At 38.0% G+C, this 72,089-nt stretch overlaps 1 protein-coding gene across 1 annotated transcript; it reads left to right on the forward strand.

The window, feature by feature from the left end:
- Window positions 1–14,142: 14,142 nt before the first annotated feature.
- Window positions 14,143–36,244, forward strand: LOC149968693 (caveolin-2-like). Its single transcript, XM_090173225.1, has 2 exons — window positions 14,143–14,408; window positions 35,525–36,244. Exons 1-2 carry the CDS (start codon window positions 14,352–14,354, stop codon window positions 35,981–35,983), a joined length of 516 nt encoding a protein of 171 aa, XP_090029351.1. The 5' UTR covers window positions 14,143–14,351; the 3' UTR covers window positions 35,984–36,244.
- Window positions 36,245–72,089: the final 35,845 nt, after the last annotated feature.

Genomic DNA, 72,089 nt, shown 5'->3' on the forward strand with positions numbered 1-72,089 from the left:
AAAAGACTAAAAAAGTCGAAAGCGAAATTGCAGGGGTTCCAGGTATATCGAAAAAAGATTAAAAAGTCGAAAGCGAAATTGCAGGGGTGCCAGGTCGATCGAAAAAAAGACTAAAAAAGTCGAAAGCGAAATTGCAGGGGTGCCAGGTCGATCGAAAAAAAGACTAAAAAAGTTGAAAGCGAAATTGCAGGGGTGCCAGGTCGATCGAAAAAAAGACTAAAACAGTCGAAAGCGAAATTGCACGGGTGCCAGGTATATCGAAAAAAGATTAAAAAGTCGAAAGCGAAATTGCAGAGGTGCCAGGTTGATCGAAAAAAGACTAAAAAGTCGAAAGCGAAATTGCAGGGGTGCCAGGTCGATCGAAAAAAAGACTAAAAAAGTCGAAAGCGAAATTGCAGGGGTTCCAGGTATATCGAAAAAAGATTAAAAAGTCGAAAGCGAAATTGCAGGGGTGCCAGGTCGATCGAAAAAAAGACTAAAAAAGTTGAAAGCGAAATTGCAGGGGTGCCAGGTCGATCGAAAAAAAGACTAAAAAAGTCGAAAGCGAAATTGCAGGGGTGCCAGGTCGATCGAAAAAAAGACTAAAAAAGTCGAAAGCGAAATTGCAGGGGTGCCAGGTCGATCGAAAAAAAGACTAAAAAAGTTGAAAGCGAAATTGCAGGGGTGCCAGGTCGATCGAAAAAAAGACTAAAAAAGTCGAAAGCGAAATTGCACGGGTGCCAGGTATATCGAAAAAAGATTAAAAAGTCGAAAGCGAAATTGCAGAGGTGCCAGGTTGATCGAAAAAAGACTAAAAAGTCGAAAGCGAAATTGCAGGGGTGCCAGGTCGATCGAAAAAAAGATTAAAAAGTCGAAAGCGAAATTGCAGAGGTGCCAGGTTGATCGAAAAAAGACTAAAAAGTCGAAAGCGAAATTGCAGGGGTGCCAGGTCGATCGAAAAAAAGACTAAAAAAGTCGAAAGCGAAATTGCAGGGGTTCCAGGTATATCGAAAAAAGATTAAAAAGTCGAAAGCGAAATTGCAGGGGTGCCAGGTCGATCGAAAAAAAGACTAAAAAAGTTGAAAGCGAAATTGCAGGGGTGCCAGGTCGATCGAAAAAAATACTAAAAAAGTCGAAAGCGAAATTGCAGGGGTTCCAGGTATATCGAAAAAAGATTAAAAAGTCGAAAGCGAAATTGCAGGGGTGCCAGGTCGATCGAAAAAAAGACTAAAAAAGTCGAAAGCGAAATTGCAGGGGTGCCATGTCGATCGAAAAAAAGACTAAAAAAGTCGAAAGCGAAATTGCAGGGGTGCCAGGTCGATCGAAAAAAAGACTAAAAAAGTTGAAAGCGAAATTGCAGGGGTGCCAGGTCGATCGAAAAAAAGACTAAAAAAGTCGAAAGCGAAATTGCACGGGTGCCAGGTATATCGAAAAAAGATTAAAAAGTCGAAAGCGAAATTGCAGGGGTGCCAGGTCGATCGAAAAAAAGATTAAAAAGTCGAAAGCGAAATTGCAGAGGTGCCAGGTTGATCGAAAAAAGACTAAAAAGTCGAAAGCGAAATTGCAGGGGTGCCAGGTCGATCGAAAAAAAGATTAAAAAGTCGAAAGCGAAATTGCAGAGGTGCCAGGTTGATCGAAAAAAGACTAAAAAGTCGAAAGCGAAATTGCAGGGGTGCCAGGTCGATCGAAAAAAAGACTAAAAAAGTCGAAAGCGAAATTGCAGGGGTTCCAGGTATATCGAAAAAAGATTAAAAAGTCGAAAGCGAAATTGCAGGGGTGCCAGGTCGATCGAAAAAAAGACTAAAAAAGTTGAAAGCGAAATTGCAGGGGTGCCAGGTCGATCGAAAAAAATACTAAAAAAGTCGAAAGCGAAATTGCAGGGGTTCCAGGTATATCGAAAAAAGATTAAAAAGTCGAAAGCGAAATTGCAGGGGTGCCAGGTCGATCGAAAAAAAGACTAAAAAAGTCGAAAGCGAAATTGCAGGGGTGCCATGTCGATCGAAAAAAAGACTAAAAAAGTCGAAAGCGAAATTGCAGGGGTGCCAGGTCGATCGAAAAAAAGACTAAAAAAGTTGAAAGCGAAATTGCAGGGGTGCCAGGTCGATCGAAAAAAAGACTAAAAAAGTCGAAAGCGAAATTGCACGGGTGCCAGGTATATCGAAAAAAGATTAAAAAGTCGAAAGCGAAATTGCAGAGGTGCCAGGTTGATCGAAAAAAGACTAAAAAGTCGAAAGCGAAATTGCAGGGGTGCCAGGTCGATCGAAAAAAAGACTAAAAAAGTCGAAAGCGAAATTGCAGGGGTTCCAGGTATATCGAAAAAAGATTAAAAAGTCGAAAGCGAAATTGCAGGGGTGCCAGGTCGATCGAAAAAAAGACTAAAAAAGTTGAAAGCGAAATTGCAGGGGTGCCAGGTCGATCGAAAAAAATACTAAAAAAGTCGAAAGCGAAACTGCAGGGGTTCCAGGTATATCGAAAAAAGATTAAAAAGTCGAAAGCGAAATTGCAGGGGTGCCATGTCGATCGAAAAAAAGACTAAAAAAGTCGAAATCGAAATTGCAGGGGAACCAGGTCGATCGAAAAAAGACTAAAAAAGTCGAAAGCGAAATTGCAGGGGTACCAGGTCGATCGAAAAAAGACTAAAAAAGTCGAAATCGAAATTGCAGGGGTTCCAGGTCTATCGAAAAAAGACTAAAAAAGTTGAAATCGAAATTGCAGGGGTTCCAGGTCGATCGAAAAAAGACTAAAAAAGTCGAAATCGAAATTGCAGGGGTTCCAGGTCTATCGAAAAAAGACTAAAAAAGTCGAAAGCGAAATTGCAGGGGTACCAGGTCGATCGAAAAAAGACTAAAAAAGTCGAAATCGAAATTGCAGGGGTTCCAGGTCTATCGAAAAAAGACTAAAAAAATCGAAAGCGAAATTGCAGGGGTACCAGGTCGATCGAAAAAAGACTAAAAAAGTCGAAATCGAAATTGCAGGGGTTCCAGGTCTATCGAAAAAAGACTAAAAAAATCGAAAGCGAAATTGCAGGGGTACCAGGTCGATCGAAAAAAGACTAAAAAAGTCGAAATCGAAATTGCAGGGGTTCCAGGTCTATCGAAAAAAGACTAAAAAAATCGAAAGCGAAATTGCAAGGGTACCAGGTCGATCGAAAAAAGACTAAAAAAGTCGAAATCGAAATTGCAGGGGTTCCAGGTCTATCGAAAAAAGACTAAAAAAGTCGAAATCGAAATTGCAGGGGTTCCAGGTCTATCGAAAAAAGACTAAAAAAGTCGAAAGCGAAATTGCAGGGGTGCCAGGTCGATCGAAAAAAAGACTAAAAAAGTCGAAATCGAAATTGCAGGGGTACCAGGTCGATCGAAAAAAGACTAAAAAAGTCGAAATCGAAATTGCAGGGGTACCAGGTCGATCGAAAAAAGACTAAAAAAGTCGAAAGCGAAATTGCAGGGGTACCAGGTCGATCGAAAAAAGACTAAAAAAGTCGAAATCGAAATTGCAGGGGTACCAGGTCGATCGAAAAAAGACTAAAAAAGTCGAAATCGAAATTGCAGGGGTACCAGGTCGATCGAAAAAAGACTAAAAAAGTCGAAATCGAAATTGCAGGGGTACCAGGTCGATCGAAAAAAGACTAAAAAAGTCGAAATCGAAATTGCAGGGGTACCAGGTCGATCGAAAAAAGACTAAAAAAGTCGAAATCGAAATTGCAGGGGTTCCAGGTCTATCGAAAAAAGACTAAAAAAGTCGAAAGCGAAATTGCAGGGGTACCAGGTCGATCGAAAAAAGACTAAAAAAGTCGAAATCGAAATTGCAGGGGTTCCAGGTCTATCGAAAAAAGACTAAAAAAGTCGAAATCGAAATTGCAGGGGTTCCAGGTCTATCGAAAAAAAGACTAAAAAAGTCGAAAGCGAAATTGCAGGGGTGCCAGGTCGATCGAAAAAAGACTAAAAAAGTCGAAATCGAAATTGCAGGGGTTCCAGGTCTATCGAAAAAAGACTAAAAAAGTCGAAAGCGAAATTGCAGGGGTACCAGGTCGATCGAAAAAAGACTAAAAAAGTCGAAATCGAAATTGCAGGGGTTCCAGGTCGATCGAAAAAAGACTAAAAAAGTCGAAATCGAAATTGCAGGGGTACCAGGTCGATCGAAAAAAGGCTAAAAAAATCGAAAGCGAAATTGCAGGGGTACCAGGTCGATCGAAAAAAGACTAAAAAAGTCGAAATCGAAATTGCAGGGGTTCCAGGTCTATCGAAAAAAGACTAAAAAAGTCGAAATCGAAATTGCAGGGGTTCCAGGTCGATCGAAAAAAGACTAAAAAAGTCGAAATCGAAATTGCAGGGGTTCCAGGTCTATCGAAAAAAGACTAAAAAAGTCGAAATCGAAATTGCAGGGGTACCAGGTCGATCGAAAAAAGACTAAAAAAGTCGAAATCGAAATTGCAGGGGTTCCAGGTCTATCGAAAAAAGACTAAAAAAGTCGAAAGCGAAATTGCAGGGGTACCAGGTCGATCGAAAAAAGACTAAAAAAGTCGAAATCGAAATTGCAGGGGTTCCAGGTCTATCGAAAAAAGACTAAAAAAGTCGAAATCGTCATTGCAGGGGTTCCAGGTCGATCGAAAAAAGACTAAAAAAGTCGAAATCGAAATTGCAGGGGTTCCAGGTCTATCGAAAAAAGACTAAAAAAGTCGAAAGCGAAATTGCAGGGGTACCAGGTCGATCGAAAAAAGACTAAAAAAGTCGAAATCGAAATTGCAGGGGTTCCAGGTCGATCGAAAAAAGACTAAAAAAGTCGAAATCGAAATTGCAGGGGTACCAGGTCGATCGAAAAAAGGCTAAAAAAATCGAAAGCGAAATTGCAGGGGTACCAGGTCGATCGAAAAAAGACTAAAAAAGTCGAAATCGAAATTGCAGGGGTTCCAGGTCTATCGAAAAAAGACTAAAAAAGTCGAAATCGAAATTGCAGGGGTTCCAGGTCGATCGAAAAAAGACTAAAAAAGTCGAAATCGAAATTGCAGGGGTTCCAGGTCTATCGAAAAAAGACTAAAAAAGTCGAAATCGAAATTGCAGGGGTACCAGGTCGATCGAAAAAAGACTAAAAAAGTCGAAATCGAAATTGCAGGGGTTCCAGGTCTATCGAAAAAAGACTAAAAAAGTCGAAAGCGAAATTGCAGGGGTACCAGGTCGATCGAAAAAAGACTAAAAAAGTCGAAATCGAAATTGCAGGGGTTCCAGGTCTATCGAAAAAAGACTAAAAAAGTCGAAATCGTCATTGCAGGGGTTCCAGGTCTATCGAAAAAAGACTAAAAAAATCGAAAGCGAAATTGCAGGGGTACCAGGTCGATCGAAAAAAGACTAAAAAAGTCGAAATCGAAATTGCAGGGGTTCCAGGTCGATCGAAAAAAGACTAAAAAAGTCGAAAGCGAAATTGCAGGGGTACCAGGTCGATCGAAAAAAGACTAAAAAAGTCGAAATCGAAATTGCAGGGGTACCAGGTCTATCGAAAAAAGACTAAAAAAGTCGAAAGCGAAATTGCAAGATACCAGGTCGATCGAAAAAAGACTAAAAAAGTCGAAATCGAAATTGCAGGGGTTCCAGGTCTATCGAAAAAAGACTAAAAAAGTCGAAAGCGAAATTGCAGGGGTACCAGGTCGATCGAAAAAAGACTAAAAAAGTTGAAATCGAAATTGCAGGGGTTCCAGGTCTATCGAAAAAAGACTAAAAAAGTCGAAAGCGAAATTGCAGGGGTTCCAGGTCTATCGAAAAAAGACTAAAAAAGTCGAAATCGAAATTGCAGGGGTACCAGGTCGATCGAAAAAAGACTAAAAAAGTCGAAAGCGAAATTGCAGGGGTACCAGGTCGATCGAAAAAAGACTAAAAAAGTCGAAATCGAAACTGCAGGGGTTCCAGGTCTATCGAAAAAAGACTAAAAAAGTCGAAAGCGAAATTGCAGGGGTACCAGGTCGATCGAAAAAAGACTAAAAAAGTCGAAATCGAAATTGCAGGGGTTCCAGGTCTATCGAAAAAAGACTAAAAAAGTCGAAATCGAAATTGCAGGGGTTCCAGGTCTATCGAAAAAAGACTAAAAAAGTCGAAAGCGAAATTGCAGGGGTACCAGGTCGATCGAAAAAAGACTAAAAAAGTCGAAATCGAAATTGCAGGGGTTCCAGGTCTATCGAAAAAAAAGACTAAAAAAGTCGAAAGCGAAATTGCAGGGGTGCCAGGTCGATCGAAAAAAGACTAAAAAAGTCGAAATCGAAATTGCAGGGGTTCCAGGTCTATCGAAAAAAGACTAAAAAAGTCGAAAGCGAAATTGCAGGGGTACCAGGTCGATCGAAAAAAGACTAAAAAAGTCGAAATTGAAATTGCAGGGGTTCCAGGTCTATCGAAAAAAGACTAAAAAAGTCGAAAGCGAAATTGCAGGGGTACCAGGTCGATCGAAAAAAGACTAAAAAAGTCGAAAGCGAAATTGCAGGGGTACCAGGTCGATCGAAAAAAGACTAAAAAAGTCGAAATCGAAATTGCAGGGGTACCAGGTCGATCGAAAAAAGACTAAAAAAGTCGAAATCGAAATTGCAGGGGTTCCAGGTCTATCGAAAAAAGACTAAAAAAGTCGAAAGCGAAATTGCAGGGGTACCAGGTCGATCGAAAAAAGACTAAAAAAGTCGAAATCGAAATTGCAGGGGTTCCAGGTCTATCGAAAAAAGACTAAAAAAGTCGAAAGCGAAATTGCAGGGGTTCCAGGTCTATCGAAAAAAGACTAAAAAAGTCGAAAGCGAAATTGCAGGGGTACCAGGTCGATCGAAAAAAGACTAAAAAAGTCGAAATCGAAATTGCAGGGGTTCCAGGTCTATCGAAAAAAGGCTAAAAAAGTCGAAAGCGAAATTGCAGGGGTACCAGGTCGATCGAAAAAAGACTAAAAAAGTCGAAAGCGAAATTGCAGGGGTACCAGGTCGATCGAAAAAAGACTAAAAAAGTCGAAATCGAAATTGCAGGGGTACCAGGTCGATCGAAAAAAGACTAAAAAAGTCGAAATCGAAATTGCAGGGGTTCCAGGTCTATCGAAAAAAGACTAAAAAAGTCGAAAGCGAAATTGCAGGGGTACCAGGTCGATCGAAAAAAGACTAAAATAGTCGAAATCGAAATTGCAGGGGTTCCAGGTCTATCGAAAAAAGACTAAAAAAGTCGAAAGCGAAATTGCAGGGGTGCCAGGTATATCGAAAAAAGATTAAAAAGTCGAAAGCGAAATTGCAGGGGTGCCAGGTTGATCGAAAAAAGACTAAAAAGTCGAAAGCGAAATTGCAGGGGTGCCAGTTCGATCGAAAAAAAGACTAAAAAAGTCGAAAGCGAAATTGCAGGGGTTCCAGGTCTATCGAAAAAAGACTAAAAAAGTCGAAAGCGAAATTGCAGGGGTACCAGGTCGATCGAAAAAAGACTAAAAAAGTCGAAATCGAAATTGCAGGGGTACCAGGTCGATCGAAAAAAGACTAAAAAAGTCGAAATCGAAATTGCAGGGGTACCAGGTCGATCGAAAAAAGACTAAAAAAGTCGAAAGCGAAATTGCAGGGGTACCAGGTCGATCGAAAAAAGACTAAAAAAGTCGAAATCGAAATTGCAGGGGTACCAGGTCGATCGAAAAAAGACTAAAAAAGTCGAAATCGAAATTGCAGGGGTACCAGGTCGATCGAAAAAAGACTAAAAAAGTCGAAATCGAAATTGCAGGGGTTCCAGGTCTATCGAAAAAAGACTAAAAAAGTCGAAATCGAAATTGCAGGGGTTCCAGGTCTATCGAAAAAAGACTAAAAAAGTCGAAAGCGAAATTGCAGGGGTACCAGGTCGATCGAAAAAAGACTAAAAAAGTCGAAAGCGAAATTGCAGGGGTACCAGGTCGATCGAAAAAAGACTAAAAAAGTCGAAATCGAAATTGCAGGGGTACCAGGTCGATCGAAAAAAGACTAAAAAAGTCGAAATCGAAATTGCAGGGGTTCCAGGTCTATCGAAAAAAGACTAAAAAAGTCGAAAGCGAAATTGCAGGGGTACCAGGTCGATCGAAAAAAGACTAAAATAGTCGAAATCGAAATTGCAGGGGTTCCAGGTCTATCGAAAAAAGACTAAAAAAGTCGAAATCGAAATTGCAGGGGTTCCAGGTCTATCGAAAAAAGACTAAAAAAGTCGAAAGCGAAATTGCAGGGGTACCAGGTCGATCGAAAAAAGACTAAAATAGTCGAAATCGAAATTGCAGGGGTTCCAGGTCTATCGAAAAAAGACTAAAAAAGTCGAAAGCGAAATTGCACGGGTGCCAGGTTGATCGAAAAAAGATTAAAAAGTCGAAAGCGAAATTGCAGAGGTGCCAGGTTGATCGAAAAAAGACTAAAAAGTCGAAAGCGAAATTGCAGGGGTGCCAGTTCGATCGAAAAAAAGACTAAAAAAGTCGAAAGCGAAATTGCAGGGGTTCCAGGTCTATCGAAAAAAGACTAAAAAAGTCGAAAGCGAAATTGCAGGGGTACCAGGTCGATCGAAAAAAGACTAAAATAGTCGAAATCGAAATTGCAGGGGTTCCAGGTCTATCGAAAAAAGACTAAAAAAGTCGAAATCGAAATTGCAGGGGTTCCAGGTCTATCGAAAAAAGACTAAAAAAGTCGAAAGCGAAATTGCAGGGGTACCAGGTCGATCGAAAAAAGACTAAAATAGTCGAAATCGAAATTGCAGGGGTTCCAGGTCTATCGAAAAAAGACTAAAAAAGTCGAAATCGAAATTGCAGGGGTACCAGGTCGATCGAAAAAAGACTAAAAAAGTCGAAATCGAAATTGCAGGGGTTCCAGGTCTATCGAAAAAAGACTAAAAAAGTCGAAATCGAAATTGCAGGGGTTCCAGGTCTATCGAAAAAAGACTAAAAAAGTCGAAAGCGAAATTGCAGGGGTACCAGGTCGATCGAAAAAAGACTAAAAAAGTCGAAAGCGAAATTGCAGGGGTACCAGGTCGATCGAAAAAAGACTAAAAAAGTCGAAATCGAAATTGCAGGGGTACCAGGTCGATCGAAAAAAGACTAAAAAAGTCGAAATCGAAATTGCAGGGGTTCCAGGTCTATCGAAAAAAGACTAAAAAAGTCGAAAGCGAAATTGCAGGGGTACCAGGTCGATCGAAAAAAGACTAAAATAGTCGAAATCGAAATTGCAGGGGTTCCAGGTCTATCGAAAAAAGACTAAAAAAGTCGAAATCGAAATTGCAGGGGTTCCAGGTCTATCGAAAAAAGACTAAAAAAGTCGAAAGCGAAATTGCAGGGGTACCAGGTCGATCGAAAAAAGACTAAAATAGTCGAAATCGAAATTGCAGGGGTTCCAGGTCTATCGAAAAAAGACTAAAAAAGTCGAAAGCGAAATTGCACGGGTGCCAGGTTGATCGAAAAAAGATTAAAAAGTCGAAAGCGAAATTGCAGAGGTGCCAGGTTGATCGAAAAAAGACTAAAAAGTAGAAAGCGAAATTGCAGGGGTGCCAGTTCGATCGAAAAAAAGACTAAAAAAGTCGAAAGCGAAATTGCAGGGGTTCCAGGTCTATCGAAAAAAGACTAAAAAAGTCGAAAGCGAAATTGCAGGGGTACCAGGTCGATCGAAAAAAGACTAAAATAGTCGAAATCGAAATTGCAGGGGTTCCAGGTCTATCGAAAAAAGACTAAAAAAGTCGAAATCGAAATTGCAGGGGTTCCAGGTCTATCGAAAAAAGACTAAAAAAGTCGAAAGCGAAATTGCAGGGGTACCAGGTCGATCGAAAAAAGACTAAAATAGTCGAAATCGAAATTGCAGGGGTTCCAGGTCTATCGAAAAAAGACTAAAAAAGTCGAAAGCGAAATTGCAGGGGTGCCAGTTCGATCGAAAAAAAGACTAAAAAAGTCGAAATCGAAATTGCAGGGGTTCCAGGTCTATCGAAAAAAGACTAAAAAAGTCGAAAGCGAAATTGCAGGGGTACCAGGTCGATCGAAAAAAGACTAAAATAGTCGAAATCGAAATTGCAGGGGTTCCAGGTCTATCGAAAAAAGACTAAAAAAGTCGAAATCGAAATTGCAGGGGTTCCAGGTCTATCGAAAAAAGACTAAAAAAGTCGAAAGCGAAATTGCAGGGGTACCAGGTCGATCGAAAAAAGACTAAAATAGTCGAAATCGAAATTGCAGGGGTTCCAGGTCTATCGAAAAAAAACTAAAAAAGTCGAAAGCGAAATTGCACGGGTGCCAGGTCGATCGAAAAAAGACTAAAATAGTCGAAATCGAAATTGCAGGGGTTCCAGGTCTATCGAAAAAAGACTAAAAAAGTCGAAATCGAAATTGCAGGGGTTCCAGGTCTATCGAAAAAAGACTAAAAAAGTCGAAATCGAAATTGCAGGGGTTCCAGGTCTATCGAAAAAAGACTAAAAAAGTCGAAAGCGAAATTGCAGGGGTACCAGGTCGATCGAAAAAAGACTAAAATAGTCGAAATCGAAATTGCAGGGGTTCCAGGTCTATCGAAAAAAGACTAAAAAAGTCGAAAGCGAAATTGCACGGGTGCCAGGTCGATCGAAAAAAGACTAAAATAGTCGAAATCGAAATTGCAGGGGTTCCAGGTCTATCGAAAAAAGACTAAAAAAGTCGAAATCGAAATTGCAGGGGTTCCAGGTCTATCGAAAAAAGACTAAAAAAGTCGAAAGCGAAATTGCAGGGGTACCAGGTCGATCGAAAAAAGACTAAAATAGTCGAAATCGAAATTGCAGGGGTTCCAGGTCTATCGAAAAAAGACTAAAATAGTCGAAATCGAAATTGCAGGGGTTCCAGGTCTATCGAAAAAAGACTAAAAAAGTCGAAAGCGAAATTGCAGGGGTACCAGGTCGATCGAAAAAAGACTAAAATAGTCGAAATCGAAATTGCAGGGGTTCCAGGTCTATCGAAAAAAGACTAAAAAAGTCGAAAGCGAAATTGCACGGGTGCCAGGTATATCGAAAAAAGATTAAAAAGTCGAAAGCGAAATTGCAGAGGTGCCAGGTTGATCGAAAAAAGACTAAAAAGTCGAAAGCGAAATTGCAGGGGTGCCAGTTCGATCGAAAAAAAGACTAAAAAAGTCGAAAGCGAAATTGCAGGGGTTCCAGGTCTATCGAAAAAAGACTAAAAAAGTCGAAAGCGAAATTGCAGGGGTACCAGGTCGATCGAAAAAAGACTAAAAAAGTCGAAATCGAAATTGCAGGGGTACCAGGTCGATCGAAAAAAGACTAAAAAAGTCGAAATCGAAATTGCAGGGGTTCCAGGTCGATCGAAAAAAGACTAAAAAAGTCGAAATCGAAATTGCAGGGGTACCAGGTCGATCGAAAAAAGACTAAAAAAGTCGAAATCGAAATTGCAGGGGTTCCAGGTCTATCGAAAAAAGACTAAAAAAGTCGAAAGAGAAATTGCAGGGCTGCAAGGTCAATCGAAAACTACGCTTTCTTGCTTAGTTCACTTTACTTTCTATTAATATATTCTTCAAATTCAATTTAATATCACCCTTCGTCGAATTTTACTAGATTTCGCAAATTTTTGGTCAGATTTACCCTTTCCCTTTTCGAATTTTAAGATCTGGGAAATAATCCTCGACCTGGCATCACTGGCTGTAGGTTATTTTTAAATGTGATCTATCTCTTATATTAAGACTACTTTTTGACGGAACTTTCATTGAGTCTTTTCTATTTTTTTAATATATTTTGGTTAAATCTGTGGCCCTTTTGAAAACTTGGTAAGCTATAACCATGAGTAGCATAATCACGCCTACGTATGCCATTAATGGTATTTCCTTTAATTAAACCTTATCCACGGGATATGACGGAAGTTATGTCACATCCAACTCCGTCACCGGAAAAACGTCATCAGATTTACTTGTCGGAAACAAAAGTTATTGAAGCGGATTTTGAAATGCTCAGATTAAACCACCTTCGTAGTGGTAGATATTCCATTTACATTACGTACGTGTTTTGAAGGATAAGTTAAGGACAGTGATAAGATTTCTGCCATTTCTATTAGACACTAGCGTAATAGCATTGAAAGTATCGCGACTTCCAAACAATCGATCGGTTAAATGTTTTGAAATGTTTAAGGGTGACACCATAAGTTCATCATTATTTTCACAAAAGTGTGTCAGTTAGTCGAGGTAAATACTGCGGCGTAGACTTGACTAAAATACGTGACTTAAAAACTGTCATATTCAAATATTAAAACAAGGTTCCTTCTATAAATAAAACTGTAGATGGCGCCACTTTTACGACGAGTGGCAATCGAGTCCGACTACTGCGAACCCCGAAGATAGGGGGCATTCTTGTTCATGCGGCTCCAGCTCCTAAACTTCCCTTATTAACAATTTTGAATATTAAAAATTTGTTCCTTATTAAACTAATAATTGTAAACAAAATATTTTCATTTACGAACACAACAAAAACAAATGATCTAAAATTTTAGAGCTTTCTGAAGTTCGTAAACTGTTGGAATTTTGACTGCGAAACAGGTGGTTGCGTAGCAGACGAAATTACAGAAGCGTATGAGCTTTTCGCAACGATCGAAGTAAGTCGGTGTGACCAACCGTCTTTTGATGGGAAGCCCCCATAAATATTTTACTATTCGTAAGAAAATAAAGGGGACAAAAATTACAACTACCATACTTATTTCCATTATATTACATATAAACCCGCAAGCCAAGTTATAGAAGTGTGAAACTTATAGGTTATTATGTTACTTATGCTAATACAAAATACTATCAATTTGGAACTGTTGATGGATTGAGAGTTTGGAAACATCTGCATAATTCACGAAGTTGAAAGAATCGATTTATGCAAACACTTCCTCGTTCGCAACGGCCAATTTCTAAAACGAAGCCAAACAAAAGCAACTGTTGTGTTACAAAAGACCTAACAACATAAGTACAAACTGCGCAAAGCAGTTGGCGTATAAACCCTATTGGAATCGCGATTTACCTCCCGACTATTCCACATTTAATAAGTACAAATCTATCGATTCGAGGTATAAATCGGACAGGGAATATCATCTTTCACCTCATCTAATGGTATTGAATGTAGGTCGACAGAAATGAGATTGATTTAGAGAAACTTTTCAAAAGTTTACGACTGCTTAAAACGCAGTATCCCCAAAACCGTTCATTTCCCTTTTACATCAAAACTCCACACGGTTCTCTGATCTTTTGCTGAAGAGTTGCCAGTTGGACAGTTTTCCTACACAATTGCGCTTCTTTTAAAAGTATGAGGCGGGAACATAATATGGTGTTTCTGCTTGTTTTAGATGATTTAGACTAAAACCATAAATTAATAAGTTATTATCTGTTTATTTCTGTATAAACATTACACTTTCTTTAAAAGTTGGTATTTAATTTCTATAATATTAGGCAATAAAATATACTACTTTTTAAAAAGGTACTGCCAATTATTTCGGTTTTAAAAAAAGTACAATTTCTATTTTTAATGTAGGTTATTAATTATTATTACTATTTGTGAGATAATTTGGGCTTCATTAAAATTATTTTTCCATATCAATTAATATTAGTCCATGAAATAATTTATTTGTACTTCTGGAATATGACTGTGATGAGATGATTTTTAGCGTATCTCGCAATTTATCTCAAAGCCTAACTATACGCTCCTCCCCTTTAATGTCAATCAAACCGACGTGATATCTCATTGGTTCCCTGAAACTTACCTCATCCGAAATGATTGAAACACACTGAATGCCGTAACTCAACATGGTCATTGAAATATTTACGTTCATGATTAACTCATTTCTATTAAGAAATGCCCGATAATTAGGGCTATTTTTAGAAATCCATCTTGTACGGGCGTCTATAATTTGCGCTAGTTTAATTTCCATTTGGGCTGGTTGGGGAACAGGTCACTTGTAGCCGGCAACCCCGTTCTTTCCCGTAACCATAGAAACTCGCTTTCCGTGTCGCCGCTCGTTTTTCTTCGGCGATAGTTTGTTAAACGCGATTCGGGTGTTTGAAAGCACTCTGTCTCTCTATCTCTCTCTCTCTCTCTCTCTCTCGCTCTCGGGTCGTCAGGGCTGGACGCTCGGACAAAGAGGCCTTCGGACTGCGCGCAGCCAATTGCCGATCCGAGCTTGGCGGGTAAACACACACTCAGTCCCTAACGTCGTCTGCATCTCGTCGGCGGTACTAGCGTCGAAGCCGTGTTTATAGGCGTCGGAGGCCCGTTACCTTCGCGAGCTCTGCTCAGAACTCGGAGGCGAACGCGGGAACAGGGGGGCGAGGAACTGGTTTAATTCGTTTCCTCGGTCCGTTGACCAGTCGATCACGCTTCGAGACGGCGTCCATTTTCAACCTGGGAAACTTCTCTTCGTCCGTTGCTGGCAAGAAAACCACTGTCACCAACAAGATGACCAATTCGGCCACGGATAGAAGAGATCCCAACAACATCAGCGAGTACTTGAGGGTAAGATGAACTTCTTTTATGTTAACACCAAGTGTCTTTGTCGGACTGCGAAACGCGTTTACTTCTTAGGAGCACGTGTATTGACGAGGGTTAGTTCGTAATGGACAGAAACGGATTGGCCAGTCGAACTATAAGTTCACTGAAACGTCGCGAGTTCGCTCCGGGAGAGGCCCATGAGGGCTGGTTATAATAATACCAGAAAGGTATTTCTCGCGATTAAAGTATTCCGTTCCTTCTCCTGTCAATGTTAAGGACTTGAAACCTTCGCAATCCACCTCATAAGTCTTTTTAAAAAAATGTGCCAGGTTAAAACATATTATAATAACTTTATAAAACTATTTCATCGGGAAAGATGGGGTTAAAGTAAGTTCAATTACACTTTGAGACGTGATGCGGTGTACGCTTCCGCAAATGGACGGGAAATTAACTTCGACTTAAATCCCCTTAGACCTGCGAAGTTACATGTTACACCTTAATAGTCAAGATAGATACTTCTCTCGTAACAGATATATTATATATTTCTGATCGTACTAATCACGAGGCGAGCACGCTCGATCAATATTGTAATGCTTTGTCGTAGAAGCGTAATCAGCTCTCGAAATCCTTTGCTAACCCACATTTTTGTTCAATTGCGTTTTGTTTATCGTTCTGAATAACATGAGTCACGATTTCGACTTCGTGCAAAAGTCAATCTTGTTTAAATGTTTGCTTTGTCTGTCCTTTCGGTAGCGAATATGAATTTATACCTTGAGCTCAGCATTGCTAAACTTGGGGCGGAATGCTATTATATAATAGGGTTTTTCCTCGCAGTCCCTAAGGATTTGTGTACACTATATTCTCCTATGGTGTTGCCGCCGCCGTTCGGGACCCTTTGGCTTCAAAGGGACAATCATAAAACAATTACATTCCCTTTTCATCCCAATAATAATTTGAGCAATCGGGTACCACAAGAGTTTTGTATTTGATTTTGTTCATTTTCGATTAAAAATGTACATTTCTGAAATTAATTTCAAATTTATTAAAAATAAAATTTTGGCAAATTGGCCACTTTTACCTGCATTTATAGTTGTACAGAAAAATTGGAATTTTTTAATGAGGTTTTTAAGCAGTTTATGGAACCTTACAACTTGCGTACGCGTTATTATGATATTTGAATTTAGTATCAATTCAAATGTTGTCTGCCAACGTTGCATTTAACATCAATTGTAAATGATAATTGACTGCCCGTTGCACCATTTCTGATAGAAAATAAAACTGCACCCGTCCATACAAAATATTCAGCCCTAGTGATCACAATACAAATATAAATATAAAATTTTGATATGTGTGAAACCGTTAGGGTTTCAATGTAATTGATTGTTTATAAGAAATATCTTATTTTTGGCTATTAAAAATGGGGCAGAAATTGGTACCGCACGGGATAAAAGGGAAAATGGCACAACAATCAATAGGGGATAACAGACCGTTGCTGTCGATTGAAGGAAGTAGGAACTAAATCGAAAAACGTCTGCTCGCACGCGCTACGCCGTATTTTAACGTCACTAGCACAGATAACCTCTAGTTTCTGTTAAATATGGTAAATTCGTTGATCCACCATAAACATGGAAGTGCATCTTCCCTTTAATCTATTTCTGACACTAGGGGTCACAGATGTTGGGCACTTGCTCGATGGGGGATTGTGTGAACTCAAATGTCCGTGACATCTTGCTCAGTTCCAGTGCTATAATAACGGTGGCACTTTCACAACGCAAAAATACTTATCTAACATTCCTCTAGGGGTACAAATAGTTCTATTGATTTTCAGTTGATACGATAATGAGATATGAGGCTTGTTCTTGCGTTAACCCAACTTCTCTGACTCACTTCAATATATAATAACTAATAAACTATTTAATTTAAAGTGGTGAAAACTACTATTAGCACTGGAGGAGAGTATATTATAATACTAAAAAAAACCCGTTTTTTAATTATAAATTGCGAAAAAAAGTTATACGGGAAATGTTTCTATTACAAATGACCTCTAGGTTTTATTCAGTAGCTCAAGTCGATACTACATCGTAAAAAAGTACTTTCCTTCTTTCACATTTGACAAGAAAACTATATTGGGCATTCTTGCTGTATTTCAAACAAAATAATCTGAATCTGACAACACTGTTATCTTTTTTGGCCGGCTTTTTTGTTTTTTCCTGTTTCACTACATTGAAAATGGCTTCTTATTTGACCGTTTTTGGATGATAGACCTTTGGGCTGCTCCAATTGCTTCCTGGTTGCGTTAAGAGCAGACTCGGAGCAGCTCATGTTTCTGAAGATTCTATAGGAATCTGCGTAATTTTTCCATAGAATTCGATTACAATTCTATAGAATTTACGTTTAGGAAATTGTAGCTAAGGTAAAATTTTCAAACTGCAACTTCATAAAACTTGATTTTAATCAGTCACTAGTTATTGTCACCTTAAAACCCAGTTTGAGTTGGTTTGAATGCCACAAAACTGGTCTAAAGCGATAGTACGACCCCGACTTTAATAGTGATGTATGCAGCGACGTAGAAATAGAAGGATAGAACCATTAGCTTCAAATTTTCTTTTAAACAATTTAAGTTCCGTAGACAGCTTTTCAATTTACAGATTAAAGTTTTAACATTCACATCCAAAAATATATTTTGACAAACATAAAATATATGTATCCATTTCATAACAGGTATTAGAGATAGCAGAAGCGGCACGTATACGTAAGAATATAATTTAAAGAATAAGTCCACTTTGTGTATAATACATTGAGGGGCTGGCGAAGGTGAAACTAGTCGTTTTATTTTATTTTAAATAAATGTATTATACACAAAGTTAACTTGTTCTTTTAATAAACAATTTTATAACATTTTATTAAAGTAATTGTTAAAGATAAATAATTATTGTTAAGTTATAGCTATTTAGTAATTAACATTTGAGTACTATATTCAGTTGTATCTAAAAGTGTGAGAAATGTTCGTAGCTTTGGCCATGCCCGAAATCAGAAAAAGCATGGATGACGTTGCACTGATTATTGTCTATTCTATTGGGTGGTTTGAATATTGTATTTTTAGCCGAATTTCGGGTAGCTCCTCCCCCTGCCTTCACGCTACTCAGGCATACCTTCCTGCTTAATAAAACGCGAGATTATGTAGCCCCAACCCCAAAATTCAAAGGATTCTGGGGCTATTTAATTAAATAGTTATAATGGTCTCAAAAACCAAATTTGTGTCATCCTCGGAGGAATAAAAAAAGAAACCTATTCAAATGAAATTCTGGGTGGAACTAGCTACATCTATGTTCTAAGATCTTTAGAGTTAACGCTTGTGACAAAAAATGAGATGAATTCAAATTGATATTCATTCGCTGTAGTGTGGTGCCGCTAGAGACAACCAAGTATTAGTGATTTCAAATATTTCTATTATTTCATTGTGTCCCGGCGATTTTAAGGGGAAACGATGTGAATGTTTATTTGCAAAATAGGCAAATTTAAAAATATAAACAGTTGTTCGGTGTTAAGAAATGTTGAAACTCCAAGAAATTAAATAAAAATAAGATGTATTAGGCACTATAATAATGACAAAATTTTCATCAACTTTAAGGTCTAAATTGGATTACCTATTAAAAAAAAATAAAACAAACCCCGTCCATTTATCTTATGTCATTTTCATAGAACATAAACTTAATTTTTTTTTAAATGTTGGATTTTGGGTTGGTTTGTCAAGTTTAAGATTTTTTTAAGAGTTTATTTAAAACTGCTCTGAACAAATGCATATATGGGACCTTGAGAACGTTTGAATATAAGCAACGTTTATGTATATAACAGTTTTATCTCCGAAAAAAAATGGTTCCAAACGACAGAGAACGAAATTCGTCCCAATTCTGAAATGCGAGATTCTGTACTAAAATCAACGATAATAAATTTTACTTTTCATCAAGATTGCGACTGGGTATAATTATAGCGTAATCCACCGTTGCCTACGTTACTACAAACCCGTGCACGCGAAATTTCTTCAATTTATTTTTGGAATTTCAGTTTGATAATTTTGGCCACTAGGTTCTTTCGTATCTTGACTACTTTGCTCCGGCAAAATTTCAAGTGTGAAGAAGACTAACGAAAAATATGCCGATTTATGCTGTTCAATTTTAAGAAATTTGGGATGTTATTTAGTAGTATGTTTAGCTTATTTTAAGAAGTATAATCAAGAAAAAGGAAGGTGAGAACACATACGCCATTAATTAATAAAATAGGTTCGCAGTGAACTCGCAAAAATCCATTTCAGAGAGCCACCTATCGTGAATAAGAAGTAAACGAGAAGTCGTGTCGTCGTTGTCGAGAGGCGTGCACGGGCTTTATAGTAACGTACGCAACGAATTGACACGCAAAAATTTGTTTTATCCGTGGTAAATACAACCCTGTCATTGGAACTATAACAGATTTCAAGAACGACAAACGCCATAGTGCCCCGTTCAATAATAGAAGCGCTTTTTCTCGCAGGAGGTCGATTTTGTGGGTTTTTCCACTGGCATTCGCGTGCACAGAATGTCGGAACGCAATCTTTTTAGAATTCCCATCAGTGACTTTCTCGCCCAGTAGAGTGTCTTGCTGGCCTACTCCGCCTACATGGCTGTTGGCTTCACCTTGAGACGGTTCTAACAGGAAATTCACTTTCAGATCATAATTCAACAGATGCCTAGTTTTTATTGTTACATCTTCATCGATTTTAGAAACACGCGTTCGTGCGATCATAAATCTTTATTGGGGCCGAAAGCCCAATGAATTAAAGGGCCACAAACTAATTTTAAAATTTCAGACCGAATATCAGATAGCTTATTTAAGAGCCTTATTTCAGAGAGCCTTTTTATTTAAGGCTAGTTTCAAAAATTTAGTCTTAAATAGAACATTTTAATAAAAGTATTAAAGTGTTGTGCCACGCGCCAATGGAAACTAAGCTATAGGTCTAAAGCATAGTTTCCACTAGCGCACGCCAAAATGTATTGTTCTTTACGGCCGTAAAAAGGTAAGCGCTCTAGTGGAAACTAAACATAAGCCTTGGTTTAAATTAGCACGCGTAACAGCGCGTCATTCTACTTTCGGACGTGCAAACGTTTTGACGCGAGTAAAGGCAAAAAGTATTGTGACGTGAGTTAGTGAAGCTCAATCATTACACAATGTTTTGCATCGACGCAAGCCTTTTGGAAAATCAGTACTTTTTTCTGGCACCACCTTGATGACATGCTGTGAATATGAACTACGGCTTTAAGTCTACAATTAATATTCACGTTTTAGGCGCTTAAATAAAACATCTTCAAGGAATACGAGAGCCAGGACCAACAACAACTTCCTCTGCGTTGAGTTTGCCATTTCTCTCCCCGCTGGTTTAAGGGTTTCTCCCCCGAGCTCTTCGGTTTCCCCTTCCATAAACAACTTGTAGAGGTTAACGGTAATAGTTAGTGTAGGGAGCTGTTGGCTCGCGTGGCATGCAGGGCTTGCCACCACCTTCCTATGCATTCCAACCCAGCCACCTAAATTAAAGGCTTTAAAAGTCGCTTGATGACTTAGGCCTAAGGTGGTGCCTTGGGTATTAGCCTAGCTGATAATTAAGTTACAGTTGATATAAAAAAGATAACATATTAAAGGCTCAGTTTAAATGTATTTTAAAAATCCTAATAATATTTTGTACTTATCAGACGAATATTATGAAACCTGGTTTCGACTTCATTTAGTAACAAGATCGGCAAGTGACACACTTATGTGTAAGGTAGTTATACACTAAATTTGCGGCCAAAAAAAAGAGTATATCTCGGAAAGTGGTTTCCTTAATTTACTTGATTTCATGGGTATTTAAATTTCATTATTAGCGCGAAAAGTAGAGTCGATCGTTTTAAATACCTGTGGATTGTTAATCAACTGGTTGCTTCCGAACAGTTTTAGATAAATCGATGAAATAAATTGTCATTGAAAATACGTTGAATATCAGACATTTGCGTAGACTATAGGTGTCATCAAATGGGCGACCTGTAATAAGTGATGATATTGACCTGGAAAATGGCTATCTTGACCTTCAAAATGGTGATCTCGACCTACAAAATGTTTATCTCTAAAAAAAACTTAAACCGTATAGACAAATGTAATTATTGATACTTACTTACGTTGAGGATATCCACGGGCATCAAGGTCAACCCCCCCCCCCCCCCCGGCATGAGAGTAGTGGTAGGGAAAACGGTGCTTCTCTTGCTTGCGCCCCATCCCGCAAGTAAAGGACATTGCGACACTTTCAAAGAATAGGTCCCCATAACCTCATACACCCGTCCACGCTCGCCATTAAAAGTATGTTTTATTATAAATTATATTTAATTCTAAATATTAATAGTATATGTTATATAGCCGTCCCTGGGACGTAAATTTAAACTTAAGTTAATTCATAGCTAGATGATCCAATAGAAAAGCAATACTCCCGAATTTTATCGCCGCGCCATCTCCCTCACAATAAAATAAAAATTTTGAGTATAAATATGTGTATACATTAAATGTAAATAGAACGTATTTATATTTCAATATACAATCTTATAGGAATAAAATATATTTGTTAATATGTTTGAGCCGAATAATCCTACTGTTGGCCAAAAAATGCCTGTATTCCTCATTCTTTAAAATGTACTATTAGTGAAGTAAAACTTATAAACTCATATCGGTATTAAACTTAAATCGATATATTTTGTAGATATAACTGGTACATCAATTGTAACAATTACGTATCGTGCGATCGAAAATACTGTTTGCGCTGCTTTTTAAATATATATATGTATGTACGGAAAATTTCCAGTACAGACACTTTTGCAGTTCGACCTGTAATTTGAACAAGGATTTTTTATCTCAGTGTATTTAACGCAATTTGTTATTTTCGAGCTAAAGAATTAGTACATCAATATTTATAGCATTCGTCTTTGATCCATCTCAATCCGAAAAATAGTTTTCGAAAAAATAAAGAGTGAAGACTTTTGGAACACCCTGTACACTTAGAACGTCTAAGGAATACTATGGTGACCCTGATGATTCTCATTGGAACGGGCATGGCTTACAACGGGGATTTTCACTCGCGACGTGCTAACATAAACTCCACGCTTAGTCGACATGAAGCCTTGTCTCTAATAAAAGTTCACTTACCTCCTTTGCTCTTTTGAAACCATTTAAATACGTGACTGTTGGAGGAACTAGATCAGTTTCCCGAAGAACGTGACAAACTCTCGAAGATATTCAGTATGAGAACTAGTCGGGGTTTCTTCAGTTCATTTTCTGAGCGAGTGTCCTTCATGTGCTTTCCGCGGTGCGTCTTCTTAAGCCAGCTTCACACTTAGCCCTAAAATCACTTCGTTTTAAATAACTAGTTTTCGAAACCAGCGTGAAAAATCGTTTCGTGTTGGTTTGGGAAGCAACTCGTCCAAGTCGGTTCGCTTAGAATCGCTTTCAAAATGACAAGGCGAGGAAGTAAAAGTGGTCGTATTTTAAAAAAAAATGGGAACAAAATTCTATATAATGTCAAATAATATGACTGTATGTATAGTAAACATGTTTAACTAATTGTTTTGGGATACATTTTAGTATTTTAAAAATTCTGCTCATAATTTGAAATGATGTTAAGCCTTGGCAGGAATTCATACCTCGAACTTTAAATGGTTATCCGGCCGTATTACCTAAGGTAAGATCTCGGGGACCGTTTTGGGTGAAGAAAAATTCGCACGCGTCTCCCCTCTTTAGCCGTTTTTACAACTGTAGTTTTATTGTCGTCTGCTCTGCAAGTTCATCACCCAAAACGTTACCTAGAAGTTGATTAAAAAAAGTTTCTTTTATTTCAAAGTACTTTATAAAATTATATACAAACCATTCCAAATAATCCATTCATCCAAAGTTTCACTACTTCCTACAATTTTCGAATAGGTTGAGTGCCATACCCGTAAAAATCTTGCCTTTTTGTTATTTACTATAAAATCACTAATACATTTTTCCCACAAAGCTTTGTATAAAGATTCGAACGTGTTTTCCTTATTCTCATTGAATTCCATTATCTTTTTGTGGCTCTCCGTGAAATTAAAATGACAATTCTCTATCCAACGTTTTGTTCTTCAAATACTTCCTCTAATTTAACTGATTTAAATTTTTGTTTCAATAGGTTTAGTGTTACTTTCGACTCCCCAGCCATTTCGAAATTTAGGGTTAGGTTTGACCAGATTATCTAGCAGATCACTACACTAGGTGTCCAGGATATTTTTTTAAGGAGTTTTTAAGCCAAGAAAATCGAAAGTGAAAACACGTATGCTCTGACGTCAAAATGATGAAAAATAAAACGGTCCCCTAGATAGAGACGCAAAACGGCCGAGATAACCATTCCAAGTTCGAAGTGTGAACCAGGATTTATCGTAGGCGGTCCAAACTGGCATTGAAACCGACCTAAACTGGGTTTTAAGCTCAAGTGTGACCGTGACTTTAGTGACGGCAACCAGCCAATCAATTTGATAAAACATGTTACGTCTTACATTTGACGTAGTTTAAGCCCCGCCCATTTTTCGACCCGCTTTCACAACCAATTTATTCATTCCAAGTGTGAACATAAATAGTTTTCTGTAAGGGTAAAATTAAAAAGTTAAAAAAAGCCCGAAATTCTGTAAACAAAACACGGTTTTTCGTAAGATAGATACTTATTTGCAAGATATTTATTACGTACTTCCTGAGTTATCTGGTTATTGCTAAGCCAAAGGATCTACAGATCGAGTTTACCTTTACGAAACGGTCTCTCAACACATTAAATAACTCATCAAATTAGATCCGCAACCACTTGAGTTCATGCGAACCCTAGTTTCGCAGGTGTTCAGTTATCTTCGCGAGCACTAACGACGGAACTAGCTAATTTTATGGGCGTTGTGTTTTTATAAGCTAATAAAATGAAAGACGAATGCTCTACGAAGAATTAAATTTGTTAAAGGTAAGTGGAAATGTCCGTTACGTAGCGCAGAAATTGAATTCGTTCTGAACATCAAAGTCAACTCTTTTTCGCGAAGCCTCATTTTCCCTGTTGTTTGGTTTTTACTCGAGTTAACCGATGTGGTCATAATTTTATTTTTATCAAGTAACTAGTATAAACATTATGTTACAATAATTAAAAAGTATAAATATTATAAATAAATATTGAATAAACATACATACTTATTAATAAATATTGAATAAACATACATACTTATTAATAAATATTGAAAATAAATTCTTATAAATTAAATATTGAAAATAAATTCGTATAAATAAGTATTGATTATAAATACTTATTGAGCCAATTGCTTTAACGAAAGAAGCACATTGGACAGCCTATTTAAAGAATATGGACATATGTGTTCCTCAAAAGGCTCCGACACGAACCTTCAAAATCTCCAGATGCTATTTAATCTATGAAGTAATTCTAAAATAGTTTCATTAATTTCTATTGGGTAGGAAGAGGGCCTTGAATAAATTTAAAAATAGGTATAGAGCAAATAAATAAAAATTGCAATTTATGATCTAATAATGGTGGTAATTAGTAGAGATGAGTCGGGCCAGCTAGTTTTAAAGGCTGACCCGACCCGACCCGACCCGGTTAAAAAATACCAAATTGAAAGCCGACCCAACCCTGCCCGCCAAAATGATACATTTTGAAAACCTGATCCGATCCGGCCTGGCCCGATAAAATTGAAACCTGGCCCGACTCAAAACACTTTTTATGTTTATAGTATACGCTTGTACAGTTGTACTAAATGCTAGAGCGGCCTCCCAGATTCATATTTTGTCAGTAGATGGCGCTTGGAGCTCTTTGAGAAACAGTTAAAATTAGTGAACGTGCCAAGAGTATGATTACCACGTGATAATGATTATCTTTCTGTTGCGAATAAAATTTAGAGCTCTGCGTAACAGATAACTTAACTGATATAATTTCGATTAATCGTAAATAATTTGGTTAACTGTTTATTTATGGACATTATCCATGGATAAACAACGATTAAACATGCAACAAATCATTTATATTTTCGGATAATTGTAGGTTATGGATAAAAATAAAATAAGTGGTTAATTTTTATGCAAACGACGAACTCTAGTCTGATCACTAATATATAAAAAGTCCGACCTGACCAGGTCAGATTTATGTAAAAAGCGCGACCCGACCCGACCCAACCCGTTTAAATAAACGCCAGACCCGGCCCGGAAAAAAATTATAGAATTAAACCCGACCTGATCCGTCAATAGCTTATTATCTCTTTTCATAATAGATTAATCTACAATTCGCTAATTTTGTCATCTCAAACCATAGTAAGCGAGGATACTTAAGTAGCCTTGTCATACCTTATAATGACGTTAACGACGCTTTCGGAAAATTGAAACCGAAAAATTCAACGGTCTTATAGACTAGATCCCGCCATTTATCTCTTAGGGCTGTAAAGGCGTTCTCATAGCTCTTCTGGTGTACATATACCACTTATCAATCCTAACGGTATCTTTCCTGAAATGTGGAAAATATAAGTCATCAGTCCAATCCATATAAAGCGACGCAAGCAAAATGAAAATAATTATAGACCAATATCCTAAATATCAGTCTTTTTGAACGTTTTTTAAAAGATTACATAAATGTGTGAGCACAAAATCGATTCTGTAAATCAAGTACTAAAATGACCAACTTATTATCACTTATAAATTACGTAGCTCCTAGAATTGAGAAACAGAAAAAGGTTGACGGCTTGCTTATGGATAGAAGGAATCACGAAATATTACTCAGTAAGTTGGAGTCCTACGGAATCGGTGGTTCATTATTAAAATGGATAAAAAATACTTAAATATGAGACTTAGCATAATAAAGGTCAATGACGTACCAACTTCATCTACGTCCCACTGGGGGTCTTTCCTAGGCCCATATTATTTATCATTTTCTTCAATGACTTATATACAAATATATCAAAAGATACCCAATTGCGAGCCTTTGCGGACGACAACAATTAAAGCATCTAGGGAAGTTGCTAGTTTGAATAAAACATCTCCAAGGAAATCGCCATCAAGTAAATATGAGAGAGGCAGGACCTGCAAGTTACTGTTGATATAGTGCTTATAGAAATAGTGGAAACTTTTCACCGGTAAACCAAACGTCGTGTTTTTACTAAGCCTCAATGTGTTAAAAAAGCTGCCTGGTTAAAATTAAGCACTTGTTGCATACCGTACAGGTGAAAAGTTACCATAATTTCAACAATAATCTAACAAAAAAATATTACTTCTTTGCGATTTCCTTTAAGTTTTTTTTTATTGAAGCGTCTATAGAAAGGATAAAAATAACCATTAACCAAAGACTAAGGAATATAGTTAGATAACAAAAAGTAAACAATGATTTTAATTGATAAAATCAAATTGTTCTGAACGCCTTCTAAATTGTATAACGATAGGTTTGATAGACAAACTTTGTTCACGAGAAATTAAGTTAATGTAAAATTTTTACAATTTATATAAAACACCTGTAAATCTATAAAAAGCGTTTTAAAACATGTTGAATTGCAGAAAATAAACGGTGATTGCATTGCACTTTATTTTCAAAAAAAAAATAATATAAAGGCTGAATTTCCGTAATCCCACCTGAATCTGTACGGCAACCAATTCTGCGAACAACAAACTCAAACGGGTGGTTGTCATACTTCCACCAACAGGTCCTATCCCTATCCCTACCGCCCTCATTGAAAGTATGAGCCGATATTTTGAAAAGCGTTGATGTCAATAGTAGCAGAAGTTTATAATAAATCCCTTCGGGGGAAGTATTCAACTTCACTTTATTTGTGATACATCATTCCGCGGCACTTCAGGGGTTTTGCTTAAACGTGGCGGAATACAAACAGAGCCTACTCGCGGTTGGTTATAATCCTACGCCACGAGCGTTTGCCGCCGTTATCCATTCCGTCGTCCGCTTTAATAAACTAGACTTATGTAAGGAACGTTTACAGTACAGTGAGGGTTGGCGGGGTTTTTTTGGTTGCAGTAAACAAAATTGCAATAACATTCCTTAAACGTTTTAAGGAATGTTATTGCGATTTTGTAGAATTATTTTAATACTAAATGAGATATTTTTTTTTATTCAAGATTATGGAGGAACTAAAAAATATAGAGAAGTTTATGGAATGTTTAGATGATATATTATTTAGCTGTAAAAGCCAAACGTTTTTATGTTCAAGGAACTACTATTCTGGAATTGCATAAAAAATTTATTGATAATCTGTGTTTAAAAGCTCTTTTACAAGCTTTAAAGCGCCCGGTGCAGAGACGTTTTGCGATTCCTGTTAATTTTAACAGGATCGCAATAGGCGAAACTATAAAGTAAATTTGTTCTTAACCAACTTGTTAAAATGGGAAAACTAAATGACGTGACTACCATTTCACAGCCACCTTCGATTCGGTAACTCGTGTTCATAGTTGGCCGTACGATGGTAAAGATATTGCAGACAGCTAATTAACTTGCACCTTTCTATTACAAGATGTTTTAAATAATAATAATAAGATAATTTACATGAATCGATCAAAATTTAAACAACCAGTAGCCAAAGAAATTGAATAATAATTCGTTTTTCTTAGGATAGATGGCGCTGCAGTTTTCCACAAAGTCACGTGACTACCATCTTTTCCGCCCCCCTGGACTTTATAGTTTCGCCTATTTAGCGATTCAGGTGCGAGCTGTTAATTTTGCGATCCTCGCAATCGAAATCGCGGTGCAGAGACGTTTTAGCGATTCCTGTTCATCGGCGACGGACCAATAGGAGAGCTCGAGTTTTGACGCCAAAAGCAATCACGTGGTTATGGTTGGCTTGCATTTTGATAATGGAAGATTGGCTCTTCTAATTAATAATTTTCTTACTCTAATTTTATTATTAGTTTTTATAATTTTTATAGTTAAATCCGTTATTTTATTAAAATATATTTATATAATATAGCCACGAAGGGAAAGCAAATCAGTTTCTGAAGAATGAGAGGTTATCCAAAATCTTTTTTAAAGAAATAAAATAGTGCATGAAAATGTTTTTTCTGATTATATAATTTTCTTACTCTTATTATTGCATTTATTACACAGTTTAATGGTTTTGTTATTTTAAAAATATATTTTTATAATATGGTTTGGGCACCAATAAAATAACGAATGAAAATAAGAATTATTACTATTATAAGTCAACATTTTCCGAAAATAATTCTCTGTTAGAAAATGAGCCATATCATATGGTTTTTGGGAAAAAATTTATTTCAAAACTTAGCTGATAGCAATTAAAATAAATCTAGTTATAAAATAAATAAATAAAAAAACAGCAATTTCACGAGTGTACAAAAATTGGTAATTTTCTAAAACAATTTATAGCTAAATATATTGATCACACGTAAAACAATGGTCCTGCTTTTTGATAGAAGTAGTTCTACCTAATTATCTGGCATTTACATAGCCTAGTCAAGGTATAAATTGTAACAAATGATATAAGCGTGGAAAATTAACTGACAAACACTTTTACGGTACTACATCAAATTGGCTCGGTAAGCTCTTGATACATGCCAAATAAACTTGACTATTTCTATACATCTTTTATCGCAACTACTAGTCTAACTGAGGAAAGGTTTCTTCTTAGTAGATGAATTGATATAAACGCTGGTTGATAGTTGAAAATCTTTGATACACTGAACCAATTCACCATGTCATTACTGACTCATTAGTTAAAACCCAGTGCATACACTACCAGCAAATAAGGATCTATAAATAAACCAAGCATTAGAATTACACCCAAAGAAGTAATGTATAAGATTCCCTATTATAATTTATTCTTACCTGTAAAGTTGCTAAGAGTGGCTGGCTTATTTTAGTGTTTCGTAAATCGTGATTGTGGTTAGACCTTGGCTCTGACAATAATTAATCCTTTTTTGTTTGTTGTATAGGTTCTTCTATATTTTTAGTTCGCTTGCCACTAACTGATTTCTTAATTGTTGATTCACGAGTCTGAAATGACTTATTTAAATTATCTTTTGTATAAAAATTACATTGTGTTTCCTTATTAACACCACTGCCAACTCGGTAGATTCCCGCCATTTTATTTTTAATAAAAAAATCCTCCGATGTCGACCTCTGGTACAACTTTTATTTTAAAAAACGTCATGATTTTAAGAACGAATGAATAGCGACCGTAGTGACGCGCGGTTTTTGAACTGTCGCGGAATGATGTATCATTAAAATAACATGGGCTCAATGGGAAGTTGAATACTTCCCCCGAAGGGGTTTATTATAAACTTCTGATAGTAGTAAATGTATTTCCATTTTGAAAGCAACTATTTTAAATTTGAGATAACTCGAGCTACGTGTAATTGTAGGTAAAAATGTATAAATTAAGGTAACTGCTTGTAAATTTAAGTAAATGTAATACATTTGACTATATAACGAAAATTTCAAGTAAATTAGGTTAATGCAAAGATCGCTTAGTTTAGAGTATTTAAGGATAATAAATCCGTAACATTTAATTTTTGCAATTTTCAAGTTCCACGAAGGACTACTTATGCGAAGGGTGTATTTAAAATGGGGTTTGAGGTTTCAATACGGAAATTTCTTTTAAGTCTAAAGAGGGTGCAAAAAGGGGGTGTACAGTTTAAAGCCGAAATGGAATCCTAGATACGCCCTTCTTTGTAAGTACGACCATGTCATGTTTTACATTTAATCTGGGCGCTTACATCAATGATAAAGAACAAAAATGCAACCTGTTTCGCGAAGCCATTTTTAAAACCGTTTCCGCCTATCAAATGCCGATCTCGATAAACAAAAAAATTGTAGTTGCTTCGAGTTCCGCGTATCAAATGTGCTTTAATAATAAAGATAATCGTATCATTCGTATGCAAACGCGCAGCCAGAATACAATCCGCGTAAAAGAGGGCAGCGTAAGACATAAAAATAAACTTCTATTTATAACCTCTGGCAACGGTCAACGCAATAAAAGATCGTTGTTGCGTATTAACGGTCCAAATTCAACGTTTGTTGTGGCCCGGTGACAGTTCATAAACATCCGACCTTTTAACAACCGTCTCGCCGCGTCAAATGCAGCTGGACAAGTTGCTGACCTAAAAGGCTGCGTTCGCACTATCCGATTATAACGGATTATAAACGGGAACTTTTTGGCACGCAACCTTGCTTTATTCGTATTCACAAAGCACACCGCACGTTTTGACGACCATTACACCAATATTTACGGTCATTTTACGAGCTTCACATTTGTCAGGGGTGTCCGAATCGGCGATTTCGATCACCAAAATGGTCATGACGACCTTTAAAATGTTCTTATCAAAAAGTTATTAAATTCATTAGAAAATAACTACCATGAACAAGGTGATCTCGATCAGTGACGGATGAACCAATAGGCTGAGAAGCTTATGCTTAAGGGCTGGGCAACTTGCCTAAATGTAAGAGGTGCTATAGTTATTCCGCCACTGATCTCCACCTTCAAATTAACTAAATTTTGTAAGGATATTTGTACAGCGCTCCTAGCGGAATAAACTTGAATTTCGTTGATCAGCCATCGAGCTTATTACTCTATAGTCCGTTTAAAGGCCGCTAAAGACCCTCAATGGCTGGATTTAAGGGGAAACCCTGTGAATGTTACGGTGTATGTAATTTTTTGATCGGGTTTCCTGCTATTTCGTTTTCACTACGATAAATTGTTTTCTCGTAGATGAAAATATGAAATGTATTCTCGAAATTGTTCAAAACCATTTTTAATAACCCTCTATAATTATTGTTGTAACAAATATTCAACCTGAAATAACTGTCGAATCTGTTATTGCAACCGGTATTATCATATAGGAGATGGCATTGGATCTATCCGATTCTCCGAAAAAATACTTTACTGTCATCTGTTAATGGAAAAGGTAGTTAAATTCCAAATAGCTAGATAATCACGTCCTCAGATAACTTGGAATTTAAGTTATTGACAAATTTACATACGAGCTAATCAACGCGAGGGTCAAAATGCAGCTTAAGTATCTTGTTTTGATTGTTGAAAATAGAGCTAATTCACGACGAGTTAAATTTGTATTTTTTTTAAATCTGTTTGAAGCACATCCATTTTAAACCATTAATTATTTAAAAAAAATATAAATTGGCCATTGTTCTCGATACTTACAGCACCTTATTGTGTATGTTTATATATTACTTATAACAGTCCTGCGAGCCCACAGCTCCCTACACTTTACTCGAGAAAGATTTTAATGGAAAGGGGGAACTGAAAATTTGGTGGGCACCCCTTAAAGCAGTGGCGAAATAACTTGCAATCTCAACGCAGACGTTGTTCAGAGTTTTCACTTAGAGACAGAAGCTAGAATCCCAGCCGGCTCCGATGCTGCGACGCGAAAATGCTCACCATTCGGCCAATCCACGGCCAGGATTAGCGCAATTAAATAGTAAAAACAACACGAATGAAATAACTCATAATACTCTACGGAGTTGGTTGTTGAAAACTCACAGTTAGAAAAAAGAGTTTGATTATAAGGTTCTTAAAAAAAATTCCACAAATTCAAACCATCCAAAACCATTTAACGGAAATTTTCAAACCCACAAGGCTTCAAAATGAGCACTAAAATGATTATAAATTGAACCATTAGAAACCCTTTAAAAACTTCCTAGGGTTTGCAACAAAACCCCCGTATTTATAGGATAAATTAAAATTAATTAATTTATTATACGACTTTATAACAAATTTTGGCGATTGCAACGGGCGCGTTTCGAACCCAAGCCCACTAGCACGACAGGCGGGCGTTTTATCACAGAACCACCGAAAGATGTATGATTGCAACGATGTTTAGAGAAACCATTTTGGGGAAAGTCCGTCTTCCTTTACGTTTTATGAAATTATTATACGGCTTGTTATCAAATTTTGGCGTAGATAGTTTAAAACGTGCAGGGTTTGAAAAGGCTTTTAAAAAGTGATAAATTATTATTTTTTTCTATAGGTTCTTAAATTGGAATCCTAAGGGTTTTCCATTGACCTATAGGGGTTTCCTTTAAACATTTAAACCCTTTTCAAACCATGCAATTTGCCAAAACAAACTTTAAGGGTTAAGAATTTTTTCCTAAACCTTTTTTATACCCAAAGCAAACCATAATAAAACCCACGAAAGCTCTTTTTCTAACTGTGTACTCCTTCTTTAGATTAAAAAAATCGAGTTGCAATGTCAAGGATCAGACAACCCCTAGAATTTAAGGTTGGACTTTATTGACCACGGCTCTCAGTTGACTTCCGCCAAAGGAAATCAGATTCACCGGAAATAAGCCAATAAACACTGTCTGCTAGAGCGGGCAAGCTTCGATACGACCCGGGAAGTAAATCTTTCATCAACCAACAGTCAACGTACATTTCACTTTAAGCGTCACATTTGAAAAGGCCGATGAAAAGTCGGGCGTTTTAAATCTCTCAGTGCGAACGTGGCTATCCGCAATTTAGGAGTGAAAACACGGTTTCCTCAAATTAGCGACTTCGACTCTTAACTCTGCCTGGCTAGCCCCCCTCGAGTTCCTGGCCATTTGAGGTCGAATAGGTGTGGTCACCAGACTGGCTTCAGCAAGAAAAAACACTTCCGTAATTGAAATTCAAGCAAGGCCTTCCAGCGCAAAATAAATAAAACGAACGCACCACAAGCAGTCGAGAGAAAAGAAAATCAATTTTGGCTAATAACCTCGACTCGGGTTTAGATCTGCCTTCCATCTTATCGTCGGCTTCATCTTTCGATTCGGAAATATGAAAATGATTAATTCTTAATAGAATCTGCCGAAAGGGACACCCAAAGTTGGATAATGTCGAAACAGGCGTGTTTCTTCCCAATCTGTCGTTGCGGAAGACCGTGAATAATGGATCTGGCGAGGGCGCGATGGACTGGCGTCTGTAGAGATATGTTTTCTCTCTGATCGTCGGTTGACGGTGACGCCGACGTTTTGGATACTTTGAGACACGAAACCAATGACAGTTTTTGGATACCGTGCGTACCTTTCGGGGTACCATTACGGGAAATATTTCAACGTCAAAAACTATTTCGAAATTGACATCCTACCCTGTTAGATTTATTTCAATATTCATATAATAAATTATTAAATTAACTTAGAGATCGTCAAGTTGTTAAAGGATATTTATATTTACATTAAAACCTGGGTGCTTGAATTTTTCAATTTGAAAGATTACCATTTTGGGAGATTGAAATCGGCATTTACTAAAGATCACTCATAAGGGTACCATTGCCCAAATGAGTGGTATTTAATAAATGGCGATCTCGACCTCTAAATTGTTTATCAGGACAAAAATAATCAAAAATAATATAAACTTGTTGACGTGATTTCGATCTTTAAGATTGGAGACTTAAGTTACTACTGATTAAATTATTAAAAGTGAAGTAATAAACTTTTTATTTTTCTAAATGAAAGGATAATTCTCAATATTTCGAAAGCGCCATTTAAAAGTTGGAGTTAAATGTGTGTTGGTAGACGTCGCTTTATTCCGTACAATCTACAAAACTCAAGAAGTTGAATTTTATTTAGGTCAGACCTCGTCTTGTGCTGCTATCATTTAGAGGATATTAAAACTAGCAATGTTATTTTTATATTATTTATCTTTGACCACTAGATGTCTTTAAAATTGGATCCCACTGCGCAGTTCTCATTTGCGAAGTTCCCATTAGCGCATATGCAATTGCGCGGTTTTTCATTTGCGCATTTTTATTAGCACATTTTTGCGTTTGCGCGGTTGTCTCATTTGTACGGCTCGGTCAAATTGAACAGTTCTCATTTGCGCAGTTCCCATTAGCGCATATGCAGTTTCCCATTTTCCACAGTTTTCTATTAAGTTCCTCGATTCGAAAGAATAAAAGCAGCTTGTAACAGTTGCATTAGACCTAATTTAGCTGTATTTTGTAGAGGTTAAGCGTACATTCACGGGGAAAATTCAGCAATCTAAGCGGGGCCAGGGATAAAAATGAACGCTGACTTAAATGGGAATTTCGTATTTCTCAGGGGACAAGAATATTTTTGTTCATTAATGATTTATTTTACCCTAACTTTCACGTTAACTTTTTCTTTGGCTTTTGTTTTATGTGATAAGCAACCCGGGTTTTGGTCATATGTTTGTCCACTTTTGCGACTTCAAATTAAATGGGACGCATTGGAAAAATACATGGTTGTCCTTTAAAGGGAGTAGGTACTTCACACTTTATGGCGGACCAACGAATATCACATTTCTGCTCCAGGTTTAAAAAAAACTAGAAGTAATTGGCGCTAGTCATGTTAGAAAGCAGGCGATTTTTCGATTGATTATACACTCCCTTTAAAGGTCCAGACTTCTTACTTGTCTACGATACGTTAGGTTAGGTAAAGTTAATATTAAGTTTGGCAATACTTGGTTCGTTAAGGCTTGATACTGTTCTCGAGGTCGCGTTATAGACGGCCCATCGTGATAGCAAGAATGGAGTTGGGGTGGTGGCGCGCGCCCCCAGCGTACGAGCGAAACTATGCATTGGCGCCAATGCAAAGTTATATAGCCCTATAGCCCATTAAAAACGAAAATTTTTGGCGAAAACCGCATCAAAAATTATTGAGTGGTTAATTTAATAAAATAAAGAAATTTCGGGAAATCTAAAACCGCGCGTCCGCTGCGACACCTGGTGAGAAGTCGGTGATACAGAAAAACAACGTAAAAGCGCGTGCTGCTGAAGACGTGAAAAATTGGTTTTGCACGCGCTGCGCGTTCCAGTTATAAGAGACTTAAGCCTAAATTGCGCGATTTGAAAAGTTAGGATAGTTCTCAAATCGCTAATACGGGGTTAGCGGCGCTGGCGGCAGCCCCTAAGATGGCGGCCAAATTCAAACCCAAACACCTGGCTTTATTTTTCGTTTAAACTTTTTGGGCCAAAAGCTATTTTTTCAAGACAAAAAGGTACGTGTTAGTATATTGAACGTCTTGTTAATCTTTTGATACGGAAATAAGGCCATATTTGGAAAAGCTTAGTACAGGCCTTAATTCCGGTCGAGAAGCTACGATTCGTTGTTCGACTGAAAATATATTCCCAAGATAGTAAATGATATTTAACCTGAGCTAAACATGAAAATCATTGGTATTAACAGCGCGACAGAACCTTTATCGTACGCTAGCAGTTCATGTTATTTTATAACAAGGTAATTTAAGAAAAACCTTACAAACAACCTTTTTTCAAGGAAAAATGACTTAATACGCAATAATTACGTCATGGCTAAATATACTATATTTACGTTATGCCTTAATATAGAATATTTACGTCATGAGAAGCCACGATAATTGAAAAAACTGCGCTAATTGTAATCTGCGAAAACGGTGAAATGCGCAAATGATAAAATTTGCGCAAATAATAAACTGCGCTATTGAGGAACTGCGAAAATTCGCAGTCGCACAAATGGCCACTGCGAAAATAGAAAAGTGGAAATGTAATCTGCGCATACGGACTCAAATCCCTTGCACTGCCCCTGTCCCGGGCCAAGGTACGAACCGCCTGTATTGTGGTATCGTACTTTCCCCTCCAGAACCACCTTCTCTTCTCCAAGGTTCTGAAGTCAGTATACATCAGGATTTCGAGGAATATGAAAAGGGTGGAAACACCTTCCAGGCTGGTTCTCTCCCCCCCCCCCTCCTGTTGATAGCGACGGTCAGCTCGTCAAGGAAATTGTCAGTGCTGACGATTTCCGACATGGTAAGATCGGGAGAGCAAGCAGACCTTCGCTATCAATGGAGGGGTTACGAGAGGAAACAAAAAGAGATGTCTGAACGATTTTTCGAGTAAGGGGGTGAACCAAGGCTTTTAAATTTCAAAGCATTTAGATTAAATTTACGCGAGTCACTTTCGAAAAATTAGCGCCCGTGTTCAATATTTGAGTAGAAATTTAGACGATATCGACCGTTGTGCTGCTACAACCGCGGCTGCACTAAACGAGCGTTATCCAAATTTGGGTCTTCTATAGTTCTAAGCGGATTTAAGGTAACTCGTGCGCTCGGAAAATTAAAACGCTAATGAACTTTTCTTCTCTTCCGTCGGCGCAGGTGGAATGGGAGGACGTAATTGGAGAGCCGGAAGGCACCAAGTCACTGCCCTGCGTGTGGACGAACTCGCGCAAGATCTTCCGCGGCACGAAGAACTGTTGCTACAAAGCGCTGACCATCTTCTGCGGATTTCCACTCGCCTTCTGCGTCGGCATCAGCTTCGCCTGCCTGAGCTTCCAGCACATCTGGTGCACGGGCCCCGCCCTGGGGCACTGCAGAGCCGTCTGCCACGTCATCAAGCAGTACGTCCGAGCCATCCTCGACGCCTGCTGCGCCCCCTGTTGCTCCGACATGGGCCTCATGTGCTCCCGGATCCGCATCCGGTTCAACGACTCCGACACGGCGGCCGAATACGTCTCCGGGACGGGCTCTCTGTCCATTAAGCCGGCCACCGCCCTGGAGCGGATGAAAATGGCCGGCCGCGACCACCATCCGGCCACCGTCGAAGAGGTCATCTAAATACGACCGCTAGTAACCATTATAGCCATAAGTATGACACTCGTCCCCTTGTCCACGCAATGCTCTCTTATTACAATCCATATAAAAACTGACAAATTAGACTTCTCAGTCATTTTGTGCCCACGCCAAAATTGAGATATTTTGCAGTGGGTTATACGGACCTGTGGCGCGTCTTATGTCCAATTTTAGGAAGGGTCACTGCCCCGTAGGAGAGTGAAATGGAGAACAGAAATTAAAAAATTATATAAAGAAGAATGTAATTTAAAATATATTTGGAAAATTTCTATTAATGCTTCTTATTTAAAACAACTTTCGGCTCTATTATTGTCAACGGAATTATGATAAAGCCCTTGTTTTTAGAGATGGCAATGAATCTATCCGATTCTTCCAAAAATGACTTTACTGGAGAGCGTGGTGCCAGGAAGATAATTTCAAAATAGTGAAACAATAACGTCATCAGAGAACCATTTATAATTATTATAAATAGACAACGTTTACTCTACTTCGTGGAATTTAACCTAAATTATGTATCCCATATAATACATATTGTTAAAAATTACTATAATTTAAGTTATAGTCAAATTTAAAAAATAATCAATTAACACCACGGGTACTTTTATGTCCCGCCTTTTGGGTCAAAATGTAGCTAAAGTGTCTTATTTTGATTTTAACGCTAGCGACAACTGTTGAAAAAAGAGCTATTACACCTCGAGCCAACCCTTGCTTAAATTGTGGTCCTGGTGACCCCTTGGCCTCTATGAATGATTTATTTAAGGAGTCCCAACATTTGTTTTGAGAGTCAATAGTCCGTGGACTACTATTATTTTCAATTCTGGCAACTGCTGGATTTTAGTCTGCTTTTTTAGACGCTTTGCGTTGCTTAGCAGATCCTAACGCAACAGCTAAGAATCTTCTACAGTTAGTCGCTAGGTGGCTCTATGGTAATTGAAAAGGATAATTAGTAGCACTATTTGCAAAGCCGAAAGTTTTAATAGCACACTTTAGAAATACGTTTGGCACCAAACCAAGAGATTGATGCGTTCTCTACTGTCAAAAGAGATAATTGCTTAATACGTAAATTACTTCTCTACAAAACTTTAATAGTATCTGCATTAGATGACGCCACAATAGTGCTCGGAATTGTTTATTCATTATCCACAAATTTTCCGATTTATTTAAAAAACGTTGGTAAAAATAATATCATTTTAACTTATGTAATTATGTTTTTTACGCAACCAAGCATTTATTTGATTAATTGTTTGTTTTATTTAAATAGTAGGCTTATTCACTTTCGAGTATTTAAACATTTTACAATTTTTATTCAACTATTGGTTATTTAAATAAATATTATTTAAATAACGTGGAGCTTATTTTATTCATGGATAAAAATTAATTGAAATACTGAAGAGGCGTAGTACTCATAGTGAGCCCACAAAACACGTTAAGGCTTCAAATTCGGTAATTATTATCACTATTAACAAGAATTTTCGATAAGATGTCGGCGATGGCGTACGTGACAGTAGCCTTAATTCTAATAAAGCTATGATGACGTCACAAATGTTATAATGAGCTTTTCAATTCAATAATTAATCGTAATTTTAACGAAATAGGCATTATATTTTCCAAATGTTTTAATTTTATCTAAGCATGGCCTGAAATGAAAAGTTAACGAAGTCACTACTTGGTGGCGCTATTTCGATATTGTTTTGTCGTAGCCCTGAAAAATTTGTTTTGTAAAACATTTAGACTAGTGTCATACTTATGAGTGATTATGGTACTTGAGCCGCGTAAGGGAACCGGAAAATTCAAGCACGTACCTGTTTTATATAAACTTACCAGAAAAATAAATAAAAACAAAAAAAAACCAATCCCGAACTATTTTAAATATTCGTGTTCTTAAAAATTGTCGCCTATTCGCATGAGCCAACATTTTGGTGAGCGCAGTGTTCGACTAAAGTTCGCAAAACGCTGTGCCCCACGAAACTTTGCCCAGATTTCCCGCGTTTTACTTAATATAATTCTTCTTCTATTACAAAATGTCAATTAACATTAATAAAGATAAGTAATATTAATATTTGTTTAAGCCTCGGTCGTAAAAACAGTCGTACGTTAAAACTTGGCCAACAACCGGCGTGTTTGAATGGACAAACGTTGTGCAACGTTTTTCTTGATTCGCACCCAGCAAATCTCGAGTTGATCAACCGTGTTTCACGAGAATGTTAACTCGTGTGAATAGGCCTTTCAAATTTCTGAATTACGATTGTGAAATTAACGAACTTTAGACGACGTTTTGAAGAAATCTTTTTCCCGATGGATTTGTAATACCGTTAGCATTTGCTGTATTGTTAATATATTTGGTATTTGATATTTATGGAAAAACCTATTCAAGTATTATTTATTACTATCATTATTAGTAAAATAGGTGTGTTCCCCTGAATTAAATGGTGTCACACCATTATTTAAGTGTTTACCGCATAAACATTTATCAAACTGTCATCGAAGCAAGATTGAATAAACTCAGACAAAATGTTTTTTCTGTTGAGTTTAAACTTTTGCTTCAGTGCATATTTAAGTAAACATGCATTTATAACTTTCATTAGGAATGAGAATGAAGTATAGAGTGCTTTCATTTTAAGACTCCTCTCATTGCGTCCTCCACTCCAGATGTGACCATAGTGACCGAAGAATACAAAATGCATATCACGCCTTTGGGGTGTGAACTTTGAAAAATTTCCATGGTCAACGACAGCGGTCAAAAGTGATTGGCTGTCATAATGAAAACCATGCTATATTGTAGGCGAATCTAAATTGAGATAAATGGATTTGGCTCCTACCTCCCATCCTTTGCAATGTAGGATGGTATATATATATTCTGGGCCTAAGACCGCCCATTAAGTTGAGTCACATCGTACCAATGGAGATATAATGCTTGGATAATTGGATTCACACTCTTGTTAGTAGGTATAAATTCCTAAGGCAATTAGTATTTCGTCAGTTTTTGTAAATAATAGCGCAGGTTTTTAAACCCTTGCAACTTTAATTAAACAAATACCCAGTTATTGTAGGTTCAATCTGTCGAACCCCACTCGAATTAAATCCAATAGATTTAGATTGTAATATTTTTACTACCCAAATTGAGTTTAAAAATTATATATCATATTTATTGTAAATTTTGTATTAATTAGTGATAAATATATTCCACTGCGTTATTTTTTGGTCATTTTATTAATTTATAAAAACTAAACCATTCATCAAACATGGAGCTTACGAGAGATAATCCAACTAGGCTATTAAAACTAAACATGCATTATATCCAGGAGATATATTAATTTTTTTTATAAACAAAATTTACCAAAGTGGCATAATTCCCATGAGTGTTATTTACCAAAGTGGCATAATTCCCATGTGTGTTATTTACCAAAGTGGCCTAATTCCCATGTGTGTTTTATGGAAATAATTTTTAAGTAAATGTTGGTAGGGGAGAAGGAATGGTATACATTAGGACTATAATACATTTCGAAAGCAGAAATATTCTCGCCTGCTTAGAGCTTCGAGAGCTAAGGACGCGCTGGAGAAGGATAGTCGCCTTATTGATTTTTTCGACTTGACAGAAACGCTACCGCCATCTATCTACAATTAAATATTAAACACGAAATAACATACAAGCTGCATCGGTCCCTCCACGTCTGGCCTTCTTTGCAGTTCATGTCAGTAGCAGCATTCAGAAAATATTTAGCTTTTTGAAGTAAGGCTATAGGCTTCGAGCTTAGGAAATATAGCGCCATCTGCCTTAATATCCATCAACTAAATGTGAAGAAATAGCAGACGACTTTTGAATTTCTATGTTTTTCGGTTGAACCACATTTTATATATTTACACAGGTTAGACTACTGCGGCTGAGAGATGGACGCTTATGAGCTACTCCCGCGTTTAGAGAATTTGAAAAATTTTACTTCGCGGCTACAGAGCCAACTTGTGTAAAGTTTCTGAACAATAATCATTTAGGAACTTACATAAATAATTATAATCTCACGCTTTAAAAATGGAGCGCCCCCTCAATTTTAAATTTAAATGTATCGTAGATAATTAATAAATATTAAAATACATATTATCAAATTATAAATACGGTAGCTCATTAGTGTATTTATAATTAAAATTTAAAACAATTTAATTCATAATAAATTAATGAGTACTGTTTATATGCATTAGAGGGCGTATCAGTTGCATAGTAGAAAACAGGGTTGCCACGAAACGTTGATTATTTCTTCAACCGCTGAGTGCCTCTGCTGCCAACGAAAATTCTAATAGTCCGAGAGTAGCTGTTGGAACCAAGGTGTCGGAACGCTGATATGGACCGTTGACAGATATAGCTCGACTGATGCCTCGTTCACACTACCCGCTTTTGGTCAGCTGACGTGGTCCACCTGACAAGTCAGCGAATTTTAGATAAATGGCAAGTTGGCAAATCTGGCCGTTGGTATTTATTGTGCGGCGTGCACCTCGTGTATTGTCTTTGTCATTTTAAGTTAAGGAGGCCTATTCTACTCGACTCGTTAGGCTTTTAATCGACAAACAAAGTCATTTAAAAATAATTTGTCGCTAAAAGATAAAAATGGAATTCTACTCCGTCATTAAATTTTTTCTCGTTAGGTAACTACCAGAATTTATCGTTCAGTGAACGACATGGTCTGATGGTGTAGTTAAGATCTCACCGACCAATATTCTCAATAAAATGGCGGAAGCAGTAATCGAATTGCAAATATTAAGATTAGCTGAAATAGCTGATAGGTTAGGTCGTCGAGATATTAGAAGACAAAGAGATATGAGAGATGAATCACAAACTTTCGAATTAAATGACACTTTTTTGTGGACCACTTCCATCACTGTTTAGCATGTTAGCTAATGTTTCCCACATTAAGCCTTTTTTTGTTTGTGAACGTTTGCGATTGTTTTGATGATAAAACCTCCGGATTACTACTCATATAATTCACCATTATTTCTCTTTGTATATCCGATATTTTCCCCGACCGTTTCCCATTGTTAGTTGCCATTTTAATTTAAATTATGAAATTAACCCTAAAACACGACAATATGAAGCCAACAATAACCACGTGTGACGCGGAGTGTGCTGTTTGGGTTTTTCCCCAGCTGACCGGCAGCAGCTGATTGCAAAACCCTTTGCAACGGACGTCGTGATTGGCTAAATTCATAGGATGAATTTTTGGTTTAAATCTCCGTCGTTCATACCATTGAACGACTGATCTAGTAACTACATCGCCGAATAAGAGGAGTAGAATACCCCTTTCCAAAATTCAGAATGATTGTAGTAGGGAGTGGTCTCTCAGTCCGTCGACAAAAAGTTTATCGCTCGCTGACCGATTTCTGTAGAATAGGCCTCCTGGATCGCACAGTCTTAGCCATTTAATTAAATATTTATTATTCCACGGAACATAGAAATAGTTAATTTTCATTTTAAATAATAAGTTACCATGTTGTTTTCCCAACGTTAATAACAGCTTCTCCAGTTATTTATGATATTAGAGCAAATGTTTGGTTTATTAATCAAGATAACTTTTAATTTTGTCCAGTAAAGAAAAATTCATTTTAACACTCGCGACTGCAATAGCATTAAACTAATATTTTAGCCAGCAACTCGGCAATTTTTAACAATAGGTACTTTTGTTTTTTTTTTTGGTTTTTGTTTATCATTTTAGGTTTATTATTTGTCAAGGATTACAGTAATGCACAATGTTTTAACTGCAATTTTATTATTTAGAAAGATATGATAAATATAAAATTGTTACTTGCCAGAAATTTTTACCCCGGAAAATACGACATATTTCAAAATTTTTGTAAGTGTTGAATGACGTAGTACTGATGACGAATTACATTTAATAGTAGATAGTACTACTTTTTAAAAAAGTTAGCTAACCGTTAATGTTTTTTTACGTCGAATTCAATTCGCTAGATACTAGGTACGATTTCACTGGATACGATGCACCCAGGAGGAGGGAAAACTCCTTCCTTTGGGATCGATTCATTCTCTGTCGCTCGCCCTTGTTTAATTCGCATCACAAGAGACTATAATACTAGGTACTGTCCTCTAGGTCGCGTTATAAATGGCACAGCTTGATTAGCAAGAATGGCGCTGGGGTGGCACCGCGTGCATTACTGGAATCCTTGACCAATAATAAACCAAAACAACAACCAAAAAACAAAAAAATCAGAAGTACATTTGTTAAAAATTTAGTCTTTAACTGTAAAGGCAGTATGATTTGGACGACCAGATCAGCAAGCCGCTCGTTCAATGCTGCGGTATTAGTCATTTTCCGCTTAATTTAATGATGATTAAAATGAATTTTCTTTTGTTAAAAGTTTTAATTTTAACACCGTGGTTGAAATGGCAGTTTTATTTTAACGACCAGATCAGCAAGCCGCTCTATAAGGGCGGCGGTATTAGAGCCATTTTTTGCTTAATTTAATGAAGATTAAAATGAATTTTCTTTAGTAAACAAAAATTATTTTTAACACCGTGGTTGTAATGGCAGTTTGATTTGGACGACCAGATCAGCAAGCCGCTATTTTAAGAGCTGCAGTATTAGAGCCATTTTTTGCTGTGTCTGTGTTGAAAAAGATTCGGTGAGAAAATTTGCATTAAAGCACAAGGAAGTGTCATACTCAGAGTTATTAAGTTACTTATGGTCATAGTCATATTAAATAACCACATATACGTATGAAATCTCATTCTGAATCATGGAGCGATTCAAAGGCCATTTGGAAGAGTTACTAGAATTAATTTTGGCAGTGTCCGCTAAGCGTGTGCTTCATTTTAAAAAAGGCAAATGATTCTTTATTTCAATTAAGGAATTTCGCATCTCATTTCGGAGGTTTTTCTAACTTTGCGCAAAATTGAGCGGTAAAATATATTTCTATCTTTCAAAATTGACCGGAAATCACGAGCGCATATTACGGCTCTCAAAATTGAGCGGAAATTGATGAGCACTTATCCCGCTTTCAAAAATGAGCGTAAATCCGCGAGCGCCTATTCCCGGTATCAAATTTTGGAGAGCGTGAGCGGTTAACACGCGAATGACCAGAAGCGGTGTGTGAGCTGAGCGGTTTACTATCGGAAGTTCCCATCACTGATTTTATCCTTCCTTTAACTAAAATAGGAATTTAAAAAATGTAAAATATATAGTACATTTGGTGGAAAGATACTACCATGAATTTCCGGTAAATCTACGACGGGAATTTTCGTAGTTCGCCTATTTTCTATTGAATTCCTACTCGTCCTTTTTTAATCCATTTTAGAAATGTCTATTGCGTAAATTTCAAAGTGATCAATAAGTATTTAATGTAGATTAATGTGTTATTTTTAAGATTTATTATAGCATTTTATAATTTTATGCTACTGAACCATTACCAAATCACACGTTTATATACGTCCACGTGGTAATCTTGGCATTACCTGTTCTATACTTACTGTTTGTAAATCTTATCTATGTTAATTAATTAATTTTTACTTTGAAATATAACGCTATACACGGTATCTTCCTAAATTATATAACGCGAGCAGGTATACTTAGAAATTAAACCGTAAATAGGCCAAATTCGAAATTCCCGCCGCCGTTTTACCGGACACCTTATAGCGTTTTCCATTGAGATGTGGAAAACGAAAAAAATTACGAGCAGTCCGGGATCGCTCGGACCAGGCCAATGGAAAACGCTATTAGTATGTGTATCTTTCCACAAATGTAATAGACATTTTGTGTTTCTTAACCGGAAACTGAGTTTTTTTATAGGGTCAGTTATGGAATAAAGGAACCCTTCGAGGATGCTCTCACGAAGTATGGAAAAGTTATTTCAAGGAGATTTACCTGAAAGGTAAGATTTTAAGGGCTACACTAACCCCGATGAGTAAAGTGATTAATTCTAGGTCTAATACATGTGCCAGTAAATTTATATTTCAGCGAACACTGTAAAAGTCTATACAAAATTACCTTAAAGCGAAAATAACTGAAGTTGTCCAGCCAATTTCGACTAATCTTTTTAATGTTAAAAGAATAATTCAATTAATGGGAAAAGTCTTGCAAAACTATTGTAACGATTTGATCATTTCTCGAACCAATTTTAATTAAAATTCGTACTTTTTTGCAAGTAAATACGTGTAATTTTCCAAATTTTGTATTTTTTTTTAATCGATTGTAACGTGTGGGACAGTTCAGTCCTCTCGTCCATCTGATGAATCAGGGTGAGATATGTGTAACGGCCACGCCAACGGGGAGATACGTGGGGACAGGAGTGGAGACACACGTGGCGGAAGTATTCCGAGCACCCGTTGGGGTATTGGTGGTCGTCCTCACACGGCCATCCACAAACTCTGCCTCCCTGACGCTTGGGATTTCCGGAGTGAGCCACTACTTCCGGCTAAATGTTGTAATTTAAAGTTGATATTTTGTTATGTTTCAAACGCGTCGTTAATTAAAGTGCCGAAGCTGGCGACCTCTATACAGAAGAAGCTATAAAATTGTAAAGGTCAAACGGGTAAACCTAATTTTTATGATAAAGTACATAAACCCCCGGAGAGTTTAGTAAAAAACAATAATATTTCCCTTTAAAAAATTGTGTAGTCATTTGATGGATATCAGTCCAATTCGATGTCAAGGCCACGAATCGTGGCCAAATGTTACCGGGTTTTTTTTGTGTCTACATCTAACGTGCGGTTGGATATCATTCAAGAAAGTGGTGGTATTAAGAAATACAAAATCAGTAGTACCGTATGATTTTGAATTAACTTTTCGAGTATATGGTGATTGGTCATGGAAATCAAAAGCGTAAATTGAGTTAGAGTATGAGTTAGTGACCATGAGCCAGTTATCAGGATTTAAACAGAATATAAAATAGTGTATGGAACTAAAAGGGAAATTGTGTTATGAAGTTAGTTTAATGACTTGGGTTAACCCTCATCTTAAGTCGTGTTACATAATTTTTGTATTGGTAATTGAAGTTATTTACATTCATCCCTGAGCCTGCTCTTTTCGCTCAAAATGATCACAAGACAACAGGGCGGCTATTCCGAATCATATAAATTTCGAGGATAAATGACGGACGTGTTGCCGTCTCGTTAAATTTATTAGCGCGGGTGTGGCAAATTTATCCGTCTGTAGATACCTTCTACGCTTTTACGCACGATTTTTACTTATTTATCGCCCTAAATAGTGAATTTTAAAGCAAGTGTCGGCTCTATCATTGCTTACGTTATTTTGATTGGGTCTATGTATCGAAGATGGCTATGGTTGCTCAGATCTCTGGGAAGGTGCTTCCACCTAGTATCTACATTCAAAAACGTTTTATCGTTAATTTTCAAGTCGACAATTACGTGTTCGCCGAAAAGCCAATCCAAGCGAGGTCGACTGAGCACGTGATTACAAATAGTCTTTTCTGATACGTGATAACGAATACCCAATGACAATGATTTTGGGCCACGCTGTATAGGTAAATTATTCTTTGTAATGTGCCTAATCAACTTGTTTAAATTTGCACGGGGGCGACAACTGTCGAGCGAGACCGCAACTACACTAGAGCCGACACTTGCTTTAACATAAGTGTGTCAGTAAATGTATTTTTAGCTTAGAGTTTCCTCTGCTTCCGTAGTCATGTCAAAACTTAAATAATGAGCACTCTTTATTTATCTCACTTGTGCCATTTGAGGCCTCGCTTCGTGAAAATGAAAATAATGTTTACTTGGACCCGCTCGCTTTGACCAAAATAATGGTGAATCATCTGATCAGAATAGAAAATTTGATTATAAAACGCTTCCTTCGTTTTGAATCTTTAGAATTTTTCTACTTTCAGATAAAAATCAATCTCCTATTTGGTAAGTGTTGAAGAAATGAGGTATTAAAAAGTGCTATGGACAAGAGTATTACGTTACTTATGATAGCAGATAATTAAAACTTTTTCTTTTTGCATCAAATTACTGAAATGCAAGTCATTTCCACGATGTCATAGAGAGTTGTCGAAAAGCGCAAGGAAACCGCAAAAGTGGCGCCTTCTCTAGATTAATTGCAGCGAACAATACATACCACTCTTTTGGCGACCAGAGGGGCCAAGTTGACGTAACTTCAATGGGTGCACTAGTGACTGTTTGAAGCGGGAAATTTGGTTTCCAGATGAACCATGAATTCGATTGTGCGCTTGATGGTTTTATTGGAAGCAAAGTTTCAGTCGCTACTTTTGCGGTTGATCAAATTGTGCTTTCTTGTTTAGGTGTAGATGAACTGGTCCCAAATAAATTTTTTCTCGCCCGAGTGAGTTCTTCTGTGGCGAAGTAAATCCCCCTTCTGTGCAGACACGTAGCTGGACAGATCGTGCTGAAATGGTTTTTCGCCGGAATGAGTTCTTTTGTGAGAAATAAAATAACCCAGTTGGCTCGTTGCGTAGGCGCACTCTGCGCACTTCAACACATTTTCTTCTCGGCAATTCATTTGGCCAGAACTACGAGTTACAAGTTTCGTTCGAAGTGTCTTTTGGAATTATGAATTTGCATCGAAAATACGATCAGAAAGTCTTGTACTGTTCGTTATCGATTAAACCACTTCCAGAATGGCATAAAATTCAGCAAAATTTAAACCTTAGGTTTACCAAAATTCGGTGTAAGTTTTGAATGGAAACATTTTCAGCCATGGCAGTCAACATTTTTACCATATAATAGAGGCAACTTTTGAATACAAAACAGTGACCCTGCTAGCCGTAGGTACAAAGATCCAAGTGCCTACGTTAAACATTTCTGGGCCATTAAAAAAAAAATTCGTGACCAAGGGTTAGTTACAAATGATTTTAAATGTAATTATATCCTTACACATCTTTTGGATTGATCCCCACAAATTGGAAAGATAAATCTTGCTTATCTTGATTCAAGTAAATTGATATACTTTGTATTAGTCGAGGTACTGTTTTTTTGTATTACGAATAATTGACACGCAGTTGTTCTTAATAGAGAAATTTGTCCGATAAGGTAGGACTCGCGATTACGCAAAGACGTTTGACTCAACTTAACCAAATTATTTTGCGAATAATATTTTAACAAATGTTTCATCTTTTAGCCTTTTGATTACATTGAGCTACATAAACTCAAACTGCTGGATTGATCATTTTGAAAACACAAATCCCCCGACCAATTTAATTTGACGCTGAGGCACTAAAAACAACCAAGTTTACCCATCGAAACCTTTCATAAGGCGCGTGGTTAACGTTATTGGAACATAGCCCTTCCCATCTATCACAGTGCAGACCGGTGACCAAACTCGAAATCACATTTACCAGTGACGTCTACCGAAGGAAGGCAATTTTCAGCCTCCTTCTGTAATATTCAATTAGAGCTAGGTTAATTATAATTTCACGAAAATTAACAAATTATTAAACGCCTGTAAGAAAAAATTAGCAATTTTTATAAAAAATTCAAAATATCTATTTTTTTAAATGCAAAATAATTAAATAAATACTACCGTCAGAGGTGTGATTAACTCATCGGGATTACCAAAGTATTAAATTATGGTAACGTAACAATAATCAGCTAGGCTAATACCCAAGGCACCACCTTGAGCCTAAGTCATCAAGCGACTTTAAAGCCATTAATTACAATTAGATCTCTCACACTCACTATTACCGTTAACCTCAACAAGTTTTTCTGGAAGGGGAAACCGAAGAACTCAAGGAAAACCCCTTAAACGAGTGGGGAGAAAACTTGCAAACTCAACGTAGGAGTTGTTCTGAGTCTTCACACAGTGCCACAATTAAGTGTCTTGCTGCAAGGTGAAAGTGCTCACCACTACGCTAAGTTATACTTAAGTATCGACGTTTTGTTCCTTAGCCTTTATATTTTATCTGATCACTTGTGCTAAGTCGAGTTCACGGTGTTAAGCCAGTATCAGCAATCAAAAGCTAAACCAAAACAGTTTTACGTCTTCTGGGTGATATCAACTTAAGTATCTTTATGGTCACACATTTTCACACAACACGTTCGTAAGAAACCATTACAGAAACTTGAAGTTCAAAAAGTCCGTTATTCTTTAACGAAATCAATTCAACTGCGCAGAATCACAGTAAAGAATGTACTCTCGTTCGTTATCTTAAATCTTAAATAATTTGCAATTTTTTACTTAACCTAACTTGTAACGGGGAGCTTGTATGGGAAACCCCGATTGGGCCTAAACGGGTCAACAGGTTGATGCGGAGACGGGAAGATGGCGCCACTGGTCCGAGGTATTCCTTATCACCGATCAAGGGTCAGGAGAGCACGGGCTGTTTCATGAATATAAAAGGCGGCTGCATTGCTAATTGGAAGAGGAGACGGGACTACCCTTGATGGTGATCACTTAATTATCCGTTGGCTGTCGTGGTGTTTTTTAAGAAATAATAAAGATTAACTTTAAACTTAAATCAAGTTGTATTTACTTCCGAATTCATCGAACTCCCGTGGGAAACTCCTACAACAACCTTCCCCTACAAACTAAGAAGGTATTTCGCAATGTGTCTCAGACTGAATTTGATTAATGCTAAGAACAAAATAGGTTGTAGTGCCAATTAATCAATTAGGAAACCCTTCGAAGATGCTGTGGGGTTAATAGTGGCTAGCATAAACTCTATTTATGTCTTATTCAACTTGTTAAAATGTTCCACGCGTGTCTTGATATTTTAGCGTAAATGGGCTCGAGCGATTTCGCACGTGCTCCCTGAAATAAAAAAAGCGCGAGCCTTTTACGATAAAATATTAAAGAGCGCGTGGAACATTTTAACAAGTTGAACAAGACATGAATAATTTATGCTAGCGCCGATTAGAAAAAGTCTTGCAAGACTATTTACTTAAATGGTGAATTTTAGGAGGTACTCTAACTTCAATTAACACAATTAATTTCATTCTAGGGGTCATAAGTGAGCCAATAAATGTCTTTTTGAGCCGAAATAGTACAAAGTTGTCCCTGCTACCGTTGTTAGATGAACTTAAATCTGAACTGAAATGATTGGCACATTTTATCTAATGTTTATTTAGTTAATAATTAAATTCTAGGTAAGATACGAAATAATGGTCGGTCTCATAAAGTGTCATAAAAAGCAACAAGGAAAATTACAGTGTTCGGGTGTGGAGTGGGCTGAGCTTTCAATATTTTGGATCAATAACGATATTATTTTATAACCTTTCGGAAAATTGATTTGCATATCTTCTCAAATGGAAATGACATCCTTTAAAACATTTTGGTGCGCGAGCGTACTTGAGAAAACACAAATGGTAGCATACTAGCATAAGTTAGCCATGAGAATTGAAGTGGCAGCAAAAATTCGGAAAAAGCGACTACATGTACTTAAAGGAAACTCCGAGCTATTCCTTTAGCGTTGAGTTTTAAGCTGTCTCCTTACTGGTTAAAAGGGTTTCAGCGTTGTACTTAAAACCTTTTTAAGGTTAATGTTAATAGTAAGTGTAGGGAGCAGCTAATTCGCGTGACATCATTCGTAAAGGGCTTGCCTGACCTTGGGTATTAACCTAGCTGATAATTTTTTTTAAACTATTCATACGGGAATGTTATCTCAACGCTTAATGAATACGTGGCTGTAATTTGCGCACTGTTCCTAGGTGGTGACCGTTCGAAGCGCCTATTTGGTTTCCAGGTCGACTATGAATTGGACGGTGAGCTTTAAGGGTTTTATTGGTAGCGATGTTCCAGTCACAAATGAGGTATTTGTGGGCTTTAGAACCTTAAGTGTTGTCTTTTTTTCGTGGAGGAGTAAACTCTTTACACATCAAAGGGCTCCTCGCCCGAGTGTTCTTTTGTGGTAGATCAAATTGTGCTTTCGTGTAAATGTGTATGTGCACTGGTCACAATTAAATGGTTGACTCTAGAAGGTGGTCAATTGACTTTTTACCGTAAAAATGCACTTCAATAATTAGTTAAAATACAAAAGCGGCAGACGATTATAACGCCATCTTTGTGCGTAAAGAAATCTGAACAACATTTTTCACACTGTTTGACTTCATATGATATAATTGTTATTACCACGTTCATGTCTACAAGGTGAAATGGCTCATTCCAAACGTAGAGGTGATACGAAACAAGATTTACAATAGCATTTTTTAAATTTTAATATTATCTTACAATTTGCCTTATTATGTATCCTTCGTATTTTGAAGCTTCTTTAAAATTAACTGCAATAAGAAAATTGTTAGATTTAGTTGGAATCCATTTCTCCAACATCGACACGAATTACACTTTACACCGCACCGAAGTATTTCGGACTTTTATGCTTCATAATTTCTACGTTTGACGTTACTTAGATTTAGATACAGGCTTTCCATACATCAAAACGTTCTTATAAAATCTGAAAAGTGCATCCTAATTCCCTACAAATTCATGGGATGATGGGAATGAAAATGAACGAAAATATACCTTATAGAATCATTTTACAAAGAAACAAATGATGTTCCTAATGATGCAAACATTCCAAGACGACTTAGAAGAACTTATAGGATATAACAACTTCCCATAGGAGACTTACGGAAGGAATTATTCTGAACACAATATGCTTAAAAAAGGGTATTCTGGTAGACACCGGGATCGTTGATGCCAATTATCGATGTAACGTGGGAGCTCCCTTTAACATACGTGTAGGCAGTGCCGGATTAAGACCCTTGGGGGCCTTTAGGCACTAGGCTATCGGGGGCCCCTTTAATACAAGTAGAGGACTCAAGGATGGAGTAAGAGGGTAGCTAAGCAAACAATGACCATTATGAAAATGGGAAATGGTTTTTTTCCATGGGCGCCCGCAGAGGTGGGCAAACGGGGAAATTGCTCCACCACCCCTTTCTTTAGCCATACCTCTTTTTTCTGTCGAACTTTTTGGGTTGGGGAGTGCAGTGACGAAGCAGAGTGATCCAGTTACTTGAAATGTGTGTTATATCAATTTCAGGAAACTTATATCCCTATTCCTACTAAGCTTTAGCTATAGCTCGTTCATTTATCGGATCGTTGTATGTGTAAAGGTTGTATATTTCATCGGGCGAGTTCGCTATATGACTTGAAATAATTTCTGCCGGCGTCCATGCTCTCAGTAGCGTAGGGGGTGGACTTGCCCCTTGGTCCACCCATCTGGCTATGCCACTGCATGCTCCTATCTATTTGAACTTTGTTTGAACCCAAAAACCAACCTTTTTCTATTTGACTAGGCAAAACCCTAACTTTTCGCCCTACCCCTCTAAGACGAATCACTTAATTACATACGTTCCTGAATTCCATAAGTGACAATTCACAACGTAACTTAAACCAAAAAATAAATAAAAATGCCATAGCACCCACTTAAAGGAAGTAATAACTGGACCATGATTATCCAAATTATACTTAGACTATTCATATTTGTTTAATGCTGGGAAAATGTTTTCAATTCAAATCCTAACGATGTTTATATTAAAAACCATGCTGGGGCCAAACAAAATGAACAAGGGTGGGCCAACCCCCTCTATGCTGAGCGGCCTGACACGGAGTCTTAGAGTGGACAAGAGATTGGTTATGCAAGGTTACAAGGTAGTCGTTTTGGTACGGTTCTACCTCTATAGATCACCATAAAACGAAATAGACGCTACGCGGCAGTGGCGGACTGGGTCTAAAAATGTGGACTGCCAGGGGTCAAAGGGGGCCCACCCAAAACCAGAACATTCCCCCCTGAAATATTGTTTTATGTTAATAATTTTTTCGCTTTAATTATTTTTACTCAATTGTGTGCGAACTACGCTACTGCCGAAAACTAGAAGGATAAATGCTATAATATTTTTAATTAAATAAAGGAATACCACTGGGCATGCCTCAGGCTGGAATCAAACCAGCGACCTGTGGGTTGCGGTCCCAACGCCTCTTCCTTTTGGACTATAGTCCAAAAGGAAGAGCATCCCTATACTGTGCAAATATGAACGATTGCATTCAAAATTGAAAAAAAGCGTTCAAAATCGCTTTCTCTCCAACTGCTTTTTTAATCCATTCAAACCCGACCATAGCATTCAAATTCGAACAAAACACAAATTTGGCCATCGAGAGGTGAAAATACACAATGCGCGCGCATGCAAAGATAATTGCCCCGTTCTAAGGTCATAAAGGGCGCTGTGTGGTTCGATTGCCAATCGTAGATCTAAGCGTAGTCATAATAAGCGTATTTATGTCAGGTCAACCTGTAGATAGACGTGAGTGGAAATGGACGTTAAGTTTTCGGCCGGACCGTGAAATATTGGGAAGAAAGTAATGATAATTGGTTTTTGAAAAGTTTAACGCAGTTACGGAGTAAGTCGTCAATCGTACAGTTGCACGCTAATATACCGGATGGATAATATCTCAACAAGCCAATATTTAATTCGAATATAATATGTTTAATAATAATAATAATCAGCTAGGCACCACCTTAGGCCTAAGTCATCAAGTGCGTTTTTATAGTGATTCAGTGAAGCGGTTTTAGTGTAGTATTTGTCCACCTCGAAATATAAGAAAATGAGATGCAGTAGATTTGATGAGGAAATCATATTATTTTTGAAACTTGACTAAAGAGAGAAAATATTATGTTATAGCAGTATAATTTTATTTCTAAATCTAACGGGACCAGAGTGGAAAAAATGGGTTTTTGGGTGGGGTGAAAACTTGATAAATTTGTGTACGAAAATAGAGACTTTTACCGAAAAAATTAAGAAACATTACGAGTGGAAAACGTAAAAATCCCTCGTGGCGTCACAATGGCGACACCTACCTCCGTTGTTTTTTGAACATTGCAACTACGTTAAAACAAATTAGACGATAATTGAAAATTAAGTATATTTTATAGCGGTCACAGGACTATAAATTGCATTGTAAACTCTTGGTATATCGTTTCTTGGTATACTTTGAACACTACGAATGCTCCTTTCACGGCTAGTTTACTTACAGCTTCTTGGTCTTCCAATTGAGAATGAATCTATATACTTGCCTGGTAACGGCAATTACATTCGTCCCAGCGAACCATTAGACTAGGCCTATTTTATTACCTATTTTACTCAATTCTCTGGTAGGTTATAATCAGCTTACATAAGGGTAGGTGAGCTTGTTTTAGAGTAGGCTACAAATGGTTATAAAATCCTTTATCTCACTGGTGGACCTATCTTTATCGTTATATAAGGAATCAAACTATAGTGATCAATTATGAATATATAATTGCGTTTTTGCAAAGCCATCAAATATGAGTACTAAACGATTCTGATTTGCAAGCGAAACTCTGAACTCGAATTTAAACGCTATAGCGTTCCAATTTTAATGTTTTAGCCATATTTTACAAACAATTCAATAACGAAAAAAATTGTGAACGAAAATTCAACTTTCAATTTTGAACGCCTTAAAAATATTCAAATTTGAATGATAAAGCATGCTGCCCCAGTGTTGGCCATGTGAACGCTAAAGCATTCAATTTTGAGTGTAAGGTTTTTAGAGTGTACTAAGACCACAATATAGGTGTTCCCTTGTCTCGCGTAAAATATATCCCGATTTTTTATTAAGCCATAGCATTTTATACAGGGTCTTTTTTTTGCTCGGAAAAGTGTTTTTTTTCAAAAACTATTTATAGTACCGATTTCAAATTTGGAAGGTCAATTCTCTATACCGGGGGACATCGGTTTGAGAAATTTGAGCGTTTTCGGTAATGTTTTTCACCAATTTTGAAAAATTATTTTTCGACCACTAGGTGCGAGATAAAAAATTTCTATTATAAAGTTGTAGGCCGTCATCGAAAACCCTTAAAAATTGTTCACTCGACGAAAAACAACTTATTTATCAGTGAAAATTCGAGCTTGAAAAATTTACAAGTTGGTGAAGCCAAATTACGATTGTTTGAAACGATAATTGAAAAGGGAACAAGTCTAATACAAACGTAGTAGAGTTTTCACACTTGAAAAAATGTACACGTTTGGTTTTTAAATGCAGATATTTTATTCACATAAATTCTTACAAAACATTTTCATTAATATCACCATTGGCTGCAACACAGGTTTGTGCGCGGACAATTAAGTTCTCAAACGCTTTCTCTACCATTTCTGGTGTGACGTCTCGGCAAGCACTGATTATTCGTCTAATGAGTTCCTCCCTAGTTTCAATGGGCGTGGCGTATACCTTTGCTTTAACGAATCCCCAGAGAAAATAATCCAGCGGTGTTAGGTCAGGTGACCTTGCTGGCCAATGCACTGGACCATTTCTCCCTATCCACCTTTCAGGAAACTCGTTGTTGAGGTGCTCAGTTACTTGCCGGGAAAAATGCGGAGGGGCGCCATCTTGCTGAAACCACAACTGACGTCTTTCAGCCAATGGAAGGTCGTCGATTGCGTCACTCAGTTCGTTCTGTAGAAAATGTAAATACCTTTGGCCGTTGAGGTTCGTCGGCAGGAAAAAGGGACCAATCAAACGGTTTCCAACAAGTCCAACCCAAACATTGACCCGTTCAAATTGAACCTGGTGATGATATTCAAAACCCCAATGTGGGTTGATGTCAGACCAAAGATGGCTGTTTTGATGATTAAAGGGCCCATCTCTAGAAAATGACGCTTCGTCGGAGAACAAAACATGGCGCAAAAATTGTCTATCTTCTTGGACAGCATTTAGTAACCAGTTGCTAAATTCATAACGTCTTTGATGGTCTCCGTCAATTAGTCCTTGGTGGAGCGTAGCTCTGTATGGGTGATAGCGATTCTTACGAAGAATTTTCCACACACGATTTGCAGAACAACCCAAATCAGCAGCGGCGTTAGCGCAACTGTGACGAGGATATGCCACAAAGTACGCGAGTACATTGTTCTCGAAGCCTAAATCCGGTTGACCCAATCCGCGAAACCTAGGTTGCAAGTTACCAAATTGATTGAAATCGTGAATTGCTCGTCTTACTGTATTTACAGATGGTGCTCCATTTGGATGTCTTTCTGCGAAGATTTCAGTCACTCTTCTAAGGTTTTGCGCTGCTTCTCCATAGTAAATGGCAACTATCTCGGTACGCTCAGCTACTGAATAACGAGGCATTGTTCGAAATATTATCAAACACTGATAATAATCTCCCAAAGTTTTCCTTTAAATACCCAATGCATGTTTAGGATTGACCTATAGCCTCGTGTTTTTTAAATCCGGTCGTTTTTTTAACCAAAGTTTCAACTGGATTAGGTAATTCGGTTTCAATTATCGTTTCAAACAATCGTAATTTGGCTTCACCAACTTGTTAATTTTTCAAGCTCGAATTTTCACTGATAAATAAATTGTTTTTCGTCGAGTGAACAATTTTTAAGGGTTTTCGATGACGGCCTACAACTTTATAATAGAAATTTTTTATCTCGCACCTAGTGGTCGAAAAATAATTTTTCAAAATTGGTGAAAAACATTACCGAAAACGCTCAAATTTCTCAAACTGATGTCCCCCGGTATAGAGAATTGACCTTCCAAATTTGAAATCGGTACTATAAATAGTTTTTGAAAAAAAACACTTTTCCGAGCAAAAAAAAAGACCCTGTATATCACCTAGTTGTAACAGTTCCTTTCAATTGGAATACTCTTTGAAACGGCAACTCATAGGTCGCTGGTTCGTCGCCATTTATAAAAGAAATGTTTTAGCTATATAATGTCGATACTAAATGTAAACATAATTATACAGATTGTTATTTTTAGTTTATATTTTAGACAAATGCCGAAATTTTACTTATTAACCGGTTGTTTAAAAGCATGTTTCATGTTCCACTATATTTTGAGTAATCGTTGGAATACACTAGATGATTGTGCGAATCTGTCAATAATTGCTTCTACATACAATTCATCTAACAATTCCTTTTCAATTAAGCAATAATTTTAATACGTCGAAGTTCGAAGCAAAAGAAAGCAATTCCAACATAACTTCATCTTTACTGATTCGTGGAGAAAGCTTAACACCATCCAAGGCGTAATCTTCTAGGCGCTTCTCTGTAATATTTTTAAAATTTGCTGTGTCCATGCAAGATAAATCTTTATACAACTTTTTGTGTTGTAAAAAAACGTGAATCTAGTGACTGGACAATGTGGTCCATTATTAGGTTAAACACATTTACTCTTAAATCAGCGGGACCCTGCCAAATATAAGACGTAACTTAGTACTGTTCAACTACGTAGTTTCTTTCGTCGGGTACTTAGGCTTAGCCAAACTTTTAAAAATGTGTTAAAAATGGTTAAAATTGTTTTGAAAATGAATCCACGCTGAACCGCCAGCGCCTCGGCACCCCGACGATGTCATTGGAACTTTTTTTTATAAATAAAATATTAATTTATTCAGTAAAAATATAATTTAATATTGAAACTTTTGGAACTTCTATTATATTTTGAAGCTACTATAATGTTAGTAGAAATTATGTTTAATTCAGAGAAAACGGCATGGTATTAGAAGATAAAACTTATTTTATACAAGATGTTTCGAGCCGAGGCTCTTCTTCAGTCGTTCGTTAGTTTTAATGTTGACATATTGTTGAAGGTTTAAGGTGTCCCACTGACCAAATTTATCATGGGGCCCACCTGCCATCGGTTAGGCCCAGTCTATGGCCAGTCCGCCACTGCTACGCGGTACCTTATCTCGACTTACTCGAATTCGTTTTTTAGGGTTTTTTGTAATAGTATTTCGTATTTCATTTATATTATAAATATTAAAAAAAGAATCAATATGGTTTCAAAGTTATTGATTGTTTTCATTTTGAAAGAACATGCCGTAAAACTGTTATTAAATTTAAATAAGCTTAATGTTTTTTTTCAAATAACTTTTTCTTTGAACTAGCGTATTGACGTGGGATCTTTCGGGGCCCGCTGACCCTCGGGGGCCCCTAGGCACGTGCCTAGTGTGTCTAATTCTTAATCCGGCATTGCGTGTAGGCTTCAATACCCAAACGATTTATATTCCGATCATAGAAATTCCCGCAATAGAGCATGATTCCAACTTACCAAACCACCTTCTGTGGTGCTCAAGGATTCGTATCCTTTGGATGCTAAAACAATACTTTCCTATATTTGTATTTATAAAGAATTATGTGTACATCTAATTACGTGTACGATGTTGTTTAACTAGTTATTGTACTCTCGAAACGGAACAATGTAGAATACAGAGGCGGACAGGCAGCATTTAAGCAGGTACCCTCGCGGCCACTCTTTTTGCCCAATCGAGCTGAGGTGGGGCGCTGGCGAGACCAGTGCCGTAACTAGGCATTGTCGCTAACCCGCTATGGGCACGTGAAGGCAAGGGTCATCATTTGGCGTTGTAAAAGGTTAAACGTATTGACACGGAGACACACTTGTAGGGTCAGAATAACGATTCAAAAAGGTCCTGCCTCCGGGGGAAGGAAATGAAGAGCCAAAGGCAGGGGAGGCTGGGGGATGCAGGGAGGCAGGGGGAAGGAAATGCAGAGCCAAAGGCAGGGAGGCAGAGGGAAGGAAATGCAGGGGATGCAGAGAGGCAGGGAGGCAGGTGGAAGGAAATACAGAGCCAAAGGCAGGGTATGCAGAGAGGCAGGGAGGCAGGGGGAAGGAAATGCAGAGTCAAAGGCAGGGGAGGCTGGGGAAAGCGAAGAGGCAGGTTGATAAAATAGAGGTTTTGTATAGTGAAAATTATAATGACGTAGAATTCTATGTGTTAGTATATATAGACGGACACCACGGTAAAAATTAATTCAAACTCAACGGATCAACAAAATAAGAAACTATCAAACGCAATGTAGGTATACGGCTTATTGAAGATATCCTCTAAATATTCTCTAATCACATTTCTTATACAAAAGGCCATGGCAACAATGTCAGATGAATCGTCTTACACTGTAAAGAATAAAAAATACATAGTTATAGATTTCGAATTCCTCGATGGGAAGATGGGTTCTGTGAAAATAGTAAAGGAACTATCCGCCACATCGGCTACGGCTTCACCGCGAGTGGCTTCATGGGTGTTTCTACCTCCGTATGACGAATTGGAAATTCCATTACGTAGTCGACAGCAAAACGGGTGGGTTATCCGACGTATTCACGGACTACCTTGGGACTATGGTTTCACACCATACAGCAAGTTAAATGACTGTATATCAATGGCAGTGCAAGGTTACGATCGTGTCTTTTGCAAAGGACTTGAAAAATGTTTATTTCTGTTGAAAATAATCAACCGTGAAGTCATTGATTTAAACCAGGAATTCATACCTCGAACTTGGAATGGTTATCCGGCCGTATTCCCTATGGTAAGATCTCGGGGACCGTTTTCAGTGACGCGTATGAGAAAAAAAAATCGCCCCCTCGCACGCGTCTCCCCTCTTTAGGAGTTTTTACCCCGAGCAACCTCCCGTTTTTACAACTGTAGTTCTTTGTTGTTCGACTCCCCGGCCATTTCGAAATTTAGGGTTTGAAACCCCACCATTGATAACGAAGGGTCAGCTCGCTCTCCCGACCTCTCCATGTGGAACGATTAAGTCCGGCATTGTTAGCTCTGTCAAAATTGTCAGCAGTAACAATGCCCTTGACAACCGCGAAGTCCGAATGACGAGGTGACCGTCGCTATCAATAGAGCGATAGCGAAGGGAAAAGCAAAAAGATGTTTCAACCCTTTTTCGACACAGGGGGATGAAATTATCTGAAACTAGGATTAAATACCATTGAAAATCGTATGAGAAAACACGTATGCTCTGACGTCAAAATGATGAAAAAAATGGTCTCCTAGATAGAGACGGAAATCGGGCGAGATAACCATTCCAAGTTCGATGTATGAATTCCTGTTTAAACAGTGTGGGGTGTCCAAAAGTGTCAGAACTGGGTGGCGAAGGGACAATGTTTTCTTGTTTATATGAACATAGAACTAATTGTGTAAATAAAAATTATTCATGTTCGTTAGAAAAATCTCTGCATCCCCTGCCTTCGGCTCTGTATTTCCTTCCACCTGCCTCCCTGCCTCTCTGCATCCCCTGCATTTCCTTCCCCCTGCCTCCCCTGCCTTGGGCTCTGCATTTCGTTCCCTCTGCCTCCCGGCCTCCCTGCATCCCTGCATCCCCCAGCCTCCCCTGCCTTTGGCTCTGCATTTCCTTCCCTCTGCCTCCCTGCATCCCCCAGCCTCCCCTTCCTTTGGCTCTGAATTTCCTTCCCCCTGCCTCCCTGCATCCCCCAGCCTCCCCTGCCTTTGGCTCTGCATTTCCTACTCACACTTTAAGCCCGAGATCCGTCGCAAAACCGTGGTGGGGCTGGCTCCCTCTAATGGCGCAAAAATGAAAGGTGTCATTTAACAATCAAACTGATTGGCACGCATACGCTCTCTAAGTTCGCAATTAAATACTAATTTATGGTTAGAAATAGGAATTTAAATTTCAAATTTCGCGCCGAGCTGTACAGATTCCCGGCTAGGAGGGTGGGGCTCTGGCAGTCTTTCAGTCAATTATTAAACCGAAATCCTCATCTGATCGCTCCTCCCGTAGGCTTTATTTCCCCAGGCTATACAGACATAAGAATAATTTTTACTGAAAGGAGCGCTTTGTCAACTAACGAAACATGTATCAATCACCTCATTTCTTAAGATTATCAGCGCGCTAAGAAATAACTTAACTACTAAGAAATCCATAACATCGCTATTTCAATCACCCGGTCTATTGACAAAAAGAACTGTCCCTTAGCATAAATAGCGCATTAATGAACAACCTAAGGATTAATTTTCCATAAAAAAATCTATTAGAACGCTATCTCTATCATTGTCCATTAAAAACTATTTTTATTTAACTAAATACGCCCACCATTACGATAAAAATATTTTTTCAGAAAGAAGTGCTTTATCAACTAACGGACAAAATCGCAATCAACAAGAATAATAAAATAATCACACTGTGAATTAAAAAAAGATTTTTTAGCATCAATAATCTAAGGTTTTTTTACCATTCCAAAAAAATCTAAATTATAATAATAACCAGAACGAAAACGAATGAGAACAAATAATCTATTGGCTATAGAGTTCGTATTTTATCATTTGGACAGTCGTAGAAAGGTCGAGAGTTTAGTAGATCTTGAAAATGATTTCTGTTAAACGACCGTTGGTTTTCTCGGTTTTCAAATTTAATCGCGCTTGTTTAGCCTTTTATCGTGATTAAAATTTACACAAAATGGCTTCGAATATCGAACATGGATGTTTTCTTCGTACAACGAATAAACCGAATCATTTCAGAGCGGTTTGGACGATCGAGCATTTTCTTGATTATCCGGCGAAGATTGGGAGTTCCCTTCGCAGTCCACCATTCATTTGCACCAAGGGAACAGATTACGGGGTCAAATTTTATTTGAAAATCTATCCGCGGGGTGCGACTGAAGAAAGCAGGGAATTTGTCAGTGCATTTCTGTTTATTGATAAGTTACCAGAAGATGTGAAGGAAATGAAGGTTAGTTTTGATGCATCACTGATTGACGCGCGTAACAATAAAGCTCAGACCTTGCGCACCGAGGCTTCCCAACATTTACTTTTCACCGACATTAAATATGGTCTAGGATGCAATAAATTTACCAGTCGTAAAGATCTTCGTAAAAATGCTCATGCATGGTTGCCAGGTGGTCATCTCACTTTGGAATGCAACGTCACAACTCACTTCAAATTAAAAAGCCCCGTTTCGACATAAAGTTATGTATTTGTACCCCGCCGTTCCGCTGGGCACTACGGCGGCACACAAGACAAAGAGTCATGCCGGACAAAAATTCACTTTGCGAAACCAACGTTCGGCCAGTGAGACATAAGTATATGTATTTGTACCCCGCTGCTCCGCCTTAAGCACTACAGCGGCCACCAAAACAACCAGCCCCGGACAAAAGTGCGCTTTGCGAAACAACGTTCGGCCAGTGAGACAGCCATTTTGACCGCCTCACATATAGCAAACAAACGCCCTCATCACGGCCCAACAAAAGGCGACACCATGGGCTGCCCGAGACCCACCCTCGCACAGCTGAGGACTAGAGTGGCTTCCTCTTCCACTGCAAACTACCCTCCTTAGTAGGTCACAGAATGACGAGTGTGGAACACCCATGAGGTTCCAGTGACCCAGCGCCCCGATCACATGACCTTGAGAGCCGGGTATGGAGCCCCCCACAGGCTCCAGTGACCCCATCACACCACTAGATAGGGACAGTGGGAACTAGATAGGGAGACAGTAAGGATTCAGTCGGAAAGTGGAGGAATTATCTCGTCGTATATAGCAGCTGAAAAAATGACGATGGTCTACAAGGAAAATATCTGCCAAGACGTCAGGATGAAGGCCTCGAATGGTCGCGTGTTCGACGCCCACAATTGCATTCTGTCGATAATCCAACACCACCTGAAAGAGAACGAAGAGGGCCTTTTGGACCTCAATCAAGACATAAAAGGGCGAGGGGTGAAGGCGTTGCTCAATAACATTTATTTGAGCACACCACCGGTAAATCTCGGCGACACCACTCGCAAAATGTGTCAGATCGGAGACATGCAAAGGATCCAAGGCCTGAAGCAGCTCAGCGAGAGAACCTTGATTGCTCAACTCACCGACGACAACGCCCCGGATCGGCTGACAATCGTCAACCAATTGTCGATTTCGACAAATGAAGAACTAAACCCTGTCGCCTTGCTTTCATTAATTTTATTTGTTCTTGGAATATTTTTTATGTTTTTTTGCTAATAAAGTTTAATTCTATTTTCTTAAATGAAGAGTTTTAAATTTGCACGCAGTACATTAAGGATTTTCCAGAAATGGAAACCTCACAATAATAGTCTCGGGTTAGTAATTCCATTTCTTCTCAAATTTAACCCACGAAATAATTTTTGCTTAGAGTAAATTGCCATTTTTGTAAAATGTATCCTGTCTTGAAGGTGCAACAGGCTGCTTCTATCATTCATTGTCCCTCTGCTCAATTTAATAATTTTTCAATCTCTAACGACAGTAGCAATAAACCGCGAAATGGTGCGATTCCTGGTCCGAGTATTGACGTCAGCTTCGTTTTCCAACAGACAGTCGATCACAAGGACGTACCCGTTCTCAGAAGCGACATAAAGGGGCTAGGAATTGTCTTTGTTGCAAGCGTTGACGATCGTGCCTCGCTTTGTCAGCAATTGTACGATGTCGTGTCAGTTGTATTTGCAGGCGAGGAACAATGATGTCTGCTTGTCCTAGTCTCTCATGTTTTATTCTGGTTTCTTTTTGAGTAAACGAACCACAAGCTCCTCATCACCGGCAGTAACGACTTTTAAAAAAACAAGATTTCTTATTGAGACTGTCCATCCGTGAAGGATTTACATGACGTGGCCAAGAAAGATTTGAGCAGCGCAGTCTGCTGCTCATCAGTCTTCTGAAACAATTTCTCAGCTTTGAGCTCTCTAATGGCTGCCATATGCGAATGCAACAAATCGATTTTGTCAGTATTCTGGAGTAGGGCTTCCGAATAAGTTTTCATTTCCTATTTCTTCATGTCGTCCGGCTTGACAATTTTGGACAAATCTTTAGTTTGCAACGTGACAGTTGTTATATTTTGTCGGAAGAGGGCGCATTCATTTTCTTTCTCGGCCAATTGTCAACTGACTAACTGAGTCCTTCAATGATCGTCTTTGGTTTAAAGTTATTATTTGTGGTTATTCGAGGTAACAAGGAGGAAATGGAAGCTTCGATGTACTTACGCTACTGCAACCATTTAATGCACTTAATTAGCTCGACTAAATTTTGGTGACCTTCCTTTTTTCTATACCCAATAACTGAGCTCGAGTATTTTGTCTTCTGAGTGATGTTCCACGCTCCAGTAACAATCGGACGGTGTTGCCATGACCATTTCTGCAAGCCAAATGAAGCACCGTGAACCCCATGCAATGGTTCTCTCGAGTTCAATGTCACCCCGACTTCCAACAACCTTTGATCGTGGCCATTCGTGGCGGCGCTTTGCAAATAGAAATTATCCTGTATCAGCCAAATCCAGTTAATTTCAGCTAACTTCATTTCTTGAGCCATTCAAGTGGTATTGGTTGAAACCTTTACGCAGCTCTCTTGTTCTAGTAAAGATCTTATCTGTTCAAGATCCGATTCCTGACAGTCCACGTGCATTGTGGTTGTCCACATGGTTAATATTCGCCCCTTTCTCCATAAAACGATTTACAATTAACTCATAATTCAAATGGAACCGCCACACCCAACTGTTTATTTGCGTAATTGTATGCAGTGGAGTTGAACCACTTTTGTCGACAACATTGACGCTAGCCTCAGCGATAATTAATGTATGTTCAGTTTTCCGCATGAAGCCCGGTGCAGCAGGGTTGACCCATCTTACGAAGTAATATGCTCTTTCAGACCCTAGCTGTATTATATCACAGTGACACAGCAACGCAGCGTGCAAAACAGTGGCTCAGGGCTAGGGGTAGATTTTGAAGGAATGCTGTGTCTTAGTAGTCATTTAAATATAATTCAGTACTGTTGAATTGTTTTGACTGGTGTAATATAGCTGCGGTAATATATGAATTCCAAAAAAGGAGTAAATAATTCAATACTGTGTCTGTTCTGACACTGTGTATCCAACTGAAACTACTTCCCTATCATATCAATATAGCAGACAGCTCTAAACTCGACTTTTTATACGAAGAAGACTATGAATTTACAGACCAACTAAATCTGTATCCATTTGGGGTGGCACGTAAGTTTGTGGAATTCAAGCTAGTGCTCCGCAGATCCGGCTCCGAGGTCGGAGTCGGAGCCGATATTGGCTCCCAAGATGTGTCGGAGCCGGAGCCGGAGCCAAAACTCGGCTCCCCTAAAATGCCGGAGACGGAGACGGAGCCGGAGGCGGATGCAAAATCCTAGAGCCGGAGACGGAGCCGGAGCCGGAGCCAAGAGCCGGCTCCGATTGCACTAATTATGTTTTAAGCGCATGAATATATTTATATACCACTATTGTGTTACAAAAGCTAATCAAAGCGTTAAATAAAGTAACCAAAAGTTCTATTATTTTATAGACCAGTAACATTACCCGAGTTAAATCTATACATAAATAATTTGATTTTATGTACCCTGCTTTACCAAATATTTTAATTTTTCTTAAATAGATAGTCCTTACTCCTTACAAAGTTACCAGTGGAGTGCAAGGTTAGTAAATTTTAGGCAATAAAAGGTTGCCTCGAAACGCTAAGGGCCAAGGTTGGTAACTTCGTTGCTAACGAACATCGTGATGTCACTGAGATGAGATCCTATTGAAAATCAATGGGATTTCATCTGGGTGACGTCAGCAACCGATGAATTTTGGAGGCAATCCAAAAATTCTTTCAAACCGTTTCTCGATCGAGACCATTGAATTGGGAATAATACTGCTAGAATTACAATTACGATTTTGGTTACCATGGTTACGCGGGACCTGTTCTGATAAGAATGTACGAAATTCATCTTTATAATTAGGAGGTAGCGCCATCTATATTTTATAAAGTTATATGGCCATTAATAAATAATTATTAGCTAACTCACCGTAACTTGAGTTAAAAAGGGTCGTGTTGACCGAATACAATTATTTTTAAACAACTTCAAAGGTTTGTTTGTTACGAGTAATCATACATTTCAATTTCGCATCAGATTCGCGAAAAAATTCAATTGCAATATAGTTGCCACCACTAGAGACAGATGCCGCCACGGTAGAACGATTAAGATGATAAAGTCTCCTTTTTGAACGAAATTGGTCCCGCGCCAGCCATATTTAGTTGTACCTCTATTTATTCCCAAGTCAATGATCGAGACCCCGTTGAGTGGAGTGTACCACTGTTACTGCTAAGACTCGTAAATTCATCACATAAAATCTTAGACATAAAGTAGAAGACCAAAAATAAAAAATCAAGGCTTACCGACATTCCTTGCATTTATAGGTATCTTTCTGATCTAACAGTTCGGTAAAATGAATTTTCCATTGACCTGACGTATTATTAACTTGAACCTCGTCGTTTATCTCATTAATATTTAATAAATTATATATATATACATATACTCAGTTTCATTTTAGAAATAACATTTTCAAGTGCAAATACTTGCACACGTTTACCCAAATACCTTACAATAGTTAACAGTGTAGAATAATCCTCAGAACTAGAATAGACTAATAATTTGATTTAGGGTAGCTTTCAAGGAAACGACTCGAGGTTTAACCCACGAATTTAGTTTAACCTATGGGATTAAGTAGATTTTCAAATCAATAAAAGGAAAAGTTACAATGGCAACTAAAAATGTGTTTATCATCCCAAATTCAAACTTTATAAAGGAGAAAGTTACGATGGGCTGTTGTTTCGCCATGGCAACCGAAAATATTTTGGATGAATGGTTTTCCGCTTTTCAAAGACTAACATTCGGCAATTAATCGTTTAGAAAGAGACAAATAAAGCCTATATTCCAACCCCAAAATGACCAGTGGTGAGAGTCGTGCGTGACTACGAAACGTTCATTCAGTGATACCGTGGGATAACTAAGCTTCTGAATACATTTTCGAGCAAAACAGTCGATCAACAGTTGATTATTTGGAACCTATAATCAAACAGACATTTGATGGTCGTATGAAGACTATAATGCAAAAATTGTGGACCTATAATAACAAAGTTGGCTGACTGATCTTATCACGGGCCTAAAATAAGATGCTGCTGACATGCTGTTGAAGTGGTCAGCCAACTACTATTTTTACTGTCCACAGATTTTGGACACTTATCTGGCTTAAATTTTCCAGTTAAGATAAGGTCTACGAAACCACCAAGTAAGTGGTCAATGCACTTAATCCAGTGTCAGTCATGACAATTGAGCAGTCAGTAGCATACATATAGAAGAAGCCAATTTTCCCATTTTGCATTGGGACCAATTTTTTCTAGCTACACCACTGCTGGTAATCCGAAGATGATAAATTCGACTCAGTTAGCAATTCCGATTGCTGAAGACCGCAAAATCCGGTCGCCAGAGATAGACATGAAGTCTGGAGGGATTTGGCTTATAAGTCCTGCTACGCTAAATTGCGACAAGAAAGGCGGAAGAGTTTATTTCGAGGCGTGGCAAATACTGAGGCAACCCTTGATCACGGGGAGCGATGACTTAACCCAGGGAACTTCCTCTATTAAAGTGTTCTAGTCATCAGAGGACTGAAGAGCGTCTTCACAACGCCACACAGGGGCACTACGCTGGCGATAGGAGAGCTTGGCTATGGCCAGTGAGGTTTTCTGAAGAAAGCTACATGTATGTTTATAACCTGCATTGCCACAGGCCTGAGGCCCTTCTATACAGGGGAGTTGAATCCGCGTGGAAGGGCTGTGGAAGTCGAAGCTTGTTAAAAGCTTTTATTGAAAAATATTACCCCAAACCTCCGACTGAATTCAGGGATATTCGGGCACAGCCTAGGTACACGGTACAGAGTAAGTCACAAGTGCAGGAGGCCTATTCTGTTAATATTCGAAATCCAATTTTCGATCGAAAACTAGATTTCGAACTTCGAGATCTCGACGAATGGTATTCGGTAAAGATTTCGAATAAGCATAAATCAATGCAAATTGTCGAAGTCGATTTCGACATGGTATAGGGTATCGAGATCGAATTCCCAGTCGATTTTTTACCGGACGGGAAAAGCAGCCTATAAGAGGTACCCCCTCACTGTCCGTTTGCGTCCTAATTCATATTAGCTGAAATATTCGGCCGTACTCGATTCGCAGGGCCGTCAAGGTTATTCGAAAGAATGTAAGCCCCCATTTCAAACGGAACGTTTCGTCGACCACGTGACGAATTATATGGCCTTGACAGCCCGAAACTTTCAAAATTCTTGAACCTCCCCCCCTTTACAGAGAGACGGTGGCGGCGGCAGCTGATTTTGTATGGTGGAAGCTACAGCTCTTCCCGTCCGGTTAGAGATACAGTGTCCATGATGAGACCGGCTGAACTATAATTAATCTGCGGACTCTACGTTTCGTTAGCGACATTGCGTTAGTGAGTTGTGGGTGCTAGAAATCAAAAGTAAGTTAATTTTTGTCTAATAAAATAAAAATACACTCTTGTGGATGTTAGTATTTATTTTGGAAAATTTAATGAATCTAATTGTGTTATGGCATCTTCAGTGACGGCGCTGGAATTTTATTGAAGTAGGCTTATTTTTAACCATTTATATGAGGGGCTAACCACTTTTGAAATAATTTGTACAAATCAGCAGTGAAATCTGATATCAGGTTTACAAAATTTGCCACAGTGGATAGCCCCTCGCAGTAATAGGCCCCCAATACAAACTGCTGAGACAGCAAATTTTTTTTATAAATTACAGAGACTAATTTAGTATATATACTGTAGGCCCTTAAATAGACAAATATTTACAAAAATGGAAGACAAATCTTATCTCTCAAAATATTAATGAACCGTTTTTTTAATTCAAAGAAGAAAGGGCTGATTTGAGTCTGAGAATACCGCGAGCCCGGCGAAGACACCATCTGATTAATTAGGGCGATATATGTGTAACGGCCACGGCAACGGGAGGATACGTGCGGACAGGGGTGGGGACGCCCGTGGGGACACCCGTGGCGGAAGTATTCCTACCACCCGTTGGGGGAGTGGTGGTCGTCCTCACACGGCCATCCACAAATTCTGCCTCTCGGACGCCTGGGATTACAGGAGTGAGCCACTACCCCCGGCATTAATGAACCGTTACAAAAATGTTTGAAAACGAACAAGAACGATCCCACAACTTCGAATGCAATAGATCACGCGATTGATACAGACAAATTTGTTCAACGTCAATCTATGACGAAACCATCCACTACTTTAATTGTCAAACCAAGTGTTTCCAGTGACACTGTTGGACCGAAAAATATCCAAAATCAAAAATTTCAATCACTATGGAAGAATTCTTTTCCGTGGCTCAGTTACGACAAAGACGTCGATAAAGCTTTTTGTATAATTTGTCAATCCGCTGTTAAAGACAAAACTGTTGTCGAAATTGTTTCTTCAATTGAAAAACAAACTTTGAATGCCTTTGTTAATGACGGATTTAGAAATTGGAAAAGAGCTATTGAAAGGTTTCAAAAACACGACCATAGTACTTTTCACAGAGCTGCTTCAAATGCTGACTTCTTAAAAAAAATGTGAATGTTTCGACATCATTATCAGTCGCAAAGGTGAAAGAAATGCTTTAGTCCCATTCGACCGAAATCCCATTCGACCGAAGGCGGTTTTTGAGGTGTCCCATTCGACTGAATTCCGCCGAAACGTGCGGTTTTTATGTGTCCCGTTCGACCGAACGCTTTTATGTGTCCCATTCGACCGAACGCTGCTATATAAATTGGCTTTTGGAATGAGCATGAATTATATTTTTATCTTCACCTAGTCAAGAAAAGTAACTGAACCAAAACTGAAATAGTAAACTTAACCTAACCTAACCTAACCTAACCTCAACATGGATCTTCGATAGTACATACCTTATAAATAAAATACCAAATCACCCCGCCAATTGGGCTACATTTTAAAACTCTTTCGGTCGAATGGGATTCGGTCGAATGGGATTCGGTCGAATGGGATTTCGGTCGAATGGGATTCGGTCGAATGGGATTTCGGTCGAATGGGAATAAACGAAAGAAATGAAACAGTCTCGTGAGGCCTTAACGAATTTTTTTTCTTCCATTCTGTATTTGGCTAAGCAAGGAATAGCCCTAAGGAGACATAGGGATCAAAACTTAATTTTTACTCCTACGCTCGGAAGATGTACCCGAACTTAAAAATTGGCTTCAACGAAAAACAAAATGGATATCACACGATGTGATCATCGAGATATTATCTTTACTTGGAAAATCTGTTCTTCGACAAATAATCGAAATTATTAAACAGGCCCAATATTTTAACATTTCAATCGACGAAAGGGCCAGTGGCTTTCTGTTTTCGTTTTGTTGATGAAAGTTTCTAGATTCACGAGTATTTTATAGGCTTTTATGACACTCCCTCAACATCTGCCGAAACCCTGTTTTCTTCATTAAATGATGTTTTGATACGTTGCAAACTTGATATATCTAACTGTCGTGGCCAGTGCTATGACGGAGCGAGTAACGTAAGTGGTAGTTTAACTGGTCTTCGCGCTAGGGTGTTAGGAGTGGAAAAATGAGCGATAAACGTTCATTGTTGCGCGCATAAGCTCAATTTAGTGGTACAAGATAGCCTTGAAAAAATATCACCTGTACGTAATTTTTAAGGAATTGCAAAAGATCTAATATCTGTTATCAAAGGGTCAGCCAAAAGGGTTTCAACTTAGACCAAGAAACACAGGGACGTCTCGCTCATAGCATTCCCAACGCTTTATTTGTCGGCGGGGCTTTGTTGCAGCTGCGGTAGGGAGAGAGGGGTTAGGTGATACAGATAGTCAATAGGCGCCATCCATGAGAGATAAAAAAACGTTTTTTAAAGAACTTGAAAAAAATAATCAGCTAAGAGTTTTAGGGACACAAATATTAAAAAACATAGCAGACATTTCGTTTTTTGGTGCCATGCTGTTACAGGCCACGTGCTGACAGATTGTAGGGCTGTGCACGTGACTCAAATAGCCAATAAAACTTGACTCACCTTCGCTACTAGCGACACAGCGCGAGATAAATAGGAAATAGGCAGCCGCAACGAAGCTTCGGGCGCGAAATATCTACCGTGTGACGTCCCTGTGTTTCTTGGTCTAAGGTTTCAATGTTTAAGAATCTTCAAGCAAACGAAGAAGGTTCTAACTTCGAAAGAAGTTTGCGTAGTTTTTGTCCAACTAGGTGGTGCGTTTGGATAGCATCTTTGAAAGAATTATTAGGAAACTATTCTATTCTAATGAATTTTTCGAAAATATATCTAAAACGGCAACTAGCGATGCTGCTCATAAGGCTTCGGGATTTTTGAAGGTCATCAAGAAATTTAACTTTTTCTTCTATTTAAAACCATTATTACAGTCTTCGAGCGTGTGGAAATTTTAAATGCAGAATTGCAAAAAGTTAACTTAAACTACAAAGAAGCGCGTTCAAAAATTGATAATATTCAAAGAATTCTGAAACAAAGACGTGATAGTGGCTTTGAAGAATTGTGGAGTTAAACTTGCTAGAAATCATGTTGGTGCGTTTTTGTTTAATATATTTGAGACATTATTAACAAATTAACCTATTAACAGATTACCGCAAAGCGCGTCAAGTGACTCGCGCGGGCCCGGGGTATGCTCCAGAAAAATACCAAAGCGATATGACGATGGTAGTGCACCCGCAAATTTTACTCCAAAGGAATTTTACAGGAGGGAATATTTTGAAGTCCTGGACCAAACAATTACTAGTTTGCGGGAAAGATTTGATCCGGATGTTATGAAACATCTAGAAAATATGGAAAAATTTGTAATTGGCGATAAAACTGTTTCAGAAGAGACCGTAATCGAATTCTATGGGTCGGACTTTAATAGAAATCGCTTGTTACTACATCGAATCATGCTTCTGGATTGCGCTGCTTCGGTGAAAATAAGGTTTTTGAGCATCGCCGATGTAGTTTCGTTTTTGAATAAGCACGATTTTCTGAAATCGCGGATTCCAGTACTGACAAAACGTTTAAACATTTTATTAATTATACCGGTAAGCTTAGCCACGGCGGAAAGATCATTCAGCGCCTTAAAAAGGTTCTAAACGTTTTTAAGAAATACTATTGGCCAAGAAAGACTGAACGATTTAGCTATCCTACACATCAGGAATCCATAACGCTACTTGGAATAAATAACGGCTTCGACTCCCCGCCGTTGTGGCGGAACATAGTAGGCGGAGCTTATAAGCCTTTGTTTGTCACTGAATTTGACGTCATTTAAGGCGGTATAAGCGTTTTTAGCCCCTCCCACAATGTTCCGCCACAAAATACCACAGGGGATATGGGGAGATACTCATTCCAAGTAGCGTTATGGATTCCTGTACACATATATAAAGTTTTACAGAAAACATTGATTTGGATAGTGCTGTTAATTCATACCTGAAAAAATATTTTCTACTATAAATAAAATGTTCAAAAACATTTTTCTATTAAAGCTGTCTTAGTTAATATCAATATTTTAATTTCCATGTTTTCATATTCATTTCATATTTATGGTATCCGGGTCCGCTGATAAACACTAGCGTCCCTACACTAACTATTGCTTTAAGAAGTCTTCCAGTTTTTATGGAAAGAGAAAACCCCTTAAACACACACAAGCTGGGACCAAACTCGGGCCCCTCTTGCTGCGAGGCGAAAGAGCTAATCACTTAAAGAGATAGTGTCAGAATTTTCTACGTATATGAAGTTTTTTCATCAATTATTGAAAAATATAGTAAAGAGAAATATAGTTATAAAACATTTGGTATAAATATAAATATTCACGGTTAATTTCAAATTTTAAAATAGAAAGAAAGCGTAACTTTTTTTATCACATACTGTCTACGTCATAGATAGGTTGATGTTTATTGGTTGCTACTAGAGCGAACTGGAGATAGAATTTTTAGGGGATTACAGGAGGAAATTTTACTCCCATCGCTTTCGCACGCTTTAAGACCATCATTCGATTTAAAGTAATGTAAAGATAAGCCACTTTTGTTGTTATTATTACTGCAGGAAGGAACTGAACAATACACTGTGGCGCCCCCGGTCTTCGGTGCTTTTGGTGGCATCTTTCCGTAGAATATAAATATTGTTATAATGACTACGTATAAGAAATAATGATATAATTTATGAACAATACCTTGTTATCGATTTTTCCTTCAATTTCTAATTTGAAAATAATATTTTTACACGTAGCCGGCTCGTGAAGTCGTGATTCGAGAGTCTCGAACCGCGTGGTCCGCGAGAAGAAAGTCAAAAAACGCGCTTATACAAATCCTCTATGCGATAGTAGAAAGGAGACTACTATAAATTCCCCGCCGCTCGAGCGCGCCGAAATCAACCAAACTGATGACGTCAACAATCTCTAAAGTTTTGACGTGGCTATTGAAATACCATTATTTTACATTAAATTATAAAACTAAATACTAATTGAAAGTACTAATATGTATATATATTCGGATTCAGGACTTAAAAATCTATCATAACGTGTAAGCCAAAGAACAAATTTTT

The sequence above is a fragment of the Leiobunum rupestre genome, chromosome 1 (genome assembly GCF_980474605.1).
Source record: "Leiobunum rupestre chromosome 1, qqLeiRupe1.1.hap1, whole genome shotgun sequence".
Classification (NCBI taxonomy): Eukaryota; Metazoa; Arthropoda; class Arachnida; order Opiliones; family Sclerosomatidae; genus Leiobunum; species Leiobunum rupestre.

Excerpts from the sequence above, each read along its gene's own strand:
- LOC149968693 (XM_090173225.1), top strand. The coding sequence starts at position 14,352 with ATGACCAATTCGGCCACGGATAGAAGAGATCCCAACAACATCAGCGAG. Across the intron at positions 14,409-35,524 it reads ACATCAGCGAGTACTTGAGG|GTGGAATGGGAGGACGTAAT; the intron begins GTAAGATGAACT and ends CCGTCGGCGCAG.